Genomic DNA, 72,089 nt, shown 5'->3' on the forward strand with positions numbered 1-72,089 from the left:
TTTTTAAGAGCGTGGAGAGAGCTCCCACTATGACGTGTAGAGTCCCGACGCTGTCCGAGCAAGTAGGGGACGCAAATCTTATGTTACATCACAGCTTTCTGTGATCAGACTGACACCACAATACGCTTAATCAGCCGTCCCCAATGTCTCGGACCTCCCCCCCAGCCGTGCCTGGGTTCCAACTTTCTCACTGATTGGTTACCTGCATGCGGGCTTCCAATTCCTTTCTCCCTGCACTGACATGCAGGGTCCTTCGTTCCCCCTAGTGCGGACTTCATACCAGAGGGGACCGCGGGCTCGAGCATGTTGCCATGCGAGCCCCCACTCACCCCCCCGCATTAGCCCGCCTCAGGAGGTTGCCTCTTTCTTTACTCTCCCTTCGGCCAACACTTTATGGAGGGACTGGGGAGGCCCCGTAGGGGGCTCCCCATATTCCCTCCCTTCCTTCCGGAGCTTCTCTCGTTCACAGACAAGTCTTACGTTTACCCAAATCAAGGGTCCCTTAGGGGTAGCCTGCTGCCAATACTTAACATATATGTTATAATAGCAACGAACAATGAGACACGCTAATTATATGGTGCTCATTCCTCTCCGGCTCTGAACTGGAACTGGCCATCACCGAGGTTAACAATAACAATGAACAATGAGGCACACTAATTATATGGTGCTCATTTCTCTCCGGCTCTGAACTGGAACTGGCCATCACCGAGATTAACAATAACATTAACTTAAGAGCAAGCGCTCTAGCTTCCCCCTTATTCCCCTTGGCGCTGCCGCCCATTCCACTCCTACAACTCGTGCAGGAGTGTCCCCTGGAGGCTCGACTGATCCTAGGATGAGATGATACTGAGCCCAGTGATCATCTATCTTTGGCCCTCTTCCCCGACCTAGGTCGGGGTTCCGCTCATTACACCATGACTCGACATCTTCGCCTCCTCCATGGTTGCCCATGGAGGTGCTCCAACCGTCATGATGCTCCATAGGCAGGGTCCTATTGGATCTCCTAGCAAGCTAGGGCTGCGTTCGATTGGAGTCTAGAGAGGTTCGGTTCCTCCCTGAGGCTGGGCTCCTGGGGTCGCAATGAAGGTGCTTCCATAGTCCGGCAAGCACCTACGGTGGTCGCCCACCGAAACTAAGGATGGCTATCCACGCTTTCATCATCCGAGTCCACTGCCTCCCCACCCAGCCTATAGAAGTTCCTCAGGACATCCAGGGAGTACAGGAGAGTTCTCCTGCTGAACAGTTTGGCCAGCCGTTTCCGGATTTGCCAACCAGTGATTGCTGTTTTTGTCACCGCCAAAGGACTTCCTGGATAGTTTGGCCTCACCGAACCGGCGGGGTCTGTACACTGTACAGCACTACCTCTCTCTTCTTCTAGTGGGGGCAGACTTGCCCCTTCCCCACCGGCTCTCAGCCACATCCCGAGGTACTCTTTCCGCACAACCGTCCTGCGGGTCACTATCCGTGTTACCGCATCATCCGAATGCCATAAACGGTAGACCCTTCTGACTTGGATGGACAGGATATGACAGGCTAACTTCACTATACCCAGCCCACCATCCTGGCCTTTCGAGTATAGCAGCCCATCACAGGTACACTGCGGAAGGTGTAACCACACCTTCACAGCTTTCCTGATCATCCCATCCAGTACCTCAAGGATTTTTGGCCCTAGCCCGCCGTGATCCGCTCGGTAAACCATCCTCGGAACTGCATAAACGCCCAACATTCTCACCTTCTGAGAAGGCTTCAGCGGTGACCGCCCGATCGATCTAATCCAGTTACGGAGTCGTTCGACAGGTTCTGGCTCCATAATGCCATACCACGGGCTCACCCTCATACCCAGGTACGCAACCGACTCCTCCGGTCCGACCATGTGTAGTTTCTCTCCACACACTATCCAGGATTCACAGAGGTTTATCCGTCGTGCTCTCCGAGTCTTTTGGGCGAGGAATCCGTGGCACTTTCCGGGCTGAATCCCCAGCCCGGTCCGATTGCAGAATTCGTCCAGAATTAGAATATTGTGCGCCATACCCTCCCACGAACCGCTCACCAGCACGAGGTCATCAGCAAAAGCCAGGGTTGTGATCTGCTGATCATCCAATTTGTACCCCAAGCCGTAGCGTTCAAGGGTGTCAATCAAAGGGTTCAGGGCGAGATTGAACAACAGCGGAGACATCGGGTCTCCCTGCTTCACCCCGACCCTTATGTCAACGGGAGGGACCCGCTCCTCGTTGACTTTAATTGACGTAGTTACTCCTGTGTACAAATCTTGCACGATTTCGATGATATGTTCATCGAGCCCTCTCTGCCTGAGTACCTCCAGGATGTGCAAGTGGCTCACAGAGTCAAATGCACGCGCAAAATCGACTAGCACCACGGCCAACATCTCGCCTTCCCTCCGGCTGCGCTTGATTAGACCTCCCAAGATCATCAAGTTCTCCGAACACCCAGGTGAGGAAATAAATCCTCTCTGGCGCGGGCTAATGGGACACGCCCGCGCCAGCCTGTGTGTCAGGATTCGAGAGTATAGCCTCAGCACCAACGACCCGATCGTTAGGGGTCTCCACCCAGCCACCTGGGTGAGTAGGACCGGGTCGCTAGTTTTGGGTATCAAGGTCGTTCTGCACTTCTTGAAGGGTACAGGCAGGGTGCCCGCTGTCAACCATGTTGAGAATGTTACTGCTAGCTTTGCGCCGGAGGGATCCCATTCCTTTATCGCCTTCTTCGTTATCCCATCCGGCCCTGCTGCAGTACCATTTTTTATTGCCTTGAGGTTTTCCCCGACCTCAGCCGCTGAGATGAGCGATTGGAAGACCCGATTGTCTGCCACCTCTCTAGAGCAGAACTGGCCAAGCCCATGGTATGACTCTGTCACCTCCCACCGACTCTTGAATGCTAAAGCAACCTCAAGTGGCGGGGATGCAGCAGTCACACCTACATTGCCATCCAGAATGTACTCTCCCAATCTTGACCAATTATTTTCATACAGGAACTGTATTCTATGATACTCAGTCGTTTTGGTTTCGCCCATTCCTTCACTTGGCAATGCGGGCCTGCGCTCCCTCGATTGGTTGAGCCTGACTCGGGACCCCGCGCCTCCACCCAGCAGCAGCTGTAGTTCAAGTGCTGACGATGCGAGCAAGGTAGGGTCTTGCTCTACACCCCTCAAGGACAATTTGACTTCTCCCATTTGAACACCCTCATAGGTAGCTTCCCCAATTAGTGCCCCGCGGAGAATTCCACGGAGCCCCGTTTGGGGTGTTGGTGGTGTTCCGGGTTTGGACAGCAACTTGGTGAGCTTACTCTCTTCTGTTGCTTCCTGGAGAGCGTCGTTCTGCACCTTACCATATCTCAGTTCTCGTCTAATCAGTCTCGCCCCTTCAGCGGTACTACCAGTGGCCTGGCTGTCTGTAGCCTGCCTGTTGGTAGATTTCATCCCAGCCAGTGTATCACTCAGGAGAGCCAGCTTCCTTCGCTCGACCCCCTTTTCCTTGTTTTCGATCCATTGTATTTTTTTCTTGCCCACTGTCAGCCCCCTCTCCTTTTCCATACAGTAAATGGCGATGTGTCTGTGCCGTTTGTTGGGTCAGTCCCCCAGCCGTAGCAAACCTCGCTGGACAATGCCCACAAATGTGGTCACTATCTGACTCCATCCGGGTCTCTTCCACACCCCTGCATTTAGGGATGTGACAGGAGATGGAGTGGCTATTCTCGCTTGACTTACCACAAGCTCTACACCCAAACAGCACCTGTACCTCTGGATGAACCACTGCAAAGTGTTTCACTGTACTTCCAATGGTGCTCAGGGCCCTTCCACATCGCCCACAAATCACATCTCGGACAGGGAGCAAGAACAGCTGGGCCCCAGTTGGGACTTTTTCTTTTGAGTGACTGGCCAGGGTACGCGCTCTCTTTTTACTTTCAACCGCATGAACTGGCTGTGGTGGCATCACGACATCCCTGCCCCCATCCCGCGATGCTAGGGCAGGTGTCTTTATTTCGCCGACACACTGAGACGCCACCGAGCCCACGTCCCTCCTCTCATCCAGGTCATTGGGGGGATCTGGGTCCGAGGCCTGAGATGTATCCTGGAAGGATACAGTTTCGCAAATTCCTCTTTTGCGAGGAGGAGATTTCTCCCCCTTGGGTCCGGAATTCCACAACCCTTTCATTCCCAAGCAATGCTTGGTTTTACACTTTTTTTTCTCTTTTTCGCTCTTTTGAACTGTTATTTTCCATCGCAACTTCTCTTTTCCTATTCGCTCCGCCAAGCTTTGCTCCTCACGATCATGCCCTTGGGGTAGCATGCGTGGGTCCAGGTTTGATCCCCCAGTTTGGACACTCTGGGTCGGAAAATGTATCGAATTCATTTCCCTGGTTATCAAGTGGCTAGGATTCGGTCAAGTAGTCACTTGCACCCCGTCAACTCCTTTATTTCTTAACCCGTACACATCGGCGCCTGGTACTCCGCCCCGCCTCCCGCCCACAGGTCCGGGGCGGACGCAGTAACCTATAACTGATTTAATGAGCCATTCGCAGTTTCACTGTACCGGCCGTGTGTACTTAGACTTGCATGGCTTAATCTTTGAGACAAGCATATGCTACTGGCAGGATCAACCAGGTAGCCACTCACAACTTAGATGTTTGTACCTGGGCGCACTAAGCAAACAACAACCAGGGACCGGTCCTATCCCGTCAGGGGAGGAGGCCCTGGCGCTATCCACCGTGCGCCCAGCGGGAGGCCCTGAACTGCCCATGGCCGGAGCCACAGGTGCCGGGGCGTCGCTCGAGAGGTCTCTTGTCTAGCCGGAGCGCCTATTAGGAACGCAATCAACTGGGCAAAAGGAACCACAACCTCGGACAGACCGCTTGGGTCAACCGGGTAGGTCCACGTTTGAAGACAGGTTTTGAGAATACGTGTTTCTGGCGCCGATGCGTTACGGGATGACCATCACTACATGCTTCGCAGCCTCAGTGTGCCACTCCCCGCACCGGAACACTTGGTCAGACAGTTCGGCTCGAAATCGCATGAACGTTGCGCGGCTGGAGTGTATCGAAATTAGGGGACGAACGTTTCCGAAAGGGGCTCCCCCGATAGAGGCAAATCCACTTGGGTCGGGAGGGAACATCCATCAGAACACCAGCCAAAGGCCGGCCGATAGAGTCCCTCCCAGGTGGAAAACGAATGCAAATCAGTCAGAGGAAATTCAACTCCCTGGACAACAGAGGACAACCATGGAGACGCACCGTGAAACAAGTATGGGACTGGACTGGAGAGCTAGCCCTCACCGGGACTAAACAACCACCAATCGGTCGCCGAAGGGACGGGCACCTTCATTGGACCAGAACCATGGTCATTGATGAACCAAACCCACAAGGTAATAGCTGGGATAGAGCAACTGCCCAGGACAGAGCTCAATATCCTCCCATCACTAAGCTGGGAAACGTGGATCAAAAGTTAGGACAAATCGGACGCCGAAGGGTCTGATCAAACCACTAAATCGGACACTGGCGGCAAATGTCCAAAGTACCATGGTTCCGAGGGGCTCACATCCCTCAAAAGTACCCAGTACTCATTTTCTATTCGGGCTGGTCAGTTTGACACCACCCCCGTCTCTCTAGGACATGGAAGTCTTGTTGTCAAAAACCAGGTTTCTGATTTCGCGCCGGTACCTGTCTGGTCGACCCACCCCCGAGTGTGTCATTGACGATCAGGCCAATTTATCGATATAATCCCGGAACCGCACAGGGTTTATGTGTACCCCACAATTGGGGGTGAAATTCAGTTAAACACAAAACGTGAATAAATCAAAAAGTACACATCCAATCTGGATGGGGGGGGTTTTAAACGAAAGGGCACATATAGACGAGCATTTACATTTAATTAAAACCGTTTTTGTATAAAACATTTTAATAGAAAATCGTGTTTTAAGTTTTGGAAAATGCAATTGTTGCCCATCACGAGAGAGGGTATGAGACCAAATTTGGGACCTCTAGCCCTTCGGGGAGTATTTTTAATCATTTTTTGAAAATTACAGAAATTGGTCGAAAAAATGGCAGAGTCCACACTTTTCACAGCTGTGCACCTGGTGATTGAAAACGTGCATCTGGTAACCCAAAAATGTAAATATGGTTCTAAATGCACTTGCAGGTGTTCCAGACATCCATGCCCGCTATGGGAGCACCCTACTACGGCCCTCTATCAATGGGGGCCCGTCCTGAGTGATTTATTTACTGTTTAAAATATTACGATGGATACTGATTGTTGTGCACCCGGTAACCCAAAAATTAAAAGATGGTCCTAAATGCATTTAACGGTCATTCTGATTTTAATGCCCGCTATAGGAGTACCATACTACGGCCCTCTATCCATGGGGGCCCGTCCTGAGTGATTTATTTACGGTTTAAAATATTGCGATGGATACTGATTGTTGTGCACCTGGTGATTGAAAATGTGCACCTGGGAACCTAAAATTACATTAGCGGTGTTACAAAAAATTCATGCCCGCTTGGGACCACCCTAATACGGACCTTTATCCATGGGGGACCCTATACCTCCGTGCACCTGGTGATTGAAAATGTGCACCTGGTAACCTAAAAATTTAAATATTGTCCTAAATGCACTTACCGGTACTCCTCATATGCATGCCCACTATGGGAGTACCATACTACGGCCCTCTATCCATGGGGGCCAGTGCTAAGTGATTTATTTACGGTTTAAAATATTGCGATGGATACTGATTGTTGTGCACCTGGTGATTGAAAATGTGCACCTGGGAACCTAAAATTACATTAGCGGTGTTACAAAAAAATTATGCCCGCTTGGGACCACCCTAATACGGACCTTTATCCATGGGGGACCCTATACCTCCGTGCACCTGGTGATTGAAAATGTGCACCTGGGAACCTAAAAATTAAAATACTGTCCGGTTATAGCCCATCTTGGGCTATATGCCGGTACACCAAAATGTGAATAAATCAAAAAGTACATATCCAATCTGGATGTGTTTTTTTTTAAACGAAAGGGCACACATTTAATTAAAACCGTTTTTGTATAAAACATTTTAATAGAAAATCGTGTTTTAAGTTTTTGGAAAATAGTGAATGTTACAGGAAACATAGGTGCCTGTTAGGGCAATTTGTTTTTGACATGCTCTACTTGTTGCCCATTGAGAGAGAGGGTATGAGACGAAATTTGGGACCTCTAGCCCCTCGGGAAGTATTTTTTATCATTTTATGAAAATTACCGATTTTGGCAGGAAGAAATAAATAGCCGTGCAACTGGTAACCTAAAAATAAACTCATAATTTAAAGTAGTCACCTCGTAAGGTGTTTGAAGGTAGGCACCTGGTAACCTAATAATAAAAAGACTGTCCTAAATGCACTTGTCGGTCATGCTGATATTAATGCCCGCTATAGGACTATCATACTGGGGCCCTCTATCCATGGGCGCCCGTCCTGAGTGCTTTATGGGCTGTTTAAAATATCACGATGGATACTCATTGTTGTGCACCTGGTGATTGAAAACGTGCATCTGGTAACCCAAAAATTAAAATATGGTTCTAAATGCACTTACCGCTATTCCTATTGTCCATGCCCGCTATGGAAGCACCCTACTGCGGCCCTCTCTCTGTCAGGGCCGTCCTGAGTGCATTATGGACACTTTAAAATATCACGATGGATACGCATTGTTGTGCACCCGGTAACCCAAAAATAAAATATGTTTGAAAATGCATTTAATGGTCATTCTGATTTTAATGCCCGCTATAGGAGTACCCTACTACGGCCCTCTTTCAGTCAGGGCCGTCCTGAGTGCTTTATGGGCTGTTTAAAATAGCACGATGGATACTGATTGTTGTGCACCTGGTGATTGAAAACGTGCATCTGGTAACCCAAAAAATAAAATATGTTTGAAAATGCATTTAATGATCATTCTGATTTTAATGCCCGCTATAGGACTATCATACTACGTCCCTCTATCCATGGGCGCCCGTCCTGAGTGCTTTAAAATATCACGATGGATACTGATTGTTGTGCACCTGGTGATTGAAAACGTGCATCTGGTAACCCAAAAAATAAAATATGTTTGAAAATGCATTTAATGGTCATTCTGATTTTAATGCCCGCTATAGGAGTACCCTACTACGGCCCTCTCTCTGTCAGGGCCGTCCTGAGTGCTTTATGGGCTGTTTAAAATAGCACGATGGATACTGATTGTTGTGCACCTGGTGATTGAAAACGTGCATCTGGTAAAATTAAAATATGGTTCTAAATGCACTTACCGCTATTCCTATTGTCCATGCCCGCTATGGAAGCACCCTACTACGGCCCTCTCTCTGCCAGGGCCGTCCTGAGTGCATTATGGACACTTTAAAATATCACGTTGGATACGCATTGTTGTGCACCCGGTAACCCAAAATATTAGTGGTGCACCCGGTAACCCAAAATATTAGTGGTGCACCCGGTAACCCAAAATATTAGTTGTGCACCCGGTAACCCAAAATATTAGTTGTGCACCCGGTAACCCAAAATATTAATTTGTGCACCCGGTAACCCAAAATATTAGTTGTGCACCCGGTAACCCAAAATATAAGTGGTGCACCTGGTCACCCAAAATATTAGTTGTGCACCCGGTAACCCAAAAATTTAAATATTTATGGACACTTTCACATATTTTTGTGGATGCGGATTAAACACATTTTTAATCATTTTAATGCATAATGACACAAATACAAGGGTGAATTTCAAACAAATATGCTTTATTTAATCAGTTAATCATGGATTGATTTGACCCTCAATCAGTGCCCGGGCCCGGCTGGCATTTTCGGGCAGATTATGGTACCTGTAGTGACGTGCCTGGGTTTCCAGAGAGTGACACATATGGTCAGCAACAGTTCCCCGGTCTGTAACTGAGCCTTGGTTAAAGTTCAACGTGGCAACACTGTGTCGAATTGTACCAAAGGTCACTTTACTTCCAATGCCAAACTCTTCAAAGATTTGCCCCACATACTCACACAGATTACCGTAGGGTTGACCGCAGGATGTGAAAAAGAACAGTTCTGTGTCTGAGGTCATTCCACTCAGATGAGGCCTGATTTGATGGAATCGTTGAAGCCAAGTGTATTCCTCATGTCATAGAACAATTCTGCACTCCCCGAAGCTATAGTTAGTTTTGTGGGAAGCTATACACATCTGATAACCCCCACCTTCCGGAGTTATTTCACTGAAATCACTCACACTAAACATTGTGACTGGGGATCGTCGAGTGCCATTAAATATGGCCAACCGGCTGGACATGAGAGCTGCAAACCTACGCCTGTCAGAGCATGTGGCACGTTCCTCCAGCCTACTGAGAACTGAAGGAATGGCTTGATTGCTTAGCTCAACAAAGCGTTTTAACTCCGCAGTGCTGAGCACCTCGTCCCTGCAGCGTTGGCGGAATTTTGCCCTATGCGTTGCCTGGCTCTGCCGCGAGTCCCTGTCCATCTTCGCCAAGCAGAGTAACATCTTTCGAATTGCAACGACCTTAGCTTGCATACCATTTGGCCGGAACTGAATAAGATAATTGAGGAAACCTCTAACATCGGCTCGGTACATTTTTTACGTGGATGGTGCCAAACCACGGCCGTCACATTGAGCATACCACACAGACACACGTCTGTAGTTATCCAGAAAACACAGTCCTTCATCGGCCTTGCCCTCCGACATAATGCGGAGGAATTCCCGTACTCGGGACATACTGGTGCGACTATTGTCAATTCGTTTAACTGAAGGATGTATACCCGTAATATAGTGTTCATATTGAGTCAAAATTCCATTACTCCAAACCTCAATTCTTGACGGCACGCCGCCGTCTTCATCACTCTCGCTCTCCGTGGAAGTCGCCACGACGCAGCCTTGCTCCCTCGGTTCCGAGCACAGTTCACTACCGACCTGACTGGTTGGCTGCACCGCCGCCGACGCACCTGCCGTCTGATCACCCTCGTCCACCAGCTGCTGCTCACCCTCGTCCACCAGCTGCTGCTCCACGGACAACTCACTTTCAAAACACTGCAAAATGACAGGGTCCTCCGGCCGCGGTTCAACACCGTTGTCAGGCTGCATATACTGCCCTGATTCGGGCTGCTGTCTCTCAGTCGAAAACCGGCTAAATTGCATAGCATTCATCCATTCCATAGTACCGGACTTAAGTGCATGTACAGACTTGAAATGTCGGTCTAGCCGCACGATATTCTATTTGGAACAAAGCCCACAGTCGCGTTTTGGTCTGCTGCTCATAGCTTCTCTCTCCTGCCTTCCTCCGTGTCTCTTTGTTTGCTCCACCAAACAACCTAACCCTAACCCCCTAACCCTCTAACTCTAACCCTAACCCCTAACCCTAACCCTAACCCCCTAACACCCTAACCCTAACCCCAAACAGCAAGCAATGCAGGTGTAGAAGCACGGTGGCAAGAAAAAACTCCCTAGAAAGGCCAAAACCTAGGAAGAAACCTAGAGAGGAACCAGGCTATGTGGGTTAGTCTTCTGGCTGTGCCGGGTGGAGACAGGAGAAGTACTCCAGATATAACAAACTGACCCTAGCCCCCCGACACATAAACTACTGCAGCATAAATACTGGAGGCTGAGACAGGAGGGGTCAGGAGACACTGTGGCCCCATCCGAGGACACCCCCGGACAGGGCCAAACAGGAAGGATATAACCCCACCCACTTTGCCAAAGCACAGCCCCCACACCACTAGAGGGATATCTTCAACCACCAACTTACCATCCTGAGACAAGGCCGAGTATAGCCCACAAAGATCTCCGCCACGGCACAACCCAAAGGGGGGCGCCAACCCAGACAGGAAGATCACATCAGTGACTCAACCCACTCAAGTGACGCACTCCTCCCAGGGACGGAATGAAAGAGCCCCAGTAAGCCAGTGACTCAGCCCCTGTAATAGGGTTAGAGGCAGATCCCCATTTGATTTGATTTGGTTAGAGGCAGAGAATCCCAGTGGAAAGAGGGGAACCAGCCAGGCAGAGACAGCAAGGGCGGTTCGTTGCTCCAGAGCCTTTCCGTTCACCTTCCCACTCCTGGGCCAGACTACACTCAATCATATGACCCACTGAAGAGATGAGTCTTCAGTAAAGACTTAAAGGTTGAGATCGAGTTTGCGTCTCTTACATGGGTAGGCAGACCATTCCATAAAAATGGAGCTCTATAGGAGAAAGCCCTGCCTCCAGCTATTTGCTTAGAAATTCTAGGGACAATTAGGAGGCCTGCGTCTTGTGACCATAGCGTACGTGTAGGTATGTACGGCAGGACCAAATCAGAGAGATAGGTAGGAGCAAGCCCATGTAATGCTTTGTAGGTTAGCAGTAAAACCTTGAAATCAGCCCTTGCCTTGACAGGAAGCCAGTGTAGGGAGGCTAGCACTGGAGTAATATGATACTTTTTTTTGGTTCTAGTCAGGATTCTAGCAGCCATATTTAGCACTAACTGAAGTTTATTTAGTGCTTTATCCGGGTAGCCGGAAAGTAGAGCATTGCAGTAGTCTAACCTAGAAGTGACAAAAGCGTGGATTAATTTTTCTGCATCATTTTTGGACAGAAAGTTTCTGATTTTTGCAATGTTACGTAGATGGAAAGGGTTAGGGTTTATCCTTTGCACATCATCATCTGCTCATTTATCACTCCAGTGTTAATTTGCTAAATTGTAATTACTGCGCTACTATGGCCTATTTATTGCCTACCTCCTCATGTCATTTGCACACACTGTATATAGACTTTCTTTTTTTCTATTGTGTTATTGACTGTACGCTTGTTAATTCCATGTGTAACCCTGTGTTGTTTGTGTCGCACTGCTTTGCTTTATCTTGGCCAGGTCGCAGTTGTAAATGATAACTTGTTCTCAACTAGCTGACCTGGTTAAATAAAGGTTAAATATATATATATAGATTTTTTAAATCACCCCAACATGATGATGCTGCCACCCCGTGCTTCACGGTTGGGATGGTGTTCTTCGGCTTGCAAGCATCCCCCCTTTTCCTCCAAACATAATAATGGTCATTATGGCCAAACAGTTCTTTTTTTGTTTCATCAAACCAGAGGACATTTCTCCAAAAAGTACAAACTTTGTCCCCATGTGCATTTGCAAACCGTAGTTTGTCTTTTTTTATGGTGGTTTTGGAGCAGTGGCTTCTTCCTTGCTGAACGGCCTTTCAGGTTATGTCGATATACAGTCGGGCAAAAAGGTATTTTCATCATAGGTACACTTCAACTATGACAGACAAAATGAGAAAAAAATCCAGAAAATCACATTGTAGGATTTTTAATGAATTTATTTGCAAATTATGGTGGAAAATAAGTACTTTTTTGCCCCACTGTAGGACTCGTTTTACTGTGGATATAGATACTTTTGTACCCGTTTCCTCCAGCATCTTCACAGGGTCCTTTGCGGTTGTTCTGGGATTGATTTGCACTTTTCGCACCAAAGTATGTTAAACTCTAGGAGACAGAACGCATCTCCTTCCTGAGTGGTATGATGGCTGTTTGGTCCCATGATGTTTATACTTGCGTACTATTGTTCATTCAGATAAACATGCTACCTTCAGGCATTTGGAAATTGCTCCCCAAGGATGAACCAGACTTGAGGTCTACAATTTTTGTTCTGAGGTCTTGGCTGATTTCTTTTGATTTTCCCATGATGTCAAGCAGAGGTTCTGAGTTTGAAGGTAGGCTGTGAAGTACATCCACAGGTACACCTCCAACTGACTCAAATTATGTCAATTAGCCTATCAGAAGCTTCTAAAGCCATGACATTATTTTCTGAAATTTTCCAAGCTGTTTAAAAGGCAAAGTCAACTTAGTGTATGTAAACTTCTGACCCACTGGAATTGTGATACAGTGATTAAAAGTGAAATAATCTGTCTGTAAACAATTGTTGGACAAATTACTTGTGTCATGCACAAAGTACATGTCCTAACCGACTTGCCAAAACTATAGTTTGTTAACAAGAAATTTGTGGAGTGGTTGAAAAACAAGTTTTATTGACTCCAACCTAAGTGTATGTAAACTTCCGATTTCAACTGTACAGTATATAACATTCTATCGGTTGCAAGAATTTTGTATAATCATTTCAATCCGGCGTCGTTTTGTGTATCAGTTCATAAACCATGTAATCAGTACATCGAAAATCTCCTCCCAACTATTTTGCAACATGTATGGCACAGCTGTCAATTTTTTTTTTTTTTACTGGTGTACTCCATTCATCACAATTCTTTAGCCAATTTTGGTCTTTAATGCAGGGCCGACAGAAGTTCCTTACCTTCTCCAACTTTCCTTCTCAATTTTTGCAGTAATGCTGCAATCAGTTGGTTGTCATTTTAGATTGAGCAGACATTTCCACCCAGGTTTCATTGAAATTAATAGGAGTGTCTCACGCTCAGCAAGTCTAGTGTAGCAGGACATTAAGTTACGCCTCAACTGGGGAGGGGGCCATTGGAAAACACTTCATTGTTTAAAAGAAGAAGTCAGACACCAGAGGGCCATTGGAAAACACTTCATTGTTTAAAAAAATTCAAATAAAAACTACAATCATGAAAATAAACAGAGCAGATTGCTTGACAGAGGTGGCCTTGTTGTGAGGCAACACAGCGGTCCCCATGGATGATAACAGTGTGGTCGGCTGGAGGGCAGGGGTCCCTCAGGTCAAGTCCACGGATGACTCAATGGCTCGGTCTGGTTCTGATTCTGATGCAGCCACCTGGATCTGCAGCTATTCTCACCAGAGCAGCTCAGATAGTCACTTGACCGTAGGAGGCGTGTAGTGGGTCCGGCACCGTTCACTGAACACCTGAGGAAGGAACAGCACAGGAGGTCATTGAAGTGCATATATCTGTGTCTGTGTGAGAGATCCTGGGAGTGTGCTTGAGAGGTCAAACAGGCCATGAGATGAGAGGTCAGAGTGATGTTCTTACCTTCAGACTTCTGTCATTAACAACCTCTTCAACATTCAGCTCCGACCGCATGAGTTTTAACTGGAGGAAAAAAGACCGACAGACACTCAGACACACTACAACAAGGTAACACTGAACCCTGCTTCTAATACAGTCAAATACTGCCAACAGAAACCTGGAGACTATTGAGGACTAGTGTTAAGAATTCCAGCTCCTCGTTAGCAGTTTTAGCAACCCTGAACTGGTAGTTTGTTCTGCTTGTCCATCACTCCTTATTTTCTTATTAGTGGTACCTACAAGTCACCTCACTTGTATCAGCCAATCACAGTTCGCCATTCCCAGTGTGCCTCACTGAACCTCGCTGCTGCCATCAGAGTGAGATCGTGGACAGAATGGACTGACTGTTTGACCTGTGTTTTAGGGCATCGAAGTGTCAGTACTGTTATTGCTTCTTTAGGTCATTACTTCATTGCTGTTAAGGGAGCCATTGTTATGGCGAACTTTACCATGTTAATAATGTTTACAAGGTATTTTCCTGTTCCATGTGCGTCATGTCATTTCTAGCCTGCTAGCCAAGATGTTAGCCAGCCATGCTAGCTCATTTATGCTGTGTGACACATGCCTCGTTTAAGATATATATTATTCTATTTCGTTAAGTTTATAGCCATTTATAACATTTGACGCCTCAATCTACTGTGTAATGTATTTAGCATGTAGCCTCACTTAGCCTGTGTCTTTCCTCGTGTGTCTTTTCCACGTTAGTCGTGGTCTGGTGTTGGCATTTTAGCTAACATCTGCTGCATCCAAAATAGGGATTTTGCAAGGATCAAAAGCAAATAATCTTAGCGACTGTTCAAGCAACAATGAAAACAACATTGTATGCATATATAATTTAGTTGTTTTTATCTATAAAATATGTAGAGAATCTTATAAACCTAGCCTGGCTAGCTGGCTTCAACATAGTGTTGCACCTAATACCTGTTTTGCCCTATTGGTTAGAGCCTGTAAGTAAGTAAGTCACTAAGGTTATATTCAGCGTACGTGATAAATAAACTTGTGTTGTCAAAAAAATGGCAGCGGTCTACCGACATTACAATGGAGGGGTATAGCAGCGGGAAGATGTTTGGGGGTGGGGGCAGCTACGTGAAGGGCTCTAGCTTAGTATAGTGTAGTATAGGTCATGTATTACCTTGGTACAGTGTGGTGTGGATCATAGTGTAGTATAGGTAATGTATTACCTTAGTCTGTTCCTTCCTGAGTAGTTTGACAGTTGTCATGTTGTCTCCGTCCTTGGCCCTCTGCTCTCTCAGCTGGCCCACCACCTCAGAGGTCTGGGCTATACACGTCTTAATGGCTCGGTCTCTGCTCAGGTGGGCCTCCATCAGCTGCAACACAACACCACAAACACATCAGCAAACATAACACAAACACAACATACACAAAAACACCAAACATGACACCACATATACACAACATCAAATACAACAAACACCACATACAGTTGAAGTCGGAAGTTTACATACACCTTAACCAAATACATTTAAACTCAGTTTTTCACAATTCCTGACATTTACTCCTGGTAAAAATTCCCTGTCTTAGGTCAGTTAAAGTGGCGATTCTAATTTAAGAATGTGAAATGTCAGAATAGTAGTTGAGATAATTATTTATTCAGCTTTCCTTTCTTTCATCACATTCCCAGTGGGTCAGAAGTTTACATACACTCAATTAGTATTTCGTAGCATTGCCTTTAAATTGTTTAACTTGGGTCAAGCGTTTCGGGTAGCCTTCCACAAGCTTCCCACAATAAGTTGGGTGAATTCTGGCCCATTCCTCCTGACAGAGCTGGTGTAACAGTCAGGTTTGTCGGCCTCCTTGAACACACACACACACGTTTTCAGTTCTGCCCACATATTTTCCATAGAATTGAGGTCAGGGCTTTGTGATAGCCACTCCAATACCTTGACTTTGTTGTCCTTAAGCCATTTTGCCACAACTTTGGAAGTATGCTTTGGGTCATTGTCCATTTGGAAGACCCATTTGCGACCAAGCTTTAACTTCCTGACTGATGTCTTGAGATGTTGCTTCAATATATCCACATAATTTTCCATCCTCATGAAGCCATCTATTTTGTGAAGTGCACCAGTCCCTCCTGCAGCAAAGCACCCCCACAACATGATGCTGCCACCCCCGTGCTTCACTGTTGGGATGTTGTTCTTCGGCTTGCAAGCCTCCTCCTTTTCCCTCCAAACATAACGATGGTCATTATGGCCAAACAGTTCTATTTTTGTTTCATCAGACCAGAGGACATTTCTCCAAAAAGTATGATCTTGTGTGCAGTTGTAAACCGTAGTCTGGCTTTTTTATGCAGTTTTGGAGCAGTTGCTTCTTCCTTGCTGAGCGGTCTTTCAGATTATGTCGATATAGGACTCGTTTTACTGTGGATATAGATACTTTTGTACCTGTTTCCTCCAGAATCTTCACAGGGTCCTTTGCTGTTGTTCTGGGATTGATTTGCACTTTTGGCACCAAAGTACATTAATCTCTAGGAAACGGAAGGAGTCTCCTTCCTGAGTGGTATGACGGCTGCGTGGTCCCATGGTGTTTATACTTGCATAGTATTGTTTGTACAGATGAACGTGGTACCTTCAGGCATTTGGAAATTGCTCTAAAGGATGAACCAGACTTGTGGAGGTTTTTCTGAGATCTCGGCTGATTTCTTTTGATTTTCCCATGATGTCAAGCAAAGAGGCACTATCATAAGCTTCTAATGCCATGATATTATTTTCTGTTTGAAAGCACAGTCAACTCAGTGTATGTAAACTTGTAACCTATTAGAATTGTGATACAGTGAATTATAAGTGAAATAATCTGTCTGTAAACAATTGTTGGAAAATTGTCATGCACAAAGTAGATGTCATAACAAACTATAGTTTTGGGTAGTCGGTATACAAGAAATTTGTGGAGTGGTTGAAAAACGAGTTAATGACTCCAACCTAAGTAAGTGTATGTAAACTTCCGACTTAAACTGTAAACACCACAAATACACAACAAACATAAAACACAAAAATCACACCTCCACAAACACCACAAACCGCCAACACCACAGACCGCCAACACCACAGACCGCCAACACCACAAACCGCCAACACCACAGACCGCCAACACCACAGACCGCCAACACCACAAACCGCCAACACCACAGACCGCCAACACCACAAACCAGAGGTCGACCGATTAATCGGAATGGCCGATTTAATTAGGGCTGATTTCAAGTTCTCATAACAATCGGTAATCTGCTTTTTTGGACACCGATCATGGCCGATCACATTGCACTCCACGAGGAGACTGCATGGCAGGCTGACTACCTGTTATGCGAGTGCAGCAAGGAGCCAAGGTAAGGTGGTAGCTAGCATTAAACTTATCTTGTAAAAAACTATCAATCTTAACATAATCACTAGTTAACTACACATGGTTGATGATATTACTAGTTTATCTAGCTTGTCCTCGTTGCATATAAATCGATGCTGTGCCTGTTAATTTATCATTGAATCACAGCCTACTTCGCCAAACGGGTGATTTAACAAGCGCATTCGCAAAAAAAACACTGTACTTGCACCAATGTGTACCTAACAAACATCAACGCCTTTCTTAAAAATCAATACACAAGTATATATTTTTAAACCTGCATATTTAGTTAATATTGCCTGCTAACGTGAATTTATTTGAACTAGGGAAATGTTGCTACTTCTCTTGCATTCTGTGCAACAGAGTCAGGGTATATGCAGCAGTTTGGGCTGCCTGGCTCGTTGCGAACTGTGAAGACTATTTCTTCCTGACAAAGACAGCCAACTTCTCCAAATGGGGGATGATTTAACAGAAGCGCATTTGTGAAAAAAGCATAATCGTTGCACGACTGTACCTAACCATAAACATCAATGACTTTCTTAAAATCAATACACAGAAGTATATGTTTTTAAACCTGCATATTTAGTTAACAGAAATTAATGTTAGCAGGCAATATTAAACTAAGGAAATTGTGTCACTTCTCTTGCTTTCATTGCACGCAGAGTCAGGAAATATGCAACAGTTTGGGCCGCCTGGCTCGTTGTGAACTAATTTGCCAGAATTTTACGTAATTATGACATAACATTGAAAGTTGTGCAATGTAACAGGAATATTTAGTATTATATTTACTTATGGCTGCCACCCGTTAGATAAAATACGGAACGGTTCCGTATTTCACTGAAAGAAAAAACGTTTTGTTTTCGAAATGATCGTTTCCGGATTTGACCATATTAATTTCCTGCCTAGCAACAGATGTATTGGCTAGTTGACTCCACCCAGTAGAGGGTATAAATATATATACTTGTGGAAACATATCTTTGTCTTTTCAGCTGTTTGACACAGTGGGTGAATAAACTTGGTTTGAGCTTTTCTTAGTCGTCCGTGAGTTTTACTCTGTTTATTTAGAATCTAGCACTATCCAATGCAAAGGCTACAGCATGCCAGATATCACAGGCTTAAGGTATACTGTGTGGAGGGAGAGGTTAAAGGTTAAAGCTGTGACTCACAGACTCATAGAGCTGTCTGCATGTCTGGGAGGCGTCCACTCTGCCTGAGAAGGAGACAGTCGGCACGGTGGTGTTGAGAGAATGGACAATACGGTCATCTATGTTACGCATCACCTTCAGAACATCCTGGGGATTAGGGAGGGACAGACAGATTGTTACTGACAGACAGACCCAGACAGTTTATTGACAGAGTTTACTGACAAAATAGACACAGTCTACTGACAATATAGAAGAGTGCAGATCTTCTGAGAGGCCAACTGAGGCAGAGACACTGTCCTTAGACCCAGGGGCGGACTGGCCATCTGGTACTTCGGGCATCTTTAGCTCAGTGGGCCTCTATAATTAGTTTTTTGCTGTTGTGCAAAATAATTATTTTCTGGCAAAAAGAATTGGGGCTTCAAAGAAGAAAAACAAGTTGTGTTAGGGCTGATTTTTGGTCCCAGTCCACCCCTGCCACAAGCAAAAGGTTGTCAAGCGCTAACTACATATGGGGTGTGAAACATCCATTGACCCTAGCTATCTCTTCTTTAAAAGCATGAATGAATGTGTAGAACTCATAGCTAACTGACATAGACATTAGGCTACATATTTAGCTAGCTAACTGTAACACAGTATTACGTGCGTAAACAATAGGTGTCACCTGACCATTCTGTTATGCACGTTGCACAATCTAAGCCAGGGGAAATAGTATGATTGCTAAAACAGCAGAGTACATTCAGCATTCAATGCAAGTGAAGATGTTGCCTGACATCAGACTGTGATAGCTCTGGTTTATGCATTTCTGGTTCAGTCAAATTAATGCCATACATTATTTTGCAAAATTTCCTCTCAAGCTCTAGAAGCCAGAATGTAGAATAAAATTACATTTGAACTTACTTTACGGGTTGTCCGTGTGGTTGGTCCTTTTGCAGGTAGGAAAATATCCACGGGAAAGTATAATTAAATAAACTGGTAGTTCATTCAGATTTCTAACACCTAAAGCATGTGCGGAACCATGTAAACACGTGCACCAGCTCGTCAAGTATGTGTGCATGTATTAAAAATCTGAACACACAACCAGCGCTTTGAAAAGTTGATGTAATTATACTTTTCAGGGAATATACAGTATTGTCTCACATTCCTACCTGCATAAGGACCAACCACACAGACAACCGGTAAAGTACGTTAAAATATAATTTTCTTCAACATTCAGGCCTGTAGAGGTCGTGAATTAAATTCAAGACAGGTATTCAGGCTATGGAAGAAGCAGAGTGAATTTGGCGTCACTAGCTAGGTTTCCATCCAATCCGTGACAGATTTTCATGCGAGTATTCTAAAATCCACATAAAGAAAATATGCAAATTTTCCCAACAGTGGTGTGTTTCCACCAAACTGACTTGTGGTTAAAAATCAGTGCGCGATGATGTAGTGCACACAACATTTTATTTTTTGCTTAAGTTTTCATGTACCGAGTAACAATCTAAAGTTCAATGTGTTTCCATCGCCGACAGTAGTCACCTGAAATCCATTCCAGGTGACTACCTCATGAAGCTGGTTGAGAGAATGCCAAGAGTGTGCAAAGCTGTCATCAAGGCAGAGTGTGGCTACTTTGAAGAATGTCAAATATAAAATATTTGGATTTGTTTAACACTTTTTTGGTTACTATATGACTACATATGTGTTATTTCATAGTTTTGATGTCTTCACTATTATTCTGCAATCTGGTCTGAACACCAGTTCGTAAGCAACTCCAACTGTAGTGGAAGTGTAGATGGAGGCTCCATAGCTGTTTGTATCTGTATCTTTTTTTTATTCAAAGGATTCTTTCTTGCTGATAAAAGATCAAGGCCATATCTTTCAAAAGTCGTATCGCAAGCAATGATTATTCACGTTTCTAAAAGTTAAAACACAGCGTCTGGGTTATAGTTCACATGAGGCCGTCGTGGGCGAAGCTAATGGCTGAGAACTGTAGGGGGAAGGCAGAATGCCGCCTAGCTAGTTTCCTCCCAACTGGAGTACTAAATCACCTCAAGCTAAACATTTTAATGGACTGGAAAAGAACAGTAAGTTCTCTAAGACTAAATACACCCCTTCTAGCTAGCTGTGGCGCTTTCAAGGAGCGGGACACTAACCCAGACGCTCATAAGAAATCATGCTATGCCCTCAGATGAACCATCAAACAGGTGTCAGGTGTCAATGCTCGTCGGATGTGGCAGGGCTTGCAAACGATAACAGACTTATTTTTATTTACCAACATAATTTGCAAATAAATTCATAAAAAATCCTACAATGTGATTTTCTTTTCTCATTTTGTCTGTCATAGTTTAAGTGTACCTATGATGAAAATTACAGGCCTCTCTCATATTTTTAAGTGGGAGAACTTGAACAATTGGTGGCTGACTAAATACTTTTTTGCCCCACTGTAGTTTGCTGAGTAGAGTATTGGAAGCCATTTTGTAGATGACATCGCCGAAGTCGAGGATCGGTAGGATAGTCAGTTTTACTAGGGTAAGTTTGGCGGCGTGAATGAAGGAGGCTTTGTTGCGAAATAGAAAGCAGACTCTAGATTTGATTTTGGATTGGAGATGTTTGATATGGGGAATGACCAGGCACCCCTCCAGGATACCCAGGCCAGGTCGATTAGGATGGCCTGCTCACAGAAGTGTTTTAGGGAGCGTTTGACAGTGATGAGGGGTGGTCGTTTGACCGCGGACCCGTAGCGGATACAGGCAATGAGGCAGTGATCGCTGAGATTCTGATTGAAGACAGCGGAGGTGTATTTGGAAGGCAAGTTGGTCAGGATAATGTCTGAGGGTGCCCATGTTTAGGGTTAGGGTTGTACCTGGTGGGTTCCTTGATAATTTGTGTGAGATTGAGGGCACTACAAAGGGAAGCACAGCCATGAGCTGCCCAGTGACAAGCCTACCAGACGAGCTAAATGAATTCTATGCTCGCTTCGAGGCAAGCAACATTGAGGCATGCATGAGAGCACCAGCTGTTCTAGACGACTGTGTGATCATGCTTGCCAATTTGAGTAAGACCTTTAAACAGGTCATCATTCACAAGGCCGCAGGGCCAAATGGATTACCAGAACGTGGACTCTGAGCATGCGCCGACCATCTGTCAAACGTCTTCACTGACATTTTCAACCTGTCCCTGGCCGAGTCTCTAATACCTACATGTTTCAAGCAGACCACCACAGTCCCTGTGCCCAAGAACACCAAGGTAACCTGCCTAAATTACTTTCAACCCGTAGCACTCACATCTGTAGCCATGAAGTGCTTTGAAAGGTTGGTCATGGCTCACAACACTATCATCCCAGAAACCCTAGACCCATTCCAATTTGCATACCACCCTAACAGATCCTCAACACGGTGGCCCCTCAGGGGTGCGTGCTTAGTACCCTCCTGCACTCCCTGTTCACCCATGACTGCATGACCAAGCACGACTCATTAAGTTTGTAGACATCAACAGTGGTAGGCCTGATCACTGACAATGATGAGACCGCCTCTAGGGAGGAGGTCAGAGGCCTGGAAGTGTGGTGCCAAGACAACAACCTCTCCCACAACGTGATCAAGACATAGGAGAGGATTGTGGACTACAGGAAAAGGAGGGACGAGCACGCCCCCATTCTCATCAATGGGGATGTAGTGGAGCAGGTTGAGATCTTCAAGTTCCTTGGTGTCCACATCACCAACAAATCATCATGGTCCAAACACACCAAGACAGTCGTGAAGATGGCACAACAAAGCCTATTCCCCCTCAGGAAACTGAAGAGATCTGGAATGGGTCCTCAGATCCCCAAAACATTTGACAGCTGCACCATCGAGAGCATCCTGACTGGTTGCATCACCACCTGGTATGGCAACTGCTCGGCCTCCGACCGCTACAGAGGGTAGAACGTAGGGCCCAGTACATCATTGGGGCCTCTATACCAGTTGGTGTCAGAGGAATTCCCTAAAAATTGCCAAAGACTACAGCCACCCAAGTCAGACTGTTCTATCTGCTACCACACGGCAAGCGGTACCAGAGTGCCAAGTCTAGGTCCAAAAATCAAATCAAATCAAATGTATTTATATAGCCCTTCGTACATCAGCTGATATCTCAAAGTGCTGTTCAGAAAAGAATTCTGAACAGCTTCTACCCCCAAACCGTAATAATGCTGAACAGCTAATCAAATGGCAACCCAAACTATCTGCATTAACCCCAACCCTTTTTTTGCATGCTGCTGCTACTCTACTTTTTTGTTTTTAGGAGAATACCACGAGTATTTCTATTCTTATCTACCAAGGTGCATGGTGTACCTCGGCAGACCCTGGCAGACAGGCTGAGTGGCCAGGTGACCAATGGTTGTCGCAGTGGATCCCCCACATTGCTTGCAACAGAGGAGGCAAATTCTGTTGCAGCACTGTATCTACTGCACCAGCCATAGCGACCGGAACAGGCAGAAGGTGCTGGCTCTCAGGGGCACAAAACATGCAGCACAGAAAAGGAAAACCTCCACCAGCAACCTGTCACGCCACCACCCTCAGGTACGTTAATATTTGTATTCAGTATAGTAAACACTTCGGAGACGAGGTTAGTCTCTTTTTTAAACAATTAAATAGATATTGTAATTGAACACAATTGTATGGTGGCCAATAACTGGGGACCGTATGCCGATACGGGATGTATTTTCTTTGCTAAACCGCTTATCAAAAAAGCTGATAATATTAGTATTTCCACTGAAATGTCAAGCATGCTAATTGCTAACCGGTTAGCTAACATTTTTTGATCGCAGGATAATACCGTTGACAATAATAGATTTCTTATACGTTGTTGAATATACCGATAATACGGGGTTGCACAAGTTTGAGAGCTAGGTCCATACAGGTGTCACTCATTCAATCCGATCACGACACAGAGCTTCACAATTATCCGTGTTTATCGGTTGTCGTGAATGTCATACTAAAATGCTATTCATGGAAAACAAAAAGATGACACGAGTATTACCTGAAACATTGAAAAGTCCTCACAGTTTAAAGTTCCGTCGGGCGCCGCCATTGTGGACTACAAGGTCCTCCCGCAGGTCCTACATGTGCAACACGTGAAATACGTGCCCTGTCCGATTGCCTGAACATAATAAGCACATCCAAATGATAAAAACGATATTTACTGAAATAACAAACCAATTAACATACAATATTACGATATGATAAAGAAATGTCCGTTCATAATTTTGCACCAAAGATTCGCCGAATTAACATGGCACTTAATTCTGAAAGGTGCCTCTTTCAAGCCCCATGTCAATGTACAGTACAGGTAGAACCGTGATTAAAAATAAATGGCAAGAGTTGTGGAACACCTGTATAAGAGTTGTGAAGACACCTGTATAAGATCCAGGAAAAAGTGGGGACAGGGAGGTCCTCAGGCCGAGAGAGTAGGAAGGTAAGTGTATTCACACGGCTGAGACACACAACGCTAAATATTACATTGAAAGTCGTGACTGGTAAATGCACCCTGAAGTTGGTTGCCAACCGCCATATAAAATCCACAGAAGAAGAACAGAACAGGTACTAAGTTACCAGCTGAGCTCTGTCTGAAGTACCATCAAAGACACTGAATAGCATTGTTTAATTTTTATAACATTTCTGAAATATGTATTGTAATGAAACAGGCAGGGAGCAGGCCTCGAATCCTCGACATTTTAAGCCCGAAGTCCAGCGGGCTGTCGACTGTCGATATCTGCGCTTATAAACCCAGGGTCCTTACAATATCTTTGTGTAACATGTTTTATTGAGCAGGCGATAGTAAGGTCCCCTGCGCTCATGTAGGGTCCTTCTTATTTCCCTGCAACGCATTTGTCCCTAGTTACCACAGCCACAAAGTCAGAATTGGCAATATCGTAAAACTTCATGAAAATTAACATTTGCTTTTTGGTCTACGTTGGGCATAATGTTAGCAGTGTGGTTATGTTTAGGGTTAGGTTTAAAATCAGGTTTTAAAGAGATACATTGTAGAAATAAGCGTGGTTTAGACATGATTCTTACTTTGTGGTTGTGGTAACTAGTGAAGAGCCTTCTCCACCCCCTTAGCGGTCGCAGTTATATATCTTGGGTCGTACATGTATTGTGCTGCGTGACTTTCAACAGCTGAAGGGAACTGTCGAATACAATTTTTGTTACGTTTTCATGGCATAAAAAGGTCGCATCTTATTTAAGATCTTTTAGCATGAACTTCATCAGACCCTACAATGCCCTTGGCACGACCATAGGTGAGTATGGCATGTCGGTGTTTGAACCGTTCTATATCTGGTTTGAAGAACATTGTGGGACAACTATCACGTACGACAGACGGTCGAGAACCGTGATAGTTGGTTTGAGATTCGATATTCACCAGACATTTGGAGTTTCAAACTTAAATAGCTCGTAAACGATTTGAAGTACAGTATTCAGGTTAGGAAAATGGTGTACAACATTGGACATTTCTTATTTTCCCGATTCCGACTTGAGTTTCAGTATCACACGGCATGGAGTAGGCAGCCTGGCCCATGGTCTAATGCAACTAGTTAGGTACCGTCAACAAATTTGCATAATTAAAATATTCAAATTTCAATCACTCTGACCACCTCGAGAAAATTCAAACAACTTTAAACTGTTCAGAAGGGAGGGACACATGCTGCACACCTTTTCGTTTTTCCCATAAAGCACTTATACAATTATATCTGGAACTTTTTACAATTTCGGTATTCAAAATTTCACTTCAGCCATGTGACCTAGCAACCTCAGTATGTTGCGCACCCCTTTTTAATCTCCTTGACCATGTGACACACCCAAACTAACTTTGAACTGTTCAAATGGTAGGAACAAACATCACATAACCTTTGGTTTTCTGAAAAAATGCATGAATTTCTTTGACCTTAATTTTGTTAGTTTTAGTTTGACTAATTTCAATAGCTTCTTGATCACATGACCTAGGCACATCAAACCAACATTAGATTGTTCACAGCGTAGGGAAACACATTGCACACCCTTTGGGTTTCCCATAAAGCACTTGCACACTTATATAAATATTTGAAACATTACAATTTCTGTAGCTCTTCTAAGCTCTTACTTATTTATACCACGATATTGTTGAATACTAATTTCTGATTGGCTGGAAGGGCATTTGAGAATGGACATTATAACCAGCTATTGGGGCACCTTGCAATCATGATGCAATAATATACCAAAAGATGAGAAAGTATGAAATTTGCTTATAAATGAAGATATCAGCGAAAATACATTTCTACTGTTAAATGTGGGCTTTCATATTGTTTTCTTTGGCAGCTGTAGTATAAGCGGGATAAACGCCTCAGTTCTGTACATTACCTTGGAAAAATTAACTCCGCAAAGGGAGTAGAATGTTGGTAATTATCTCTTAGATAAGGAGGCAAGTTGCACACAATTTAGTCTGCACAGAAAATTATTCCAACATTTGTGTGTGTATACATGCATACATACCGGTCAAAAGCTTTAGAACACCTACTCATTCAAGGGTTTTCCTTTTATTTGTACTATTGTTTACAGTGTAGAATAATATTGAAGACATCAAAACTATGAAATAACACCTATGAAAAACCAAAAAAGTGTTAAACAAATCTAAATTTATTTGAGATTCTTCAGAGTAGCCAACCTTTGACTTGATGACAGCTTTGCACACTCTTGGCTTTCTGTCAACCAGCTTCACCTGTAATGCTTTTCCAACAGTTTCTAGAAGGCGTTTCCACATTCTGAGCACTTGTTGGCTGCTTTTCCTTCACTCTGCGGCCCAACTCATCCCAAACCATCTAAATTTGGTTGAGGTTGGGGTATTGTGGAGGCCAGGTCATCTGATGCAGCACTCCATTACTCTCCTTCGTCAAACGGCCTTTACACAGCCTTGGAGGTGTGTTTGGGTCATTGTCCTGTTGAAAAACAAATGATACTCCCACGAAGCGCAAACCAGATGGAATGGCGTATCGCTGCAGAATACTGTGGTAGCCATGCTGGTTAAGTGTGCATTAAATTCTAAATAAATCAGACCTTGTCACCAGCAGAGCACCATCACAACTCCTCCATGCTTAGACGGTCGGAACCACGCATGCGGAGATCATATGTTCACCTATTCTGCGTCTCACGAAGACACGGCGGTTGGAACCAAAAATCTCCAATTGTGCCGCCAGACCAAAGGACAAATTTCCAACGGTCCATTGCTTTCTTGGCCCAAGGAAGTCTCTTTATTGGTGTCCTTTCTTTGCAGTAATTTCACCATGAAGGCCTGAGTCACGCCTGAACAGTTGATGTGTCTGTTTACTTGAACGCTGAAGCATTTATTTGGGCTGCAATTTGAGGCTGGTAACTCTATAATTAGTCAGGATCGAGGGGAAAGATGAAAGAAGAGAAAAAGTACAGAGATCCTTGATGATAACCTGCTCCAGAGCACTCAGCCCCAGTCTGAATTCCTAAGGTTCACCTTCCAACAGGACAATGACCCTAAGCACACAGCCAAGACAATGTCAGAGTGGCTTCAGTTCCAGACAGGGCAGGTCAGAGAAGATTGAAAACAGCAGGGATCTAGACAGCCACTGACCTGAGACAATCCTCAGGCCCAGCCTCAAGGGCTAACCGCGTTGCGGGCTGTGTTCATGCCATCAAGAAAACCCTGCTAGGGTGATGGGCAGCTAGGCTAGCATCTACGCCAAATGGCTCCTCAGACCCGGACTTAGTTGTTTGCGAGCTATTGACATGTGAAGATGGGAATATCGAATCTCAAAGCAACTTTTAACTGTGCAAGAGGTCGGTAAACTAGTGAACACAGTGAGTAGCGCAGTAGAAATATGACACAATTTGTGGTTTGGGTATGTTGTCACCTGCTGTTGGATGTTCCTAGCTAATACCTGATTTATCTATTTAAAAAAAAAAATGTAGTCCGGGCCTCCTGAGTGGCGCTGCGGTCTAAGGCAGTGCTGAGGCACCACTCAGGAGGAGTGGTATTGGTTGTCAGTTCGGCAGTGTTTCCTCCGATATTGTCTCTTCGCTGCAACTCTCCAACGGGCTCGGGAGAGGTGAAGGTCGAGTCGTGCGTCCTCCGAAACATGACCCACCAAACCGCGCTTCTTAACACCAGCCCGCTTAACCCGGAAGCCAGCTACACCAATGTGTCGGAGTAAACACCGGTCAACTGATGACTGAAGTCTGCCTGCTGGCGCCCGGCCCGCCACAAGGAGTAGCTGGAGTGCGTTGGGCCCAGTAAAGCCTCCTGGCCAAACCCTCCCTTAATCCAGACAACCCTGGGCCAATTGTGCGCTGCCCTATAGGACTCCCTGTGAAAGGAGGTTGTGACACAGCCTGGGCTCGAACTGGGTACTGTAGTGATGAAGTGCCTTAGACTGCTGAGCTACTCGAGACTTAGACTGTTCTCATTGAAGCTGATGCTGCTCTCTTTCTGTTGTGGAGGTTAAAGGTCTCTTCTGACTGATGTGGTGGTCTCTCTCACAGGTCAATGGTGCAGACAGGTGGGACAGATGGGGGGACGGAGCAGAGCTCTGGCTGAGCTGGGGGGACAGAGGAGGATGTGCAGTAAACCTCAGACAGGAAACCCAGAACCTCCGCCTGCAGCACCTGCAGTCCCAGCACATGGTAGGAACACACACCTGATTCCCTGGTGAGGGAGGAGTTCAGCTGATTTAATTATCCTGATCCTGTTCTCCAGCCTCTGACCCTGTCTGTTTTGTTCTCCAGCCTTTGGCTGTGTGCTCAGTCAGGAAGTCATTCCAGAGTCTTTTTGTTCCCAGTGGACCCACAGTACATAAAAAACTAAATACTTATGTGGTGGACGAGGTTCCTCCAAAAGATAGCACAGCTAGTCATGTCAACATCAGCTGTGTACTGGAGTTATCTGTTAGTAATTCACTGAGCCAACTCGTCATTCATATCTCAGTAATAATATCTTCATTAATTATCTGATCTCAGTCTAGTCTTAAGCCACAGGGGTGCCTGACATTTAGTAGCCATAGAAACTGGGAGAAAGTTCACTCCTGAGAATGAGGGAAGGGATGTAACCAATGTTGGTCAACGCTAACAGCCGGAGCGTGTGAAATTCAATGATTCCTAAATCTGACTCTTAACTGTCTCTATTAGAGGTTGAATGATTAATCGGCATGGCCGACTCAATTAGGGCCAACGTAATGAAAACTTGAGAATCGGTAATCAGCATTTTTGGATGCCCATTATGGACGATTACATTGCACTCCACGAGGAGACTGCGTGGCAGGCTGACCACCTGTTACACGAGTGCAGCAAGGGACCAAGTTAAGTTGCTAGCTAGCATTAAACATATCTTATAACAATCAATCTTAACATAATCATTAGTTAACTACACATGGTTGATATTACTAGTTTTACTAGCTTGTCCCTCGTTGCAATTAATAAATACTGTGCCTGATCATTTATTATCGAATCACAGCCTACCGCCAAACGGGGGATGATTTAACAAGCGTATTCGTGAAAAAAGCACTGTCATTGTACCTAACCATAAACATTAATGCCTTTCTTAAAATCAATACGCAAGTATATATATTTTTAACTTGCATGTTAGGTTAAAAGAAATTCATGTTAGCAGGCAATATTAACTAGAGAAATTGTCACTTCTCTTACGTTCTGTGCAAACAGAGTGGGGTATATGCAGCAGTTTAGGCCGCCTGGCTCGTTGAAAACTGTGTGAAGACCATTTCTTCCTAACAAAGACCGTAATTAATTTGCCAGAATTTTACATAATTATGACACAACATTGAATGTTGTGCAATGTAACAGCAATATTTAGACGTATGGATGCCACCTGTTCGCTAAAATATTGAACTGTTCCATATTTCACTGAAAGAATAGACATTTTGTTTTCAGAGTGATAGTTTCTGGATTTGACCATATTAATTACCAAAGGCTCGTATTTCTGTGCTTATTATAATTAAGTCTATGATTTCATAGAGCAGTCTGACTGAGCGGTGGTAGGCAGCAGCAGGCTCGTAAGCATTCATTCAAACAGCACTTGCCTGCGTTTGCCAGCAGCTCTTTGCAATGCTTGCTTCACAGCGCTGTTTGACTTCAAGTCTATCAACTCCTGAGATTAGGCTGGCAATACTATTGTGCCTATAAGAACATCTAATAGTCAAAGGTATATGAAATACAAATGGTATAGAGAGAAATAGTCCTATAATAACTACAACCTAAAACTTCTTACCTGGAATATAGAAGACTCGTGTTAAAAGAAACCACCAGCTTTCACATGTTCTCATGTTCTGAGCAAGGAACTTAAACATTAGCTTTTTACATGGCACATATTGCACTTTTACTTTCTTCAACACTTTCTGCATTATTTTACACTCAAATTGAACATATTATTTATTTGAGGCTAAATAGATTTTTATTTACATGTTAAGTTAAAATAAGTATTCATTCAGTGTTGTAATTGTCATTATTACAAATATATATATAGGCCGGTTTAATAGGTATGGGCTTTTTTGGGTCCTTCAATAAACGGAATCTGCGTTGAAAAAACATAATCGGTCTACCTCCTAGTCTCTATACAATTAACTATAGCCCTGTCCAGGAGGTGTACATACAGTACATCAAGCTGACTTGCTACAGAAACAGGGATGGGGTCCTGTCCTACGGGCTGTTCTGGCTCGGACAGGGCTTCCGGAGAATGGATTAAACTATTTACCCATTTAATAACCAGACCTTCATTCAAACTTGCTATGCTGAATTCATGATGCACAACCAAACTGCTGAAGTTTGTTGGTTGGGGCAAAACAGACAAGGTTGGTTTAGATAGACGACACGTAAACTACATTTCTTCAATGTTTATTGAAACATCAATACATTTGCATAATGAGTGAATTTTAGGCATAGACATCAGTCAAACACCTCAAAACAAGACATGATATCAAGAACAAGCTAAAACGAGCCACCTAGATTCCCCACGTGGCAGTTTCTTTTCATTGTTGCTCGCTATCTGGCCATCCAGGATCACATGGTTTTCGTGACCTTGTCTGTGTATTGATTGTTGTGTCCTTTCCCAGATCCCCGTCCAGCCTTTAAACTCCCTGGCTACAGACCCTCTCCCATGGACCGGAGGATCCTGGTCTGGTCTGGACGCTTCAAGACCCCTGACCAGATCCCAGAGCTAGTGTCGTAAGTGGACACTTCCTGTTTACAAACAGACCTCCCAACACACCCGCCCCTGATTTGGCTCTTAATAGTTCAAATGAGGTCTCTCTGCCTCTCTCACTCTTTCAGGTGTGTGTCTCTGTAGCAGCTAATGTTTTAAGTAATTGCTGTGGTTTGGGTTCCTGACATCTGAGAAATGATCTGCTGGTTTGATATGAAGCAGAAGTAGCACACTGGCACGTACGCACGCACACACACCCCTCTGTTCAATACACTTAATCACCCTCACAAGGATCCCTCTTTAACATGGTCACTCTAACAGGAAAACTTGTGTAGAGTTTTGAAATGTCCTGCCTGGTTTTATATATTTCCCCCCCCCCCCCAAGCAGACACATCGATGGCCCTGAACAAATTTTATTTGACTCAATGTAAACTGGAAACCACAACCTGAGGCTGCATTCATTGTAGCTGGGGATTTTAACAAGGCTACTCTGAAAAACAAGACTCCCTAAATTGTATCAGCATATCGATTGCGCAACCAGGGCTGGTAAAACCCTGGATCATTGTTATTCCAACTTCCGTGACGCATATAAGGCCCTCCCCCGCCCTCCTTTCAGAAAAGCTGACCACGACTCCATTTGGTTGCTCCCTGCCTACAAACTAAAACAAGAAGCTCCCGCGCTCAGGTCTGTTCAACGCTGGTCCGAAACATTCTGATTCCACGCTTCAAGATTGCTTCGATCACGTGGATTGGGATGTGTTCCGCATTGCGTCAAATAACATTGATGAATACGCTGATTCAGTTAGTGAGTTTATTAGCAAGTGCATCGATGATGTCGTACCCACAGCAACTATTAAAACATTCCCCAACCAGAAACCGTGGATTGATGGCAGCATTCGCGCGAAACTGAAAGTGCAAACCACTGCTTTTAACCAGGGCAAGGTGACCAGAAACATGACCGAATAGGGTGTAGCTATTCCCTCTGCAAGACAATCAAACAAGCTAAGCGTCAGAATGGAGACAGTCGCAATTCAACGGCTCAGACACGAGAGGTATGTGGCAGGGTCTTCCATCAATCGCGGATTACAAAAAGAAAACCAGCCCAGTCGCGGACCAGGATGTCTTGCTCCCAGACAGACTAAACAACTTCTTTGCTCGCTTTGAGGACAATACAGTGCCACTGACACGGCCCGCTACCAAAACCTGCGGACTCTCCTTCACTGCAGCCGACGTGAGTAAAACATTTAAACGTGTTAACCCTCGCAAGGCTGCAGGCCCAGACGGCATCCCCAGCCGCGTCCTCAGAGCATGTGCAGACCAGCTGGCTGGTGTGTTTACGGACATATTTAATCAAGCCTTATCCCAGTCTGCTGTTCCCACATGCTTCACGAGGGCCACCATTGTTCCTGTTCCCAAGAAAGCTACGGTAACTGAGCTAAACGACTACCGCCCCGGAGCACTCACTTCCGTCATCATGAAGTGCTTTGAGAGACTAGTCAAGGACCATGCCACCTCCACCCTACCTGACACCCTAGACCCACTCCAATTTGCTTACCGCCCAAATAGGTCCACAGACGACGCAATCTCAACCACACTGCACACGGCCCTAACACATCTGGACAAAAGGAATACCTATGTCAGAATGCTGTTCATCGACTACAGCTCAGCATTTAACACCACAGTACCCTCAACTTGTCATCAAGCTCGAGACCCTGGGTCTCAAACCCGCCCTGTGCAACTGGGTACTGGACTTCCTGACAGGCCACAAACTACCTGCCCTCCAGGACACCTACACCACCCGATGTCACAGGAAGGCCAAAAAGATCATGAAGGACAACAACCACCCGAGCCACTGCCTGTTCACCCCGCTATCATCCAGAAGGCGAGGTCAGTACAGGTGCATCAAAGCCGGGACCGAGAGACGGAAAAACAGCTTCTATCTCAAGGCCATCAGACTGTTAAACAGCCACCACTAACATTGAGTGGCTGCTGCCAACATACTGACTCAACTCCAGCCACTTTAATAATGGAAAATTTATGTAATAAATGTATCACTAGCTACTTTAAACAGTGCCACTTAATATAATGTTTACATACCTTACATTACTCATCTCATATGTATATACTGTACTCGATACCATCTACTGCGTCTTACCTATGCCGTTCTGTACCATCACTCATTCATATCTTTATGTACATATTCTTCATCCCTTTACACTTGTGTGTGTATAAGGTAGTTGTTGTGATATTGTTAGGTTAGATTACTCGTTGGTTATTACTGCGTTGTCGGAACTAGAAGCACAAGCATTTCGCTACACTCATATTGACATCTGCTAACCATGTGACCAATAACATCTGCTAACCATGTGTATGTGACCAATAACATCTGCTAACCATGTGTATGTGACCATTAACATCTGCTAACCATGTGACCAATACCATCTGCTAACCATGTGTATGTGACCATTAACATCTGCTAACCATGTGTATGTGACCATCTGCTAACCATGTGTATGTGACCATCTGCTAACCATGTGTATGTGACCAATAACATCTGCTAACCATGTGACCAATAACATCTGCTAACCATGTGTATGTGACCAATAACATCTGCTAACCATGTGTATGTGACCAATAACATCTGCTAACCATGTGACCAATAACATCTGCTAACCATGTGACCATTAACATCTGCTAACCATGTGTATGTGACCATTAACATCTGCTAACCATGTGTATGTGACCAATAACATCTGCTAACCATGTGTATGTGACCAATAACATCTGCTAACCATGTGTATGTGACCAATAACATCTGCTAACCATGTGACCAATAACATCTGCTAACCATGTGACCAATAACATCTGCTAACCATGTGACCATTAACATCTGCTAACCATGTGTATGTGACCAATAACATCTGCTAACCATGTGACCAATAACATCTGCTAACCATGTGACCAATAACATCTGCTAACCATGTGACCAATAACATCTGCTAACCATGTGACCAATAACATCTGCTAACCATGTGACCAATAACATCTGCTAACCATGTGACCAATAACATCTGCTAACCATGTGTATGTGACCAATAACATCTGCTAACCATGTGACCAATAACATCTGCTAACCATGTGACCAATAACATCTGCTAACCATGTGACCAATAACATCTGCTAACCATGTGACCAATAACATCTGCTAACCATGTGACCAATAACATCTGCTAACCATGTGACCATTAACATCTGCTAACCATGTGACCAATAACATCTGCTAACCATGTGACCATTAACATCTGCTAACCATGTGTATGTGACCAATAACATCTGCTAACCATGTGTATGTGACCAATACCATCTGCTAACCATGTGACCATCTGCTAACCATGTGACCATCTGCTAACCATGTGACCATCTGCTAACCATGTGACCATCTGCTAACCATGTGTATGTGACCAATACTATTTGATTTGCACACATCTAAAAGCAGCTCTGGATCTGGGCCAGCAGCCTTGCATGTAAACACACCAGCCAGCTGGTCTGCACATGCTCTGAGGACGCGGCTGGGGATGCCGTCTGGGCCAGCAGCCTTGCATGTAAACACACCAGCCAGCTGGTCTGCACATGCTCTGAGGACGCGGCTGGGGATGCCGTCTGGGCCAGCAGCCTTGCATGTAAACACACCAGCCAGCTGGTCTGCACATGCTCTGAGGACGCGGCTGGGGATGCCGTCTGGGCCAGCAGCCTTGCGAGGGTTAACGCACTTAAATGTCTTACTCACGTCGGCTGCGGAGAACGAGAGCCCACAGTCTTTGGGGGAGGGCTGTGTCTGGCACGGTTATCCTCAAAGAGGGCGACGGTATTAAGCTTGTCCGTGAGCAAGACTTCGGTGTCTGCGATGTGGTTTTCCCTTGGTAGTCCATCATAGTACAGAGACAAACATTGTGCCTGTTTGATTGTCTTGCGGAAGGAATAGCTACACTGTTTATATTCAACCATATTCCCAGTCACCTTGCTGGGGTTAAATGCTGTGGTTTGCCCTTTGTTTTGCTCAAACGTTTTTTTTGTGTTTTTTTTTCAATAGTCTGTGGGGACAACCTCCCCATATACACTTCATGATTAATTCAGTCACCGTGTCTATTTGTGTTTGTGTGTTGCAGGTTTGAGATGCTAGATGCAGCCAGGAACAGGGTGAGAGTGAAAGCGTGTTACGGGATGATGATTGCCACCATTGCAGCCTGCCTGTTAACTGTCATCCTGGGGAAGAGGGTGAGTATCATTACAGCCTGCCTGTTCACTGTCATCCTGGGGAAGAATGGGTATAAACCAAAGGTTGGTGATTTACTGCCCCCTGGAGTTACGAATGTTTGCTCAGCAGTATAATTAATTGGCTGATCCCTCCTGATGACCTGGATGGCATCATGTGATCCTTCCTTAACCCATAGGAAGTGCCACCCAGTTGTCTACTTCAGCCCATGCAAAAAATACTTTTGGTCACTAGAATCCTATACACATCTATATGGTGGGACATATAGCCCGGAATTCAATCCAATGCGTTCGGATCATCTAATTGGCATTCACATAACTCTTATATATGTTCCACGTGGACGGGGGATGTTGGAAATTTAATCAAAATTAAAAAATAAGTTGTCATCCAGTAAACTAAGACAAAATCATTTATAACTGATTTTTTAAAATTATAATATAGGTTCAGAAAATCCCCTTTTATTGTTTGGAATACCTTTTTAAATAAATGTACCTTCAGGGGTCATTCAATATTCATCAATTTAAAAAAAGCAGTTTCTGGCTAAAGAAACAAGACTAACAAAGGGAAATCTATGAACTAATAGTACAGATAGCAACAAAGACGATACTACAGAGATGCAAAATAAGTTAGAGGAAAAACAAAAAGAACTTGATCTTATTCCAGAACGATCTAATGTAACCTATTACAAAAATAAAGCAAACTGGATGGAATATGGAGGAAAAATGCACACAATTCTTCCTGAATCTCCAATACAGGAACGCTAACAAAAATAATTTGCAGAAACTCGTTACTGAAGACTGAGTCATCTATGATTCTCAGAATTATGTTTTAAGAGGAAGCTAATTATTTTAGGTCTCTTTCATCCCCTCCCACTGAATGACGATTACGGTCAGGAATTCTTTCTAAATAATATTTTTAAAAATAAATAAAATCAACCAAAATGTACAGAAAGATCAATGCGAAGGCCAAATTAGAGGAATAACTTCTTGAGGCTATTAAAATCCTTTCAGTCTGGGGAAAAAAACCCAGGGCTTGATGGTATATCAAGTATTTTTTTATATACTGTTTTAAATACACCTATAGAAATGATAGTCTCAGGTACTCAGCAGGAAGGTCTGATTTCTCTATTAAAACAAGACCCACATGGAAAATATAAAGACCCAATCTATCTAAAAACTGGAGGTCGCTTACACATGTTGTGATGCTAAAATACTAGCAAAATGTATAGCACTCAGAATTAAAAGGATTTTTACCAAGTATTGTTCATCCTGATCAGACCGGTTTTTTACATGGACGATACATTGGAGATAATATACGACCACTACTAGAACTAATAAAACATTGTGAAACGTATAAGAAGCCAGGAATGGTATTTATAGTGGATTTTGAAAAGGCATTTGATAAAGTAAGACTGGATGTTATTTATAAATACCTGATTTTTAATGTATTAATTTCGGTAATTCTCTTTTAAAATGGGTATTAATAATGTATAGCAATCCCAGGTGTAAAATGGTAAATAACGGCTACTTCTCAGTTTTGAATTGTCAAGGGGAGTTAAACAAGGGTGTCCACTGTCACCATATCTATTCGTTATGGCCATCGAAATGCTAGCTATTAAAATCAGATCCAATAACATTAGAGGATTTGAAATCCAAGGCTTAATTAAAAACAAAGGTGTTTAAAACCTAATTATGAAGTGTACAATAATACGTATTGGATCCTTAAAATACACATTTTACATTACCCTGCAGTTTACCTATAAAATGGGCTGATGGTGAAGTAGACATACTTGGTATTCATAACACAAAATGTATAAATAAGCTCTCCATAATGAATTTCAATACAAAACTTGTAAAAATAGACAAGATCCTGCAACCATGGAGAGGTAAATACCTGTCTAATACCTGGATTTGGGTTTATCATTGAAGGAATGAGCATTACACTGAGGCCTGTACTCTGGAGCGGGATCGAGGTGGAGGGTCCCTCATGGTCGGGGGCGGTGTTTCACAGCATCATCGGACTGAGCTTGTTGTCATTTCAGGCAATCTCAACACTGTGCGTTACAGGGAAGACATCCTCCTCCCTCACGTGGTAACCTTCCTGTAGGCTCATCCTGACATGACCCTCCAGAGTGACAATGCCATACTGCTAGTCCTGTGCGGGATTTCCTGCAAGACAGGAACGTCAGTGTTCTACCATGGCCAGCGAAGAGGCCGGATCTCAATCCCATTGAGCACGTCTGGGACATGTTGGATCGGAGGGTGAGGGCTAGGGCCATTCCCCCCAGAAATGTCAGAACTTGCAGGTTCCTTGGTGGAGGAGGGGGGGGGGGGTAACATCTCACAGCAATAACTGTTACATCTGGTGCAGTCCATGAGGAGGAGATGCACTGCAGTACTTAATGCAGCTGGTGGCCACACCAGATACTGACTGTTACTTTTGATTTTGACCCCCCCCCCTCTTTGTTCAGGGACACATTATTCAATTTCTGTTAGTCACATGTCTGTGGAACTTGTTCATCAGTTTGGCTTTTGTTGAAACTGCTCTTCATACAAATATTTAGACATGTTAAGTTTGCTGAAAATAAACGCAGTTGACAGTGAGAGGACGGTTTTTTTTGTTTGGTAATTCACAAGTGATAGGTTGTCACCATCAGACAAGTAAAAAAAAAAAGTTGTATTTATTCTTGTCTTTACATACTAAATAATGTGACATTTGTTTTGATTTTAAAATGGACCATTATGCACCTGTATCGAAATGGGCAGCGGGGAAAAAATCCATGTCATCTTAAATAGAGATGTTGCGCAACATGGGCTCTCATGAAGTGTTTGATTAGGTTTTCGTTTACATTTGAATTGATATCAGAGTGATTAGAGGGACCTTATAGTGCTGAGTACCAGAAAGTTTGGTAGGCTACAAATGCCCATCAGCAGCATCCGAGCTTGGAGAAGCCTAATTACCGTGACTAAAAGGTCATGTGGCATTTTACTGCCTTCATGACTCGTGACTGCCAGTGTGGCGGTAATACGGTTACTGCAACAGCCCTAATCCGTAATAAATACACTGGACAGCCAGCAATGCCCCTTTCTAAAAGTAATTTCCCTGACGTTCACGGAGTTCGCATTCACAGGAAAATGCTGTGCATGTCGGCTCAAGCATAAATTGTCTGCTAAAATGCGCCTGGAATTGAATCCCGGCAATCGTTTCGCTGCCCCAGGTGTGTGGTGAGAAGGATCGACTGACCAATTGTGTGTGTTTCCCCAGGCTGCCGGCAGGCATGAGTCTCTAACAGCTCAGAACATGGAAAAGAAAGCAAGATGGAGGCAGGAGGCCAAGATGGAGAGGGAGGAGGCTGCTGCTGTTGAGAAGACTTCTTGAGGAAGACACCCTCCTGTGTCACTCTGGAAAAGCTCCCGCACTTGACTCTTCCTGTCTGTCACACTCTGTAGAGAGAGGACTCCTCATGGATAAAACCCATTTTAGCATGGACATTGCCATAGAGGGCTTACACCATTTTAAAGTAGTCAACTGAGTGGAGAGCAATTGGCCAATAAGAAAATGTACTACTTTACAATGGATATGGCCTCAATGGCACTGCTCATTCTGTCACATACACGATAATGGCACAGATACAAAGATGAGTCCTCTACCTACCTCTATGGTCACACTATAAGAACTCCCTGACTGGACCAACAGTGGTTCTGCAGCTGCTGTACCCAGCTACTCAACCTCGATCTCTAGTACCATAGGACTATTTCCTCCAATCAGTAATTAGGATTTCAGTATAGTAGTTAACAGCCCATATTGCTCGCAGCTGTATTTCTTTAATATGTCTGGTTCTTTGTTTTCTTAAGATAACCTCACACCGAAAAGTTGTTTTCCTTTTAAATTAATGGATTAAATATCAAAATGTCTCATTTAACTGGTGTCCTGTGTTTTTAGGGAGCCCGATCTGTACTGTTAGGAGATGGAAGGAACTGCACACTGGGTCTATGGACACTAAAGTCTATATTTAATAGAAGCTGCACTTGGGTAAGAGGGTCTCACACACCGGAGAGAGATTCTGGATGACTTTCCAACCCATTATACAATAGAATGTACCTGCAAGTTATTTTCTTGATCTAAATGCATCAGCGCACAGTGTCTTGACCAATGGTTGGTCAGGATGAGAACTCCTCCTCTGGGTCCTTTCAAACAGACTGACCTGTCCGAACCATGTCGCGTACCCATATTTTGCAGGTGCAGGGAAATGTTTGTTTGTTTTTTAGCTCCAATAGTGCAGTAATACTTAATACACACAAATACCAAGAAATATCAGAATGAGATATCAGTTTCCAGAATATAAATGATGGTGTGTGTATAGACTAGTTCTATAGGCTTGTGTGGGTGTAGACAGTAGTTTTATTTAGGATGGTGGTGTTTTGAGAATAGGATATCTACTTATTCCTGTCACTGATGGAGTGCTGAGGTTTAGAGGGTCTACACCAGAAGTTAATGGTTATCTGTAGGGGCCTGATGGCTTTGGAATGTATTTGGGTGGGTGGGAGGAAGTCGCTGGATTGCTAGAGGGGATACACGGGTGGAGGTCTTTGGAATAGCAGTGCTGGAGGTGATACAGGTGGAGGTTTTTGGATTAGGCATCAAGGGGGTTGCGGTCAGGTCAGATCACCTTAGGCTAATAAACCATTGTTTCTCCCTTATCGCTTTGTCTTCCTGTCGAACCATGAAACCTGTGGGGAGAACAAGTATTTGATACACTGCAGGTTTTCCTACTTACAAAGCATGTAGAGGTCTGTTATTTTTATCATAGGTACACTTCAACTGTGAGACCGAATCTAAAACAAAAATCCAGAAAATCACGTATGATTTTTAATTAATTAATTTGCATTTTATTGCATGACAAGTATTTGATCATCTACCAACCAGTAAGAATTCTGGCTCTCACAGCCATGACCCATCTTCAATGCTCTTACTGAGGGAAGTAGGTTGTATACATGGCCCCATCCATCCTCCCCTCAAACATGGTTTGTCTAATGCAGCTGTATTGATCCTCGGGCAGAATAAACTTAGTTTCTAATTATGAGTAAAAAACAATGGACAGTAGTTATTTAGGATGGTGTGTATAGACAGTTATATAAACTGCTCAAAAAAAAAAAAGGCAACACTAAAATAACACATCCTACATCTGAATGAATGAAATATTCTTATTAAATACTTTTTCTTTACATAGTTGAATGTGCTGACAACAAAATCACAGACAAATTATTAATGGAAATGAAATTTATCAACCCATGGGGGTCTGGATTTGGAGTCACACTCAAAATTAAAGTGGAAAACAACACTGCAGGATGATCCAACTTTGATGTAGTGTCCTTAAAACAAGTCAAAATGAGGCTCAGTAGTGTGTGTGGCCTCCACGTGCCTGTATGACCTCCCTACAACGCCTGGGCATGCTCCTGATGAGTTGGCGGATGGTCTCCTGAGGGATCTCCTCCCAGACCTGGAATAAAGCATCCGCCAACTCCTGGACAGTCTGGTGCAACATGGCATTGGTGGATAGAGTGAGACATGATGTCTCAGATGTGCTCAATTGGATTCAGTTCTGGGGAATGGGCGGTCCATAGCATCAATGCTTTCCTCTTGCAGGAACTGCTGACACACTCCTGCCACATGAGGTCTTGCATTAGGAGGAACCCAGTCACGTCTGTCACATGTGCTCAGTGTGAACCTGCTTTCATCTGTGAAGAGCACAGGGCGCCAGTGGCGAATTCGCCAATCTTGGTGTTCTCTGGCAAATGCCAAATGTCCTGCACGGTGTTGGGCTGTAAGCACAACCCCCACCTGTGGACGTCGGGCCCTCATACCACCCTCATGGAGTCTGTTTCTGACCGTTTGAGCAGACACATGCACATTTGTGGCCTGCTGGAAGTCATTTTGCAGGGCTCTGGCAGTGCTCCTCGTGCACAAAAGGGGGAGGTAGCGGTCCTGCTGCTGGGTTGTTGCCCTCCTACGGCCTCCTCCACGTCTCCTGATGTACTGGCCTGTCTCCTGGTAGCGCCTCCATGCTCTGGACTCTACGCTGACAGACACAGCAAACCTTCTTGCCACAGCTCGCATTGATGTGCCATCCTGGAGAGCTGCACTACCTGAGCCACTTGTGGGGGTTGTAGACTCCGCCTCATGCTACCACTAGAGTGAAAGCACCGCCAGCATTCAAAAGTGACTAGTTATATAGGGAAAGTGGGATAACCTAGTCAGTTGCACAACTGAATGCCTTCAACTGAAATGTGTCTTCTGCATTTAACCCAGGGGGCTGCCTTAATCAACATCCACACCATCCTATATAACTACTGTTAACTGTCTTGCTCAGGGGCAGAATGACACATTTTTTTTGAAGTGGCTATGTTGAGTGTAAAAGGGATAATCTGAAACCAGTCCTTATACTTTTATTTTATTTTATTTCACCTTTATTTAACCAGGTAGGCTAGTTGAGAACACCTTTATTTAACCAGGTAGGCTAGTTGAGAACACCTTTATTTAACCAGGTAGGCTAGTTGAGAACAAGTTCTCATTTGCAACTGCGACCTGGCCAAGATAAAGCATAGCAGTGTGAACAGACAACACAGAGTTACACATGGAGTAAACAATTAACAAGTCAATAACACAGTAGAAAAAAAGGGGAGTCTATATACATTGTGTGCAAAAGGCATGAGGAGGTAGGCGAATAATGACAATTTTGCAGATTAACACTGGAGTGATAAATGATCAGATGGTCACTTGATTTATAATTGTTTGGCAACTTTAGTTGTGATTGACACAAATCTAGGAATGTGTTACAAATCAAAACATATATGTGCTGCGTGGTGTGACTATATCCTGCATTGGTGTGACTATAAGCTATTGATCTGAGAAAATTGCTTGTCATCTGTTCATTACCTCAGGCTGCACAGCTGTTCTCTCATCATATGAGCATATTTTCACCCATCAAGACTATTCTCAATTAGTCATGTCTTTACTATGTCAAATTAGTTTTGATTTAGAATGGTCCATTATCAAATGGACAGGGGCAGGGGAAAAATGTCATCTGTATGCACTCGAATAGCGAATGGAGGCTGTGCTCTTCCCAATGGTCCATTTTGTAGGCTACTTTGGTTTTATAGCGGAACGCGTTTAATATGAGCAGCTGAGAAAATAAATACAAGAACACTTATTTAACTCCATGGATCAACAGAGTGGCGATTTTAGCATGTAAATCTTGGTTGGCATACTCCCCATTTTTTTTTAGATGCATGCCAGCAAAACCACTAAACAATACAGTGTCACCGTTATAGTGCGATTAAACAGTGCCCAGGGGCCTAATAAACCTGTCCCAACACCTTACCACTGCTACACCTGGCTATCAGCGGAGCCTTGTCTGGCAATTGTCGCGGTAGGGGATTTTGCTATAGGACCGTTAAGGTACCCCCGTCGAGAGTGATACAAGCTGACTCACAGGCCCGCCGGACTGGCCTGGTTACAGTGGGGCAAAAAAGTATTTCGTGAGCCACCAATTGTGCAAGTTCACCCACTTAAAAAGATGAGAGGCCTGTAATTTTCATCATAGGTACACTTCAACTATGACAGACAAAATGAGGGGGAAAAAATCCAGAAAATCACATTGTAGGATTTTTTATGAATTTATTTGCAAATTATGGTGGAAAATAAGTATTTGGTCACCTACAAACAAGCAAGATTTCTGGCTCTCACAGACCTGTAACTTCTTCTTTAAGAGGCTCCTCTGTCCTCCACTCGTTACCTGTATTAATGGCACCTGTTTGAACTTGTTATCAGTATAAAAGACACCTGTCCACAACCTCACAGTCACACTCCAAACTCCACTATGGCCAAGACCAAAGAGCTGTCAAAGGACACCAGAAACAAAATTGTAGACCTGCACCAGGCTGGGAAGACTGAATCTGCAATAGGTAAGCAGCTTGGTTTGAAAAAATCAACTGTGGGAGCAATTATTAGGAAATGGAAGACATACAAGACCACTGATAATCTCCCTCGATCTGGGGCTCCACGCAAGATCTCACCCCGTGGGGTCAAAATTATCACAAGAACGGTGAGCAAAAATCCCAGAACCACACGGGGGGACCTAGTGAATGACCTGCAGAGAACTGGGACCTGGACCTGGGACTGAAGCCTACCTTCAGTAACACACTACGCCGCCAGACTCAAATCCTGCAGTGCCAGACGTGTCCCCCTGCTTAAGCCAGTACATGTCCAGGCCCATCTGAAGTTTGCTAGAGAGCATTTGGATGATCCAGAAGAAGATTGGTCAGATGAAACCAAAATATAACTTTTTGGTAAAAACTCAACTCGTTGTGTTTGGAGGACAAAGAATGCTGAGTTGCATCCAAAGAACACCATACCTACTGTGAAGCATGGGGGTGGAAACATCATGCTTTGGGGCTGTTTTTCTGCAAAGGGACCAGGATGACTGATCCGTGTAAAGGAAAGAATGAATGTACTGTGAGATTTTGAGTGAAAACCTCCTTCCATCAGCAAGGGCATTGAAGATGAAACGTGGCTGGGTCTTTCAGCATGACAATGATCCCAAACACACCGCCCGGGCAATGAAGGAGTGGCTTCATAAGAAGCATTTCAAGGTCCTGAAGTGGCCTACCCAGTCTCCAGATCTCAACCCCATAGAAAATCTTTGGAGGGAGTTGAAAGTCCGTGTTGCCCAGCAACAGCCCCAAAACATCACTGCTCTAGAGGAGATCTGCATGGAGGAATGGGCCAAAATACCAGCAACAGTGTGTGATGACTTACAGAAAATGTTTGACCTCTGTCATTGCCAACAAAGGGTATATAACAAAGTATTGAGATCAACTTTTGTTATTGACCAAATACTTATTTTCCACCATAATTTGCAAATAAATTCATAAAAAATCCTACAATGTGTTTTTCTGGATTTTTTTTCTCATTTTGTCTGTGATAGTTGAAGTGTACCTATGATGAAAATTACAGGCGTATCTCATCTTTTTAAGTGGGAGAACTTGCACAATTGGTGGCTGACTAAATACTTTTTTGCCCCACTGTATGTATCCTGCCCTTTTATTCTGAGATTAGCCTTGTGTGATGCCGTTAGGCTTGTTTCTGGATCTTAGATAATATCAATCAGACTTAGAGTACCTCTTGCTTCGCTTTCCCTTTGTATGCTCTTATATCTAGACTCACACAAGTTATACCTTAGTTACGATTTATAGTGTCCGTCGACTAATACTACTTGAGTATTAATATAGAGGATACCTGTTACAATAAAATTATTATTCTGTCCAAACCATCATATTGTCTTTAGTGTAGAAACTAGACTTGTTCCCCTAGATTGGGAGTGTCAGAGGTGTTCTCTCCCCTAGGGTTTTGGGTCTAGTTTCTACTTTTTATTCAATGTTTGCAATTCACACAGTTGTACACGTTATTACAGTTGATTTTTGGTCCTTAATCTATAACATCAACATCATCAAAACACGTACTACTATTAATTACCTTATATATGTATTACAACAAGTGGTTAATTACCTTATATATGTATTACAACAAGCAGTTAATTACCTTATATATGTATTACAACAAGCAGTTAATTACCTTATATATGTATTACAACAAGCAGTTAATTACCTTATATATGTATTACAACAAGCAGTTAATTACCTTATATATGTATTACAACAAGTGGTTAATTACCTTATATATGTATTATAACAAGCAGTTAATTACCTTATATATGTATTACAACAAGCAGTTAATTACCTTATATATGTATTACAACAAGCAGTTAATTACCTTATATATGTATTACAACAAGCAGTTAATTACCTTATATATGTATTACAACAAGCAGTTAATTACCTTATATATGTATTACAACAAGCAGTTAATTACCTTATATATGTATTACAACAAGCAGTTAATTACCTTATATATGTATTACAACAAGCAGTTAATTACCTTATATATGTATTACAACAAGCGGTTAATTACCTTATATATGTATTACAACAAGCAGTTAATTACCTTATATATGTATTACAACAAGCAGTTAATTACCTTATATATGTATTACAACAAGCAGTTAATTACCTTATATATGTATTACAACAAGCAGTTAATTACCTTATATATGTATTACAACAAGCAGTTAATTACCTTATATATGTATTACAACAAGCAGTTAATTACCTTATATATGTATTACAACAAGCAGTTAATTACCTTATATTTGTATTACAACAAGCAGTTAATTACCTTATATATGTATTACAACAAGTGGTTAATTACCTTATATGTATTATAACAAGCAGTTAATTACCTTATATATGTATTACAACAAGTGGTTAATTACCTTATATATGTATTACAACAAGCAGTTAATTACCTTATATATGTATTACAACAAGTGGTTAATTACCTTATATATGTATTACAACAAGCAGTTAATTACCTTAGCGCAGGTTGACCTGGTTGGTCCCCAAAGAGTATGTTCTTCCACTCACAATTTCTCCAGAGGCTTATCCAATCACTCAGTATCTGTTTCTCCTACTAGAAGTTGAACTATGATTCGCTGAATCTTGTTAAAAGGCTGTGTCGAGATCAAGACCCTTTGTATCTCCACTGATGCTGTGTATCTCCTCCAGTTACGGGGTGGATTATGTAGGAATGCAATAGGAATAGGCAATAGGAATGTACTGGGTAATGGGCTCTGTTCGTCTCTTTACAAGATCCAGAAATCAAAAGTTACGATTGTTCTAGAGTATGAAAGTCAGATATTACCTTTTAGGTTGATGATAGTTGAAGTATCACGAGCTGTCTGCCAGTGATAAGTCAAGTAGCACTATCACACCTTTCCATTGAAAGCATGCTTCCTATATACTCTTTCTTCAGGACCAAGTCAACCCATGCTCTGAGGCACATTCTAATCTTGCGGCTAGCTATTCCTGGAAAAGGGTCAGTTTGACATGTCACTGGCACATCACACCGACACATTTTTAGATGCGGCAAGCTGTCACTGGGAAAATGTCACTGTGAAATGTCACTGTGAAACTATCCACAGTGACAGTGTCTATGCATCCTTTAAGCCCAAATCTTGCATCAGGTTAACCCAATCATATGCTACTCTTGGTTTAGCCTTTTCTTGTTTTGTCGATGACTCGCCTTCTTTCTCATCTGGGTGCGGTACGTGAAAGTAAGGTATCTCATCGAACCAGTTATTTTGCTCCCACTTAAGAGGCGGAGCCGGTGGTGAAGGTGTGTACGGACCCAGCAAAGGAGGTGTCCTCAGAGTCCTTTTTGTGCTACCGCATCACAATGAAACAGTTAATTCAGCCTCATTTGTATTTATTCTGGATCCTCATTAGCTGCTGCCAAAGCTTCCTGGTGTCCAGCAAAATTAGGTTATACAATTTTAAAACATTTCAATACATTCACAGATCTACAACACACTGTGTGCCTTCGGGCCCCTACTCCACCACTAACACAGATCTACAACACACTGTGTGCCTTCGGGCCCCTACTCCACCACTAACACAGATCTACAACACACTGTGTGCCTTCGGGCCCCTACTCCACCACTAACACAGATCTACAACACACTGTGTGTCTTCAGGCCCCTACTCCACCACTAACACAGATCTACAACACACTGTGTGCCTTCAGGCCCCTACTCCACCACTAACACACATCTACAACACACTGTGTGCCTTCAGGCCCCTACTCCACCACTAACACAGATCTACAACACACTGTGTGCCTTCAGGCCCCTACTCCACCACTAACACAGATCTACAACACACTGTGTGCCTTCAGGCCCCTACTCCACCACTAACACAGATCTACAACACACTGTGTGCCTTCAGGCCCCTACTCCACCACTAACACAGATCTACAACACACTGTGTGCCTTCAGGCCCCTACTCCACCACTAACACAGATCTACAACACACTGTGTGCCTTCAGGCCCCTACTCCACCACTACCACATATCTACAACACACTGTGTGCCTTCAGGCCCCTACTCCACCACTAACACAGATCTACAACACACTGTGTGCCTTCAGGCCCCTACTCCACCACTAACACAGATCTACAACACACTGTGTGCCTTCAGGCCCCTACTCCACCACTACCACAGATCTACAACACACTGTGTGCCTTCAGGCCCCTACTCCACCACTAACACAGATTTACAGCTCACTGTGTGCTTCAGGCCCCTACTCCACCACTAACACAGATCTACAACACACTGTGTGCCTTCAGGCCCCTACTCCACCACTAACACAGATCTACAACACACTGTGTGCCTTCAGGCCCCTACTCCACCACTAACACAGATCTACAACACACTGTGTGCCTTCAGGCCCCTACTCCACCACTAACACAGATCTACAACACACTGTGTGCCTTCGGGCCCCTACTCCACCACTAACACAGATCTACAACACACTGTGTGCCTTCAGGCCCCTACTCCACCACTAACACAGATCTACAACACACTGTGTGCCTTCGGGCCCCTACTCCACCACTAACACAGATTTACAGCTCACTGTGTGCCTTCAGGCCCCTACTCCACCACTAACACAGATTTACAGCTCACTGTGTGCCTTCAGGCCCCTACTCCACCACTAACACAGATCTACAACACACTGTGTGCCTTCGGGCCCCTACTCCACCACTAACACAGATTTACAGCTCACTGTGTGCCTTCAGGCCCCTACTCCACCACTAACACAGATTTACAGCTCACTGTGTGCCTTCAGGCCCCTACTCCACCACTAACACAGATCTACAACACACTGTGTGCCTTCAGGCCCCTACTCCACCACTAACACAGATCTACAACACACTGTGTGCCTTCGGGCCCCTACTCCACCACTAACACAGATCTACAACACACTGTGTGCCTTCGGGCCCCTACTCCACCACTAACACAGATCTACAACACACTGTGTGCCTTCAGGCCCCTACTCCACCACTAACACAGATTTACAGCTCACTGTGTGCCTTCAGGCCCCTACTCCACCACTAACACAGATCTACAACACACTGTGTGCCTTCAGGCCCCTACTCCACCACTAACACAGATCTACAGAACTAAATCCATGTCTATGTATTGTGCGTATGTTATCGTGTGTGTCTGTGCCAATGTTTGTGTTGCTTCACAGGTGTTTTTTTGTTGAGCAGCTGAGAAAATAAATACAAGAACACTTATTTAACTCCGTTTTTGAAATATAATTTCACTGCTTGCGTCAGTTATTTGATGTGGAATAGAGTTCCATCTAGTCATGGCTCTATGTAGTACTGTGTGCCTCCCATAGTCCTGACAATTGATATGTACAAACTACGGCATGAGGGAATCCGTAATTTTTAAATAAGACATTAATTAGCGAGCCTGGACTGACATAGTCAATATAACTATTTGTTCAGCACTTTTGAAATGTACAGGGACATAATTCAGAACATGGGCCGTTTTTACAGTATTCTCACTGTACACCAAGTCAGAACCGTAGGATAAATAAAGGGGGCATATAAGCAGACAATGAAAGCTCTTACAATATTCTATGACATTTCTCTAAAACAGGCTACAGGCCTACACAGTGCACCACCAAGTGCACCACCAAGTCAGAACAGTAGGCTAAATTAGGAGAGGAAAAGGGACCAAATTATTTGGGTAAAGCACATGGGCTACTAACAGCTTACTACACAAAATACTTTGTGTTACTTTCTTAGCTACATTATCCATATCGCCCTGGCATATTACATCATTTATACAGCAGCGTACAATACATTTTTGGACTTTGTGGGCAAATTTTGTCATCAAACTTTGTCATCAATGTCTGACATTCTCTGGATTTATGGTGCTTTCAAGACAACTGGGAACTCGGGGGAAAAAACAAGGACGAATCAGGACGTCAGTGATCTTCAGGTCGGAGCTCTAGAAAGAGGCCCAAGTTCCTGACTTGGAATTCTGAGTTGGATGACCGTTCAAAACTTATTTTCCCAGTCGGAGCTCGTTTTGTTCGGAGTTTCCACTTGTCAAGAACTCACTGAAGTCTGAGATTTCCCATTTCTGAATTTCCACCACAGAAGTCATGCTGGATTGACAGCATGGCCAATGTTGATTGTCTATCCTTTTTAAGCTTGGAAAAGAAACCCTTAAACGCAGACTTGGACCACACACCCACTCCAATGAATAGCAGGCTAGTGCTTGCATTGCAATGCTTGCAGTTAGCCACTGATCCCATCCAAACCACTCATTGTAATGTTTATGGCTGATGAGCACCGGTATGTTTTATCTATATTTTCTCTATATATGACAAGGATTGAAAATAATTTGCCAGTAGATTGGCGACTTGATTCATGATGATGATGTCGATATGGGAATTGATGGGAAATTATGTAAAATATATCACTAGCCACTTTAAACAATGCTACCTAATATAATGTTTACATACCCTACATTATTCATCTCATATGTATACGTATATACTGTACTCTATATCATCTACTGCATCCTTATGTAATACATGTATCACTAGCCACTTTAATTATGCCACTTTGTTTACATACTCATCTCATATGTATATACTGTACTCAATACCATCTACTGTATCTTGCCTATGCCGCTCTGTACCATCACTCATTCATATATCTTTATGTACATATTCTTTATCCCCTTACTTGTGTAGTAGTTTTGGAATTGTTAGCTAGATTACTTGTTGGTTATTACTGCATTGTCGGAACTAGAAGCACAAGCATTTCGCTACACTCGCATTAACATCTGCTAACCATGTGTATGTGACAAATAAAATTGGATTTGAGTTTTGGAGCTTTGGAGAAATATGCAGATTTAAAGAGGAGTCCGTAATTTGCTTTCTAATGATCATGATCTTTCCGTCAAAGAATTTTGTGAATGTATCACTGCTGAAGTGAAAACCATCCTCTCTTGGGGAATGCTGCTTTTTAGTTAGCTTTGCGACAGTATCAAAAATAAAATGTTGTATTGTTCTTTATTCTCCTCAACTAAGTTGGGAAAATAGGATGAGCGAGCAGCAGTGAGGGCTCTTCGATACGGCACGGTACTGTCTTTCCAAGATCGTCGGAAGACTTCCAGTTTGGTGTAGCGCCATTTCTGTTTCAATTTTCTGGAAGCTTGCTTCAGAGCTCGGGTATTTTCTGTATACCAGGGAGCTAGTTTCTTATAACAAATGTTTTTGTTTTTAGGGCTGCGACTGCACCTACAGTATTGCGCAAGGTTAAATTGAGTTCCTCAGTTAGGTGGTTAACTGATTTTTGTACTCTGACGTCCTTCGGTAGGTGGAGATAATGACAGGAGAGACAGCAAATGGGTATTAGTTAGGGAACATTGAGAAAGAAGTGAATAGAACCATAGGGAAGTGGGGTAGGTTTATTCAGGCTCATATACCTCAAGCTGGCAGAGCAAAATCAGAGTACCACTGCACAATGCAATATGACCCCTACCAAGACCATTTGTTAGAACAACTTTGGATAATGAATGCAAATGGAAAGTCAGTAACTGTCACACCCTGACCTTAGAGCTTTTTATGTCTCTATTTGGGTTTGGTCAGGGTGTGATTTGGGTGGGCATTCTATGTTCTATTTTCTATGTTTTTGTATTTCTTTGAGAACCATACCCGGCCAAAACAATCAGGGACAGCTGTCTATCGTTGTCTCTGATTGGGAACCACACTTAGATAGCCCTTTTCCCTCCTTTCTGTGTGGGAAGTTGTCTTTGTTTGTGTCACTTTTGCCCTTAAGCTTCACGGTCGTTTTGTATGGTTTATTGGCGTCATTTTAAATGAAGGCAAAATGTACGCTCACCACACTGCTTTCGACGGCCGTGAAAGAACTTCCCACCACCAAAGGACAAAGCAGCGTGGTGAAAGGGACTCTGGAGACAGGCTGGGGAGTATCGCCGTCCAAGGGAGGAACTGGAGGCAGCTAAAGCAGAGCGGCAACGATATGAGGAAGCAAGTCAGCGAAGCAGGCATGAAGACAAGCTTCAGGGCTCTGGTTTTTTCTGTATACCAGGGACCTAGTCATATTGCTCTAGCCCCAACTTCTCTCCTAGACTTTCGTCAACAGTCGGTTGCTTTTACCTCCCTATTCAAACGAGCCCAATGTCTTAAGAAGTTAAACATGTTATTACTCTAACGTCGTGAAAGAGATAAACTGACAGATTTTAATTGGTCAAAAACGACTTGATTTGGAATAAGTGATTTTGATGGCCTGCACATGCGCAGTTTGGTGTGAGACGACCGTTAGACCCGATGATGTGTTTCTGCACATGAGATTAGCTATCCAACTTTGCCTAATGGTGCTTTCAAGACAACTGGGGGAAAAAACGAGTTGAGTTGGATGACTGTTCAAAATGATTTTTCCCAGTCTGAGCTAATTTTTCCCCTCAAGTTCCCAATTGTCCAAAAGTTGGAAGTTGAAGATTTCAGAGTTCCCAGTTGTTTTGAATGTGGCAACGGCTAGCTAAACTCATGCACAGAAACAGTCATCTCGCACCGAATAGCGAATGGATGGGCCGTCAAATCAAAGGCACTCCGATATACAGTATAAAGTTGTTTTTAACAACAACTAAAAAAGTGTCAGTTTGTCACTTTCACTAGGTTGGAGTAATAACATGTTCAACTACTTAAGACATTTGACGCATTTGACATTGCACCTGACTTTAAAGGCGAGTTGAGACTCACTGATATTCAAATGACCTTGCTTCCTAAATAACTACTCAATATTATTTGTAGATCAGTCAGTCACATTCCAATTGGCTCAAATCTAGGTTATGCATTTTCAGATTATAATATTTTTACTTCTCTCAATGGGCTTGCTCGTCATTACAGCCGACATTGCAGGGGACTGACGATCTACATATAACTTTGGATCATAAATAAATATTCATTATTATTTGTAGATCGATCCTTCAGTCATTTGCCCACAATGCATCATGTATTTGATGCTCTCAAACACGGCTATTGACTTCCCAAACCTCAGCCTGGTCTGCTTGGTCTGTTTCACAAGCGTTCCCGGAAGTTTTCGCCTCTGGGTTTAGAAACTCTGTGGTAGTCGCGTGGTAAATAAAATAAAATAAAAAACACTGCTCGATCAAAACCATCTAACCTATAGAGCCCCACAGTGAACGTGTCATAAAACCTAGCGGTCAAACAGGGAAATTGTTCCAATCGTTTTTTCCATAGGGAATGTTAGAAACACTTTAAAAAAAGGGCTGTGTTTTGTGTAGGCTCTACTCTGATTCGAAAATACTAATTAGCATCAAAGTAGGCATCATGCAAGACTACAAATCCCTGCCAGCTCCTGCATTTTATCTCTTGCTGACACCTTTGCTAACAGGTATTGTGTCAATTGAAAGCATGCACAATACAGTTCATAGAATTGTCAATTCAAAGACATTCAGTCAATTTATTCATTACTAAATTTAGCTAACATTAGTAAATCCAGAGATTACCTTTGCCTAGTGTACACAAAACACAGCTTTGATTTAATGTTTCTAAAATCCCCTATGGAAAAAAATGAATGGTGGAAAAACGATTGGAACCATTTCCTTGTTTGACTGCTAGAGCCTGTTCCACACACCCACAACTTTTCACAAGCTCACTATTTTCTGTTCGACTCACCCACACTCTGGCTGCTGCTACCAGCCTTCTCTTCTTTATAAACTCAATGCTTCAATGTTTACACAAATGATACAGTATATAAACCCTGTATTGCTGATGCTATGTATTGGCCATTGAGAGGCTTTGAACCCACATGTCGGCCATATTGGCACTCCCCATAGGAATGAATGGAATTCTACAGTATTTCAATTAAATGTTTCAATGACAAAATTACATGTATTTAAGTTTTTTTTTTGTAGTGGGGCCAGTAACATTACTAATGTCAAAAAATGTTAAGAAAATGTTTTGATGTATTTTATTTTTATGTTTAGCTCACATAATATGTCAAAGTATTGTAATGACCCTGGGTTTATAAGCGCGGAAATGGTATAAAACAAATGTAGACATTAATAAATGCATTTCTATAGCTTCCAAAATATTATTTACACCGGTGAGGGGAGTGCCAAGATGGAGGCACTACAGCTTCAACATAGCGCCCCCTATTTGTCATCTAGTGTGTATATAAATGATTTTACAGCAAGGGGCCAGGGTTTCGACTGATCCTATAGTTTTGCTTTGGTACTGCCGTTTAACTGACGCCCGGCCCAGAAAGAGAATTTCCATAGAGAAGTCAGATTTGGATAATTCCTAATAACACACTTTAGTCATCACCTTTGTGTTCAAAACATAAACACCATATAATTGCTGCGAAGCAGATGATTTTTATTTATTTAATGACTCACAGTTAGGAGGATATTAACATTTTATATTCAACCAATGTTTGACATGTTTTTGGATGACGTCATCGCTGCTCCCTGAGTACAAATGTGAAGTTGGCATGTATACACCGGCTGCAACCTGGATATAGACAGTCCATGAATGGTGTATGCGAGCGTGAGTAGATCACCTTAAACAACGGTCAGACATCTTGGACGCATTATTCAGTTATTTTTATACTGTACTTCAGTAGTTTACAGTGCTTCCTCTGAGACTTTTATTCCAAAGGCTGGTAGCCGCTTTGATTGATTTGTTATTTTCTATTGTGAAGAGTTGGGTTCCTACGGGATCTATTGATGGGTCGTTCGCGAACGAACGGCTCTTTTTTAAATGATATTTTTGGTTAAAGTCGGGAACCGAATTTCGTCGGTCAAATAGCCGTTCATTTGGCTCCCTGATTTGCATACCGCTAGTACTGCTTTCTGAGTTCAGAACAACGTTTTTCTGCAGATAAGTTACACAGTAAATATCTAAAGAAAGAATAAATGGTGGGGAGAGCACCTCAATCTCGTCCACGCTGATTCTTTTTTTGTGTGTGCGTTTCTGTATTATTATTTTATATTCATTTGGCTAGATTTATAGATTTGCAATTTTGTTCATGGTTCTAGGTCGATTTTGAACTAAGACCCTGCTCTTTAATGTGAACTAACCAAATGAGCCGGCTCACAGAAAATACTCGAAAGGCTCATCCCTAACGAACTCGAGCGGGAAATGCATCTTATTTTAGCTGCATTCACCATACAGTGTTAGAAGGCATCGAAACGGCTGCAGGGTGTCATGTAAAAAGTTACAACATGCCGTCACGATCAGAACGCCTCGGAACTAATTTCACGCTGGGAAGATTTTTAGCACGGACCTTTTTAACATGACACAGGCGACGGTCGATTGACTGATCTACAAATCACCTTGCATCAAATAACAGCTCATTATTTGTTGATCAGTCAGACAAATTACCCATGATACATTGCAGTTTTGATCCTCGCACACGGCTGTTGCATTCATACAGCGCCCAGCTACGGTGCGCAGATCACAGGTAGGTAAAGCCTGCGTAGTTTGCTTCATCGAAACGATATTGTTTATTATTATTTATTTTTAAATTAATGGTGGCATCTTGTTAACCTCTGGGAATCAATAAACAACCGATGTTATTTGTTTAACTCAACAAACGGCCTGGACATCGCAAGGTTAGCTGGCTTGCTAACTAACGTGTTAAATTGAGATTGCTAACGTTAGCTAGCTAATGAACGTGTGCTAGTAGCCTACTACGGAGTCTTTAGCTTGTTGGCGTATAAAACCAGCTCGATAAAACACATTCGTATCATATGTATTGTGCCTTTCCAAGAGAGCTAGATGGTAACAAACTGTGACAAACGCCATGGAGTCAGTCAACAACAGCAGCCAGTTCAGTCAACAACAGCAGCCAGATCAGTCAACAACAGCAGCCAGATCAGTCAACAACAGCAGCCAGATCAGTCAACAACAGCAGCCAGATCAGTCAACAACAGCAGCCAGATCAGTCAACAACAGCAGCCAGATCAGTCAACAACAGCAGCCAGATCAGTCAACAACAGCAGCCAGATCAGTCAACAGCAGCAGTCAACAGCAGCAGCCAGATAGCCAGATCACAGCCAAGTAAACATTGCATATCAAGTCACGGCGGATATGTCGATTTAGCAGGCATACTATGTGCTGGTACTATAATTGTTCAAACTCCAACACAAGTTAACCTCGCAACCATGGCTCAGTACTTAGCAGTAGCTACAGACAATATCCTAAATGAAAGTGAAAGTAGGTCAACAATGGGCGCGACTGTAACTATCTTTAGTGTTTAATGAAGATGGCATTTTCCGGTCGTTGAGTGCCTCAACGCTTGCTCTAAATCTAAACGCATCGCTCGCGTTACGGTTTTGGAAACAAGGAACATGTCGTTGGTATTAGCGAGAACTAATAAAAACAAGGTTCAGTTATTGCAGCTTTTTACGGGGTTGGGGTTCCCACACGGCCATATTTTCATGTTACAGCGCTTGTTCACGGAAAACGGACAGTAATTAACATCTGCATCTCTGAACACGTGTGTAAGCGGAAGATGGATGCCACAAATGCGTTGTCACTGAAGTACCGTCTGCTGCAAATGTTAAAACCATGTACAGTAAATGTATTTTGCGTTTGTGAAATTATTTGTTGATACAATATGAAAGTAGAGGGCTTCGTGAACCTTAAAGCAATTGAGAATTGCTTTAGATGGCGTTTTTGGTTGCCAAAGGAGCCTAACGTTACTCCTTAATTGGGCTAGGGTCGACAATTTGATCAAAAACATTTGCCCAGTTCAAAAAGGGCCTATGGTGTCATGTAACTTGGCAAATTGTTTTCCCTACCAATCTAGCAGACTTTCAATAGGCTATGGACTAGTTAAATACAATAAAGTAGACACTGTGGGTCCTCCCTGGTATTCAAATCAATTTCCTTGTCCTCAAACCCTGCCCATTTTGGGTGGGGTGTCACTCTGTCCCGGTCAATCATGTTAAAAAATGTGAGCTAAACAGCCAAGCTGGTGTTGTGTTCTGTGTCCCTTTCCCCCACATTTAATTTTCCTCTGCCAATAAGAAAAGTAACAAATGGCAAAATCACTAACCTATGCATAGGCTGTGTGTGAGTTTCAAGTTTGGGGAAGCACATTTTCACCATAACAATGCACCTTTATAATAAAGCAGTCCATGCATCATTGCGTTTGCAGACCTATGTAAGATAGGCTACTATTCATATTGTGATGAGTAGATTGGATAGTCATGATTTAGACTAACGCAATCACTGTTTTGCAAAAAATACCGTTCAATGCATTGGTTTCAACTGCGGACTGGATTAAACTGTTAACTTAAACGAGTCCGACTAGAAGGATATCCTGCTTTCACTGGAACAGGCCCAGATCCATACCTTTTGTGTGAAGAAAATACGCAGGAAAAGGGGCCACAGATGGGACAGCCTTCTGAGAATCCGTAGAGTAAGCTCGCACTGCCATCAGTTCTTCTTGCTAACGTGCAATCATTGGAAAATAAAGTTGATGCCCTATGATTAAGATTATCCTACCAACGGGGCATAAAAAATTGTAACGTCCTAACGTCTTATGTTTTACCGAGATGTGGCTGAACGACGATACGAACAATATAGAGCTAGCAGTATTTTCCATGCACCGGCAGAACAGAGACTCTACCTCTGGTAAGATGAGGGGTGGGGGTGTGTGTCTATTTGTCATAACAGCCGGTGCGCGTTATCTAATATTAAAGAACTCTTGACATACTGAGGTAGAGTACCGTATGATAAGCTGTAGACCACACTATCTACCAAGTGCTCTCATCTATATTATTCGTAGTCGTCTATTTACCACCACAGAACGAAGCTGGCACTAAGACCACTCTCAACCAACTCTATAAGGCCATAAGCAAAGAAGAAAATGCTCACCCAGAAGCGGCGTGTCTAGTGGCCGGGGACTTTTACCTGTTTGGGATAGGGGGCAGCATTTTCACGTTTGGATGAAAAGCGTGCCCAGAGTAAAATGCCTGCTATTCAGGCACCGTTGCAAATATATGCATATTATTAGTAGATGTGGGTAGAAAACACTGAAGTTTCAAAGACTGAATGATGTCTGAGTAAAACAGAACTCATATGGCAAGCGAAAACCTGAGAAAAATCAAACCAGGAACTCATTTCTATCAAAAATAGTGTCTATGGGGTCAAATTGCACTTCATACGGCTTCCACTAGATGTCAACAGTCTTTAGAACTTTGTTTGATGCTTCTACTGTGAAGAAGGGGGGGAATGGGAGCTGAATGAGTCAGAGGTCTGCCAGAGTGGCATGAGCTGGTCACGCGCGTTCACGAGAGAGTTAGCTTGTGTTCCATTGCATTTCTGAAGACAAGGGAAATCTGGTTGGAATATTATTGAAGATTTATGATAAAAACATCCTAAAGATTGATTCTATACATCGTTTGACATGTTTCTACGAACTGTAATATGACAGCTAGATCTACTGTCTCTATTATATAATGACAGACCAGCTAGATCTACTGTCTCTATTATAATATGACAGACCAGCTAGATCTACTGTCTCTATTATATGACAGACCAGCTAGATCTACTGTCTCTGTTATTTTATGACAGACCAGCTAGATCTACTGTCTCTGTTATATTATGACAGACCAGCTAGATCTACTCTCTCAATTATTAGTAAAACTGATTTAAGTTTGCCCGCATTAAGGGATTGGCACCTTGCTTCATTGATATTTGACAGTGTAAGGACTATGCGCTGCATTAAAAATAATTACTGTGGATCAGGGTTGGTTGTATGTTGTTTCCCATCATCACGTGAAAGATGCGTGATAAACGCATGTCTTAACCTCTCTGGGATATGTGGGACGCTAGCACCTGGCCAAAAGCCAGGGAAAATGCAGAGCGCCAAATTCAAATAAATTACTATAAATATCAAACATTCATGAAATCACACATGCAAGACACCAAATTAAAGCTGCACTTGTTGTGAATCTAGCCAACTTGTCAGATTTCAAAAAGGCTTTTCGGCGAAAGCAAACAATGCTATTATCTGAGCATAGCACCATAGTAAACAAAGAGAGAGAAGCATATTTCAACCCTGCAGGCGCGACACAAAACGCAGAAATAAAAATATAATTCATGCCTACCTTTGACGAGCTTCTTTTGTTGGCACTCCAATATGTCCCATAAACATCACAATTGGTCCTTTTGTTTGATTAATTCCGTCTATATATCCAAAATGTAAATTTTATTTGGCGCGTTTGATCCAGAAAAACACTGGTTCCAACTTGCGCAACGTGACAACTTTTGAGATATTTTGTAAACTGTAAACCTTGCCAAAACATTTCAAACTACTTTTGTAATACAACTTTAGGTATTTTTTTACGTAAATAATCGATAAAATTGAAGACAGGAGGATCTGTGTTCAGGAAGAAAACAAACTGTAGCTAGCTTTCTGGTCACGCGCCTCTATCTAACAGTACACTTCAAGTTACCCTCGTTCTGGATGGCCGTACTTCTTCATTACACAAAGGAAAAATCTTAACCAATTTCTAAAGACTGTTGACATCCAGTGGAAGCAGTAGGAACTGCAAGAAGATCCCTTAGAAATTTGGATTCCCATTGAAAAGAGTGACTTCAAAAACATCTGAATGGTTTGTCCTCTGGGTTTCACCTGCTACATACGTTCTGTTATACTCACAGACATGATTCAAACAGTTTTAGAAACTTCAGAGTGTTTTCTATCCAAATCTACTAATAATATGCATATCTTCTGGGGATGAGTAGCAGGCAGTTGAATTTGGGCATGCTTTTCACCCAAAATTCTGAATGCTGCTCCCTATCCTAGAGAAGTTAACAAATGTATTAGATCTGCCATGTCGAATCCTTTCTACGTGTAGCAAGCTAGTGACTTCAGCTAACCAGGTATTAAAAACCAGTACAGTCTCCTTATTCCAAAGGCTCAAAATTGTTATTTTTCCAATAAACATGCCATGTTGTAATGTTTTCTGTTCTCAGTTGGTTAAAGTCGTTAGGTGCTGTGACCTTCCTAAAACAGCAGTATCCGGGGCTGGTATGAGGTTACAGCTGTATACTAATGAGAAACACGTATATAAATATCCTGCCAGAATGTGTGCAGTTTGGGGCATGACCAGAAGAGGTGACCCAGGGTACCCTCTGCAGATTTTCAGTAGAACGTGTGTAATTTGGTACAGGAATAGTGGAGTGTCATGACGTTGCCCTCTTTGGGTACAGCGAGCACCATCCCCCTCTCTCTGCACCACCCCTCTCTCTTTCCCCCTACACCAGACTCTGTTAGGCAGGTCATACATTCCTGGAGGAGATTCTTCCTCATGGCCAGACAGTCTAGAGAGAGAGTTTTCATAGGGCGAACAAAGTAACTTCTTCCACCTCACAGAACTTGTTGAACTGAACACTGATGTTTTGGAGAATGTATAAACGGTCGGTGAATTAGCCAGTCCGTTTGGTACAATTTTGTGAAACTCAGAGACAGTACAGCCACATTACCATAACCCTGTTTATATATGAGTCTCAGTTGTGAGGATCGCATCTAATTGTTGTATAAAAATGAATGAGTAAAAATTTATGGAAATATTTGTGAAATTATGTAATGTGATTTTAAACTGTTTAATGAAGGAAACTCCAATTCCCTTTGGAGTTTAACTAAATCATAGGTCCGCCCCATGAGCACAGACATTGATCTGGCATCATAGGACAGCCCCTTTCTGCTCTTCTGATTATAACCCCACTTTGGGAATTTATCTGGAGACCATGCTTCTCTCAATTACGAGAGGGCTAAGGTTTCAGACGATTGCCTAACCATTTTTTATTTTATTTTACCTTTATTTAACTAGGCAAGTCAGTTAAGAACAAATTCTTATTTTCAATGACGGCCTAGGAACAGTGGGTTAACTGCCTGTTCAGGGGCAGAACGACAGATTTGTACCTTGTCAGCACGGGGATTTGAACTTGCAACCTTTCGGTTACTAGTCCAACACTCTAACCACTTGGCTACCCTGCCGCCCATACCACGTGGTTAAACTCTGAGACTATCGAACCGACAGAATAAGAACAAATCCTTGATACTAATTACTAGTCTGCAGCTAGGAATTCAGTATCATTGAACGCGAAGACCAACAACCGCCGAAACACCTATTCTATAACAACATTGCTGAATGTTACTCTGAACAATCCATTCTAACCATGGCAGAGAGCTAGAGGGCGGACAAACTCTCCAACAGAGTTCACGACGACACACTGAGCATAAATATATATATTGATTGCAATTATTCCTGAATGATTGAGCGTTTATGTACAAAGGATTAGCATTCAATTGTTATAATTATCACATGGTAGTGTCTTGTATCTCAGTCGACCCCCACTCCCCTTTTGTCCACCAAGCCGCGATACCGGTTTATCCCACCAGGGAACCTCCGCTATCATTTCCTTGTAACCAGATCTACTGTTTGTTTATGCATTTCTGTGATTGATTGATTATTTAGTTAGTAAATAAATTATTTAAGACAATTGATGTATCGATAACTCATAGTGAAGACTGGGTTCGTGCAGATAACCAACAATTTACGACGTTTGGAATGAGACTAACGTGAGGTAAAGAATAATTAATTAATTAGAAGATAAATTGATTGATATTAAAATATCTGAAAGTTATATTAGAAAAATTATAACTTTAATCTGAATATTTTCCTTGGTGCCCCGACTTCCTACTTAATTACAATTACATAATTAAGTTAGTTTAATCACGTAATAATAATTACAGAGAATTTTTGATAAAATAAGTCTTCAGTTTAATGATTCCAAAGACACGACAGGAGTCTGAGTCACTTTGTATTGAATAAGTTGGTGTCGGGAGCACAAGTGAATATCTCGAAGGCAATCAGCCCAACAGTCATCAGTAATCTCCATACCATGGTCTTCCTCCCAGGTCTCCTTCTGGATACAGAGTCATATGCTGTAAAGAGATCAAACTCTTGGAGCCAGGGGTGAGGTACATAAAAATATACAATTCGCGTGCAGGTGTAATTGCCTCAGTGGCACATAGTTTCGGAAGATGTCAAAGAAAGTTAGATGCGGGGAGATCGTACATTTCCCTCAACTGTGCAAATGTGGCAAAAATATTATTGACGTAAAGGTCTGCCTATAGTAGTAATGCCCTTTCTCTCGCTCCCTCCCCCTTTTCTCGCTCGCTCTCACTCCCCCTTTCTCTCGCTCTCACTCCCCCCTTCTCTCGCTCTCTGCCTTGCAGGTGTCCCAGTCTGCTCTGTGGTCAGGATGGGGGTGAAGGAGCGTCCTCAGTGCTACTTTGATGTGGAGATCAACAGAGAACCAGGTAAGACGCGTCAACAACCACCCGGTGATGGCTCACTGCCAGACTAAGAAAATGCTGAGACAGGACTTTGCTGCTCTGACATTCTCATTCACGTTTTACATATAGCCTGGGCTAGGCTTGTTGCACTATTGAAAGCTGAGACCAGATTTCTTTTACCTAGTCGGCTCTGGGATTTCAACCAACAGTCTTTCGGTGACAGGCCCAACACTCTTATTTGAAATGCAACAGGATATGAAATCATAAAGCCAGAGCTTTAAATATCAACAGTAACTGTTTTATTGTGCTCCAGATTGGATGCGTGTCCTATTTGCCGTTTTACTGTACAACCTACTGCATACAGTAACACTATAAATACAGGGCGAGCTGGGTGGGTGTTTCCATACTCTGGAGAGCATGCTAGGCAGGTGTTGACATGATGTCCAGCGTGTTGTCATGATGTCCAGCGTGTTGTCATGATGTCCAGGGTGTTGACATGGTGTCCAGGGTGTTGACAGGGTGTCCAGGGTGTTGACATGGTGTCCAGGGTGTTGACATGGTGTCCAGGGTGTTGACATGGTGTCCAGGGTGTTGACATGGTGTCCAGGGTGTTGACATGGTGTCCAGGGTGTTGACAGGGTGTCCAGGGTGTTGACATGGTGTCCAGGGTGTTGACATGGTGTCCAGGGTGTTGACATGGTGTCCAGGGTGTTGACATGGTGTCCAGGGTGTTGACATGGTGTCCAGGGTGTTGACATGGTGTCCAGGGTGTTGACATGGTGTCCAGGGTGTTGACATGGTGTCCAGGGTGTTGACATGGTGTCCAGGGTGTTGACATGGTGTCCAGGGTGTTGACATGGTGTCCAGGGTGTTGACATGGTGTCCAGGGTGTTGACATGGTGTCCAGGGTGTTGACATGGTGTCCAGGGTGTTGACAAGATGTCCAGGGTGTCGACATGCGTTCTTGGGTGTCGACATGGTGTCCAGGGTGTCGACAAGATGTCCAGGGTGTCGACATGATGTCCAGGGTGTCGACATGATGTCCAGGGTGTCGACATGATGTCCAGGGTGTCGACATGATGTCCAGGGTGTCGACATGATGTCCAGGGTGTCGACATGGTGTCCAGGGTGTCGACATGGTGTCCAGGGTGTCGACATGGTGTCCAGGGTGTCGACATGGTGTCCAGGGTGTCGAAATGGTGTCCAGGGTGTCGACATGGTGTCCAGGGTGTCGACATGGTGTCGACATGGTGTCCAGGGTGTCGACATGGTGTCCAGGGTGTCGACATGGTGTCCAGGGTGTCCAGGGTGTCGACATGGTGTCCAGGGTGTCGACGTGGTGTCGACATGGTGTCCAGGGTGTCGACATGGTGTCCAGGGTGTCGACATGGTGTCCAGGGTGTCGACATGGTGTCCAGGTTGTCGACATGGTGTCCAGGGTGTCGACATGGTGTCCAGGGTGTCGACTTGCGGTCCAGGGTGTCGACTTGCGGTCCAAGGTGTCGACATGCGGTCCAGGGTGTCGACATGCGGTCCAAGGTGTCGACTTGTGGTCCAAGGTGTCGACTTGCGGTCCAAGGTGTTGACTTGCGGTCCAAGGTGTTGACTTGCGGTCCAAGGTGTTGACTTGCGGTCCAAGGTGTTGACTTGCGGTCCAAGGTGTTGAGAATGGCAGTGGCAACTAGGTCCGGGACCATACCAGTATCGCCATACTCGTTAGTATCATAGCAAAGAAACAAAACAGGAAGCAAATTTAACTATTTTATAAAGCAGCCCCAATGGTAGAAACTAGCAGGTTGTCACCCAGAGTCAAATGTATTCATTTTCCAAGCTATAGCATATACAATATTTTACATACAGCAGGTTTTAAAGGACTAAATAGTGGTTTTATGTATTCAGTTTTGCCATGGAAAAAAATGTGCGATACTGGTATCGTCCCAGCCCTAGTGATAACTGCGATGTTGAGATGATTGGTCAGGTGCCATACTGCCATTAGAAAAATGTATTGGCCAGAGAGACCTGTCAGCCCAGGATATGTTTCAGATTGATTCCTCAGTCAGGCCTAACAAATTGTTCTGTCTTTTTCAGTTGGACGTATAGTCTATCAACTGTTCTCCGATGTCTGTCCCAAGACTAGCAAAAACTTCCTCAGTTTGTGCACTGGTGAGTATGGACCAGACACAGCAGGTCTGGATGTTTCATCCTGTCTATGTATCCCCCACAGAGCAGAGTTCCAACTCAGTATTACATGAAGCCGATCTTAACCTCCACGTATGAGATGTATTAAATGTACCTAGTCTATAATGAACATCCAGTTAGACATTACCTCCAATACCATGAAGACGTCTCTCCCTGGAGGAAGAGCTGCTGCAGGATGTGGTGAAACATCACTGTACTGAGACAGTAACAGCTACAGTACCTCTCCCTGGAGGAAGAGCTGCTGCAGGATGTGGTGAAACATCACTGTACTGAGACAGTAACAGCTACAGTACCTCTCCCTGGAGGAAGAGCTGCTGCAGGATGTGGTGAAACATCACTGTACTGAGACAGTAACAGCTACAGTACCTCTCCCTGGAGGAAGAGCTGCTGCAGGATGTGGTGAAACATCACTGTACTGAGACAGTAACAGCTACAGTACCTCTCCCTGGAGGAAGAGCTGCTGCAGGATGTGGTGAAACATCACTGTACTGAGACAGTAACAGCTACAGTACCTCTCCCTGGAGGAAGAGCTGCTGCAGGATGTGGTGAAACATCACTGTACTGAGACAGTAACAGCTACAGTACCTCTCCCTGGAGGAAGAGCTGCTGCAGGATGTGGTGAAACATCACTGTACTGAGACAGTAACAGCTACAGTACCTCTCCCTGGAGGAAGAGCTGCTGCAGGATGTGGTGAAACATCACTGTACTGAGACAGTAACAGCTACAGTACCTCTCCCTGGAGGAAGAGCTGCTGCAGGATGTGGTGAAACATCACTGTACTGAGACAGTAACAGCTACAGTACCTCTCCCTGGAGGAAGAGCTGCTGCAGGATGTGGTGAAACATCACTGTACTGAGACAGTAACAGCTACAGTACCTCTCCCTGGAGGAAGAGCTGCTGCAGGATGTGGTGAAACATCACTGTACTGAGACAGTAACAGCTACAGTACCTCTCCCTGGAGGAAGAGCTGCTGCAGGATGTGGTGAAACATCACTGTACTGAGACAGTAACAGCTACAGTACCTCTCCCTGGAGGAAGAGCTGCTGCAGGATGTGGTGAAACATCACTGTACTGAGACAGTAACAGCTACAGTACCTCTCCCTGGAGGAAGAGCTGCTGCAGGATGTGGTGAAACATCACTGTACTGAGACAGTAACAGCTACAGTACCTCTCCCTGGAGGAAGAGCTGCTGCAGGATGTGGTGAAACATCACTGTACTGAGACAGTAACAGCTACAGTACCTCTCCCTGGAGGAAGAGCTGCTGCAGGATGTGGTGAAACATCACTGTACTGAGACAGTAACAACTACAGTACCTCTCCCTGGAGGAAGAGCTGCTGCAGGATGTGGTGAAACATCACTGTACTGAGACAGTAACAGCTACAGTACCTCTCCCTGGAGGAAGAGCTGCTGCAGGATGTGGTGAAAGTGCCACACAGTCTGACCCTATCTGAGATCGCGTTTCGGGATGAAGGCATACCAGTCTGAGTTACATGTATAATGTATGTACTAGGCATGTGTATTTTTCACTTATGTACCAGGCATGGCGTGTACAATAGTGGTGTGAACGTTTATACAAAACAAAAGCACCATTTTAGCCAGGACTCCTCTTTCCCATCTATACATTTACTCCTGTTTTAAAAGGGTGTTATTCCCTTTATAATGGGACTTGAGACACTTCACCTCCTTGTTAACTTGTAGATATTTGGCCCAGGTTTTCTTTTTCCCTGTTTGATTTTGGGAGCTTAATCTTCGTTGGCAGGTTTTAGTTAACATGAAACAAAGTATGCCCCTGGACTAATGAAGATGCTGTTTGCTTTCATCAAAACAATGTTTTTGTTCCATATTTCAGTGTGGAGCCTGCCTAAGTTTAGGGTGGGGGGTTGGAGCCTGCCTAGGCAGGTTTAGGGAGGGAGAGGGGTTGGAGCCTGTCTAGGTTTAGGGAGGTTTGAGCCTGCCTAGGTTTAGGGAGATTGGAGCCTCAACTAGACATTTATTATTCCAAATCTGCAGCTCGTGGTTGGATATTTCCCTACTTTTTATGGTATATATTTTATTCAAGTTTGACAAAATTTACATCAATGTAGGTACAAAGATTTGACCATACCCCAACCGCCCTCCCACACCTCCACACAAGCCAACACATCCACCCAACCCCCCCAAGTCCGTTACCTACCTCCGCCCTACCTCAGTCCACCCACCTCGATTCCCTCCCACTCACCCCATATACCCACCCCACACCCTCCCTAAATGCCTTCCTAGAAAACAAAAATTATACATCTATATCACAACAAATAAACAAGATGGAGACAGAGTATTTAGGGGCCTGGTTGGGAAAAGTAGAAAAATACAATTTACATATGTATTGGAAGGACTTAATACATTTCCTTGTCCAGTGAGAGAAAGAATGATCTACTAAGGAAGCAGGAAATAAGTGATACTTATCAGTAGGTCCCATAGTAGAAGCAGAGGAGATTTTAAAACGCCGTCGAAACTGGTACCAGATCTTAAGTGTGGTGAGCACTACACGATTGCTAGTATTGCGGGAGGGGGATGCTGGGGGAGAAGAGCAGAGTAAAGCAGGAATACAAGAGTGTGCCTTTACGTGGCACCATGGGGTATCTGGAGCATGTAACCAGAATTTCAGCAATTGCCACTTGGCTGCCCAGTAATAGTATAAAAATTTGGGTAGTGCCAGCCCTCCACTAAACAAAAGATCTATTGACTCTGGGTATCTTTCCTCTCCAGATAAATGTGGTAACAGCCTGATTGACTTAAAATAACACTTTGGTAAAAACAATAGGATAGATTGAAATAGATAAAGGAATTTGGGTAAACTGTTTTTACAGCATTTTTTTATTAGTTTTCATTTGCGCAAGAAGGGGAGCGAAATTTGCAGAAAAGGAGCGCATGTAATGAATGAGGTACGTTCACTCCAAGGTATTTGAAACCAGAGCGGCTGAAAGGACAAGTCTGTCTGCTGGATCTCTAGCGCTGCTGTATTGATTTGGAAGCACTCACTATTCTGGAGATTCATCTAGTAAACGGAGAAGGAGCCAAGTTCTCCAGAATAGAAAGGATGGAAGGTGAACAGGTTACAGGGTTATTTACATTGAGTAACAAATCATTTGCATACAATGATAACCTATGTTCAACTCCTTCCATTGTTACATCTTGGAAAGAGGAGGATGCCCGTAAAGCTACTGAACGGGGCTCAATGGCGGCGGTAAATAATAAAGGGGACAGTCTCTGCGTGTCCCACGTACCAGTGCAGAATAATCACAACGGTATAGACATTGGCCTGGAGAGGTGTATGCAAGAAACAGATTCATCAGCTAAATTTGTCCGTAAATCCATTTTTAAGAAGAGCAAATTTCCTTAAGGAGATTACCACCTCAGGGGAGTTGGAGAATTGTTTAGAATAAATCATTTTAAACAGCGTCCGAATATTAAAAAATGAATAGCTGTCCTTTTTATGAAGCCGGTTTGTTCTTGTGATATGAGTCTGGTTAGACTACTTTCAGACGCCTTCGCCAGCACCTTGACATCCACATTAAGGAGGCTTAGGGCCTAAATGAAGAACACGGTCTTTCCCCTTCATAAGGAGAAGCGCTATTGAAGCCTGTGTTAGGGTAGGTGGGAATGAGCCATGTTCAAGTGACTTGTTATACATAGATAAAAGCATATACTTTCTTAAAGAACTCAGTTGGAAACCCATCAGGCCCTGGAGGCTTGCTGCTCTGCATTGACTTGATAAACAGAATCATTTCTTCAAGACTGAGAGGAGAATCAAGGTAATTTGCAGTTTCAGCCTCAACTGTGGGAGTCTCCAGGTCCCCCAAAAATATAGTCTTATTCAAATCAAATTTTATTTTTTCACATGCACCGAATACAACCGTGAAATGCTTACTTACAAGTCCTAACCAACAATGCAGTTTAAAAAATAAGAAAAAGTAACAATTAAAGAGCAGCAGTAAAATAACAATAGCGAGGCCATATACAGGGGGTACAGGTACAATGTGCAGGAAACCGGTTAGTCGTGTTTATTGAGGTAATATGTATATGTAGGTAGAGTTATTAAAGTGACTATACATAGATAATAACAGAGTAGTAGTACCAGCAGCAGCAGTGTAAAAGAGGGGGGGGGGGGCAATGCAAATAGTCCGGGTAGCCATTTGATTAGATGTTCAGTAGTCTTATGGCTTGGGGGTAGAAGCTGTTTAGAAGCCTCTTGAACCTAGACGTGGCGCTCCGGTACCGCTTGGCATGCAGTAGCAGAATGAACAGTCTATGACAAGGGTGGCTGGAGTCTTTGACAATTTTTAGGGCCTTCCTCTGACACTGCCTGGTATAGAGGTCCTGGATGGCAGGAAGTTTGGCCCCAGTGATGTACTGGGCCGTATGCACTAACCTCTGTAGTGTCTTGCGGTCGGAGGCCGAGCAGCCAGTCAGGATGCTCTCAATGGTGCAGCTGTAGAACCTTTTGAGGATCTGAGGACCCATGCCAAATCTTTTCAATCTCCTGAGGGGGAATAGGTTTTGTAGTGCCCTCTTCACGACTGTCTTGGTGTACTTGGACCATGTTTGCTTGTTGATCATGTGGACACCAAGGAACTTGAAGCTCTCAACCTGCTCCACAACATCCCCGTTGATGAGAATGGGGGCGTGCTTGGTCCTCCTGTTCCTGTAGTCCACAATTATCTCCTTTGTCTTGATCACGTTGAGGGAGAGGTTGCTGTCCTGGCACCACACGCCAGTTCTCTGACCGCCTCCCTGTAAGCGGTCTCGTCATTGTCGGGCCTACCACTGTTGTCATTGGCAAACTTAATGATGGTTTGGAATCTTGCCTGGCCGTGCAGTCATGGGTGAACAGGGAGTACAGGAGGGGACTGAGCACGCACCCCTGAGGGGCCCCCATGTTGAGGATCAGTGTGGCGGATGTGTTGTTACCTACCCTTACCACCTGGGGTTGGCCCAGGGTCCTTAGGTTAGTGATGAGCTTTGAGGGCATGCAAAGCTAAAGTGAAAGAATAGCAATCTCACATAGGTGTTCCTTTTGTCCAGGTGTGAAAGGGCAGTGTGGAGTGCAGTAGAGATTGCATTGTCTGTGGATCTGTTGGGGTGGTATGCAAATTTGAGTGAGTCTTGTGTTTCTGGGATAATGTTGTTGTTGTGAGCCATGACCTGCCTTAATGGCTACCGATGTGAGTGCTATGGGATGGTAGTCATTTAGGCAGGTTACCATGGTGTTCTTGGGCCCAGGGACTATGGTGGTCTGCTTGAAACATGGTATTACAGACTAAGACAGGGAGAGGTTGAAAATGTCAGTGAAAACACTTGCCAGTTGGTCAGCGCATGCTCTGAGTACATGTCCTGGCAATCCGTCTCGCCCTGAGGCCTTGGGGATGTTGACCTGTTTAAAGGTCTTGCTCACATCGGCTGCGTGGTCACACAGTCGTCCGGAACAGCTGATGTTCTCATGCATGATTCAGTGTTACTTGCCTCGAAGCGAGCATTAAAGTAATTTAGCTCATCTTTTGGGCTCGTGTTACTGGGCAGCTCTCGGCTGTGCTTCCCTTTTGTAGTCTGTAATGGTTTGCAAGCCCTGCCACATTCGATGAGCGTCGGAGCCATTGTAGTACGATTAGATCTTAGTCCTGTAATGATGCTTTGCTTGTTGGATGGTTCGTCGGAGGGCATTGCGGGATTTCTTATGAGCTTCTGGGCTAGAGTCCCGCTCCTTGAATGGACTTTTAGCTCAGTGCAGATATTGCCTGGAATTCATGACTTCTGGGGTGTTTGTACAGTCACTGTAGGGACGACGTCATTGATGCACTTATTGATGAAGCCAGTGACTGATGTGGTGTACTCCTCAATGCCACCGGAGGAATCCCGGAACATATTCCAGTCTGTGCTAGCAAAACAGTCCTGTAGCTTAGCATCTGCTTCATCTGACCACATTTTTATTGATCTTGTCACTGTTGCTTCCTGCTGTAAACCTGGACCCGTACAAATCAGCTGGGCTTGACAATCTGGACCCTCTATTTCTGAAACTATCTGCCGCCATTGTCGCAACCCCTATTACCAGCCTGTTCAACCTCTTTCATATCGTCTGAGATCCCCAAGGATTGGAAAGCTGCCGCAGTCATCCCCCTCTTCAAAGGGGGAGACACCCCTGGACCCAAACTGTTACAGACCTATATCCATCCTGCCCTGCCTATCTAAGGTCTTCGAAAGCCAAGTTAACAAATAGATCACTGACCATCTCGAATCCCACCGTACCTTCTCTGCAGTGCAATCTGGTTTCCGAGCCGGTCACTGGTACACCTCAGCCACGCTCAAGGTACTAAACGATATCATAACCGCCATCGATAAAAGACAGTACTGTGCAGCCGTCTTCATCGACCTTGCCAAGGCTTTCGACTCTGTCAATCACCATATTCTTATCGGCAGACTCAGTAGCCTCGGTTTTTCTAATGACTGCCTTGCCTGGTTCACCAACTACTTTGCAGACAGAGTTCAGTGTGTCAAATCGGAGGGCATGTTGTCCGGTCCTCTGGCAGTCTCTATGGGGGTGCCACAGGGTTCAATTCTCGGGCCGACTCTTTTCTCTGTATATATCAATGATGTTGCTCTTGCTGCGGGCGATTCCCTGATCCACCTCTACGCAGACGACACCATTCTGTATACTTCCGGCCCTTCCTTGGACACTGTGCTATCTAACCTCCAAACGAGCTTCAACGCCATACAACACTTCTTCCGTGGCCTCCAACTGCTCTTAAACGCTAGTAAAACCAAATGCATGCTTTTCAACCGTTCGCTGCCTGCACCCGCACGCCCGACTAGCATCACCACCCTGGATGGTTCCGACCTAGAATATGTGGACATCTATAAGTACCTAGGTGTCTGGCTAGACTGCAAACTCTCCTTCCAGACTCAAACATCTCCAATTTAAAATCAAATCTAGAGTCGGCTTTCTATTCTGCAACAAAGCCTCCTTCACTCACGCCGCCAAACTTACCCTCGTAAAACTGACTATCCTACCGATCCTCGACTTCGGCGATGTCATCTACAAAATAGCTTCCAATACTCTACTCAGCAAACTGGATGCAGTTTATCACAGTGCCATCCATTTTGTTACTAAAGCACCTTATAACACTGTTACGCACGCCTCTATGATGAGGGAACGCAACACCCTGCTACAACTAAACACTCCGTGAAGCGAAAAAGTTATGGACTGTAGGTGCGAGTAAGGATGACAACAGGCAGAATGTGGTACCGTTTACAAGGACTTTATTCCTTTACACGGTAATATGGGGAAAAGGGGCTGGACGAAAGCAAAGAAAGTAAATCTCAAAGCCCCCCCTCTCCTATCTTACCTGCCTACCCACTACTTACCTAATTTAGCACCACCTGGTGCCCTAACCAAAATACAAGGGGTGGTCCGCCCAGGTCTTACCTAGTGTGCATAGACAGCGAATATGCTACGGGTATATGTATGCCCGCGGGCCTCTTGCCTAAACACTCCCAAGGTGCCTTCCCCTTCCCCCCTGGGAACAAATGAAACGGAATATAAAACAATTTCACAAACAAACTAAGAAACAAAGGATGTCAAATAAGCTCTATCTGAGCAACAAACTCACAGAACATACCACTTTCCAGCAATGTACTCCCAGCAAAATCTCTAACAAATCTCTAACAAATCTCTCTAGCAAAATCTCTCTCCAAAAAGCTCTTCCTCCTGAACAGAAAACTGGCTTTTATATATCTTCAGAAGGAATGGGTAATTGTAGACAGCTGCGTCTTGACGAGGGGGCGGGGTCAGCTCTCCAATTAGCCTGGAGTCGACCAATCAGCTGCTTGAGGGATTTCAGGAAGCCATTTCCTGAAATAAACACATGTAAATACACAAACTACAACACATAATCTGGGGAACGTAACAAACACCCACCACTGCGACCTGTATGCTCTAGTCGGCTGGCCCTCGCTACATATTCGTCGCCAGACCCACTGGCTCCAGGTCATCTACAAGTCCATGCTAGGTAAAGCGCCGCCTTATCTCAGTTCACTGGTCACGATGGCAACACCCACCCGTAGCACGCGCTCTAGCAGGTGTATCTCACTGATCATCCCTAAGCCCACACCTCATTTGGCCGCCTTTCGTTCCAGTTCTCTGCTGCCTGTGACTGAAACGAATTGCAAAAATCGCTGAAGTTGGAGACTTTTATCTCCCTCACCAACTTCAAACATCTGCCCTCTGAGCAGCTAACCGATTGCTGCAGCTGTACATAGTTTAATCGCTAAAATAGCCCACCCAATTTACCTACCTCATCCCCATACTGTTTATATTTATTTACTTTTCTGCTCTTTTGCACACCAGTATCTCTACCTGTACATGTCCATCTGATCATTTATCACTCCAGTGTTAATCTGCAAAATTGTAATCATTCGCCTACCTCCTCATGCCTTTTGCACACAATGTATATAGACTCCCCTTTTTTTTCTCTCTACTGTGTTATTGACATGTTAATTGTTTACTCCATGTGTAACTCTGTGTTGTCTGTTCACACTGCTATGCTTTATATTGGCCAGGTCGCAGTTGTAAATGAGAACTT

At 43.9% G+C, this 72,089-nt stretch overlaps 3 protein-coding genes across 5 annotated transcripts in view; 2 read left to right on the plus strand and 1 right to left on the minus strand.

The window, feature by feature from the left end:
• Nucleotides 1-13,527: 13,527 nt before the first annotated feature.
• On the minus strand, nt 13,528-24,095 carry mix23 (mitochondrial matrix import factor 23). The gene is made up of 6 exons (XM_020473000.2): nt 23,835-24,095; nt 23,483-23,602; nt 18,512-18,637; nt 15,179-15,325; nt 13,962-14,021; nt 13,528-13,837 (listed from the first exon to the last, which is right to left on the minus strand). The coding sequence occupies exons 2-6, from the start codon at nt 23,531-23,533 to the stop codon at nt 13,787-13,789; spliced, it is 435 nt and encodes a 144-aa protein (XP_020328589.1). The 5' UTR covers nt 23,534-23,602; nt 23,835-24,095; the 3' UTR covers nt 13,528-13,786.
• Nucleotides 24,096-24,298: 203 nt separating this feature from the next.
• fam162a (family with sequence similarity 162 member A) lies at nt 24,299-38,850 on the plus strand. Its single transcript, XM_020473002.2, has 5 exons — nt 24,299-24,743; nt 27,988-28,128; nt 30,567-30,678; nt 34,822-34,930; nt 38,193-38,850. Exons 1-5 carry the CDS (start codon nt 24,701-24,703, stop codon nt 38,304-38,306), a joined length of 519 nt encoding a protein of 172 aa, XP_020328591.2. The 5' UTR covers nt 24,299-24,700; the 3' UTR covers nt 38,307-38,850.
• A 15,447-nt stretch (nt 38,851-54,297) lies between these two features.
• Nucleotides 54,298-72,089, plus strand: part of nktr (natural killer cell triggering receptor) — a 129,911-nt gene continuing 112,119 nt past the window's right edge. For 2 of the 3 annotated variants that reach the window (XM_031796913.1, XM_031796915.1), the window contains exons 1-3: nt 54,298-54,418; nt 61,217-61,300; nt 63,365-63,439. In XM_031796913.1, coding sequence (XP_031652773.1) covers nt 61,243-61,300; nt 63,365-63,439 — 133 coding nt within the window. In that variant the 5' untranslated portion in view covers nt 54,298-54,418; nt 61,217-61,242. Of the gene's footprint in view, nt 54,419-60,895; nt 60,959-61,216; nt 61,301-63,364; nt 63,440-72,089 lie in introns of all 3 variants that reach the window. The other variant, XM_031796914.1, reaches the window with a different exon arrangement.

This window comes from Oncorhynchus kisutch, linkage group LG18 (genome assembly GCF_002021735.2).
Source record: "Oncorhynchus kisutch isolate 150728-3 linkage group LG18, Okis_V2, whole genome shotgun sequence".
NCBI lineage: Eukaryota > Metazoa > Chordata > Actinopteri > Salmoniformes > Salmonidae > Oncorhynchus > Oncorhynchus kisutch.

Excerpts from the sequence above, each read along its gene's own strand:
- mix23 (XM_020473000.2), bottom strand. The coding sequence starts at position 23,533 with ATGGCGGCGCCCGACGGAACTTTAAACTGTGAGGACTTTTCAATGTTT. Across the intron at positions 15,326-18,511 it reads GCAGACAGCTCTATGAGTCT|CTGATGGAGGCCCACCTGAG; the intron begins GTGAGTCACAGC and ends GTTGTGTTGCAG. Across the intron at positions 14,022-15,178 it reads TCAGGAAGGAACAGACTAAG|TTAAAACTCATGCGGTCGGA; the intron begins GTAATACATTAC and ends TTTTTCCTCCAG.
- fam162a (XM_020473002.2), top strand. The coding sequence starts at position 24,701 with ATGAACTTCATCAGACCCTACAATGCCCTTGGCACGACCATAG. Across the intron at positions 28,129-30,566 it reads ACCTGCAGTCCCAGCACATG|ATCCCCGTCCAGCCTTTAAA; the intron begins GTAGGAACACAC and ends GTCCTTTCCCAG. Across the intron at positions 34,931-38,192 it reads CTGTCATCCTGGGGAAGAGG|GCTGCCGGCAGGCATGAGTC; the intron begins GTGAGTATCATT and ends GTGTTTCCCCAG.